Here is a 72,089-nt window from a genome sequence, read left to right as displayed (position 1 = left end):
GTAAAGCTCTGGTAGGTAGAGTTTAGGCAATCCTTATGGGGACGGCCGTCGTTTGTACTCTTCTTGCAGTCATTTTAACAAGGTTTTATCTTTTTGGTCCTCGGCTTGGCCGGGACTCTGATTACGATCCTTTATTTGCCTTCTTGTGTCATTGACTGAGGCGATTTGAATGTATGTCTTAACCGTGTAGACATGTTGACCGCTAGATTGGCGTCTCAATTGCACTGTGTATACGTTTCTTTTTAGCGTATCGGCCGACGTGTTCCCCGTCGCTCTCGGTTTCGGCCGAGTTAATCGGGGTTGCGGCTTCGATAGCAATCGCAACTGTGTAGGCATATTGACCGCTAGATTGGCGTCTCAATTGCACTGAGTATACGTTTCTTTTTAGCGTATCGGCCGACGTGTTCCCCGTCGCTCTCGGTTTTGGCCGAGGTAATCGGGGTTGCGGCTTCGATAGCAATCGCAATCGTGTGTAGGCATATTGACCGCTAGATTGGCGTCTCAATTGCACTGAGTATACGTTTCTTTTTAGCGTATCGGCCGACGTGTTCCCCGTCGCTCTCGGTTTTGGCCGAGGTAATCGGGGTTGCGGCTTCGATAGCAATCGCAACTGTGTAGGCACATTGACCGCTAGATTGGCGTCTCAATTGCGCTGAGTGTACGTCTCTTTTTGGCGTATCGGCCGACGTGTTCCCCGTCGCTCTCGGTTTCGGCCGAGGTAATCGGGGTTGCGGCTTCGATAGCAATCGCAACTGTGTAGGCATATTGACCGCTAGATTGGCGTCTCAATTGCACAGAGTATACGTTTCTTTTTAGCGTATCGGCCGACGTGTTCCCCGTCGCTCTCGGTTTTGGCCGAGGTAATCGGGGTTGCGGCTTCGATAGCAATCGCAATCGCGTGTAGGCATATTGACCGATAGATTGGCGTCTCAATTGCACTGAGTATACGTTTCTTTTTAGCGTATCGGCCGACGTGTTCCCCGTCGCTCTCGGTTTTGGCCGAGGTAATCGGGGTTGCGGCTTCGATAGCAATCGCAACTGTGTAGGCACATTGACCGCTAGATTGGCGTCTCAATTGCGCTGAGTGTACGTCTCTTTTTGGCGTATCGGCCGACGTGTTCCCCGTCGCTCTCGGTTTCGGCCGAGGTAATCGGGGTTGCGGCCGATAGCAATCGCAATCGTGTAGGCATATTGACCGCTAGATTGGCGTCTCAATTGCACTGAGTATACGTTTCTTTTTAGCGTATCGGCCGACGTGTTCCCCGTCGCTCTCGGTTTCGGCCGAGGTAATCGGGGTTGCGGCCGATAGCAATCGCAATCGTGTAGGCATATTGACCGCTAGATTGGCGTCTCAATTGCACAGAGTATACGTTTCTTTTTAGCGTATCGGCCGACGTGTTCCCCGTCGCTCTCGGTTTTGGCCGAGGTAATCGGGGTTGCGGCCGATAGCAATCGCAATCGTGTAGGCACATTGACCGCTAGATTGGCGTCTCAATTGCGGCGAGTGTACGTCTCTTTTTGGCGTATCGGCCGACGTGTTCCCCGTCGCTCTCGGTTTCGGCCGAGGTAATCGGGGTTGCGGCTTCGATAGCAATCGCAACTGTGTAGGCATATTGACCGCTAGATTGGCGTCTCAATTGCACTGAGTATACGTTTCTTTTTAGCGTATCGGCCGACGTGTTCCCCGTCGCTCTCGGTTTCGGCCGAGGTAATCGGGGTTGCGGCTTCGATAGCAATCGCAACTGTGTAGGCATATTGACCGCTAGATTGGCGTCTCAATTGCACTGAGTATACGTTTCTTTTTGGCGTATCGGCCGACGTGTTCCCCGTCGCTCTCGGTTTTGGCCGAGGTAATCGGGGTTGCGGCCGATAGCAATCGCAATCGTGTAGGGCATATTGACCGCTAGATTGGCGTCTCAATTGCACTGAGTATACGTTTCTTTTTGGCGTATCGGCCGACGTGTTCCCCGTCGCTCTCGGTTTTGGCCGAGGTAATCGGGGTTGCGGCTTCGATAGCGATTTTTCCCTTCGAGTTTCTGTCTAGTGGCAAACTGTGGAGGGGACAGATACTGATGGAGAACTTGGGCGATTCACTTGCTTGTTATCATCGTGCGTTGGGGTGTCCACAATGTGTTCGGACACCTCCGCCGCTACACAAAGTATTTTCTCAAGTTATCGGTGTTCCAATGGCTCATCAGAGGCACACCTCCCATGTCTGTCAGCCGGTATGTACCCGGCCTTATTTCTTCGATCACTTTGTAGGGACCTTCCCAGTTGGCCGTCAGTTTGCCATGAATATTTCCTTTGTTGGTGGCGGCCGACCTTCCCAGTACCGTTTTTTCAATTTTTGAAATTAAATTTTAAACTAAATAACTATGTCAAACATTAACACATGGAATTTGCATGATTTTCTCTTATATCGTAAAACTAAGACTCATGCTTGTTTACTTAATCAATTTTTAATTTCTACTTTTCTATGCCAGATAATAAAAGAGATAATAAAAAAGCTCGTAGTTACTGTATAAGACGGTCCCATAATGAAAAAACATAACCTATTTATAAGTAATAAATGAACAATTTTTTTTGCAAAAGGGGACCGTCTCGCAGAGTAAGACCGTCTTATACTATAATTTGTGTAAAAGGGCGGCCTCTCTTAAGAGATGCTTTCTAAAAACCATTGGGACTATGGGAGCACGCCTTAGGTATTGATGGACGGACTATTTATGATTAAAATGACTACAACATACTCCTACAATAACATATGTGCAAAACTCGTGCGCCGAGCATGTCTGGGAATTGACGGATGGCGATCCTTAAACACCGGCCACAATCGTCCCATGTTAGGTCAGGCGTGCACTGTCCCAAGGTATACAATTTTTGGGAGTTCGTAACGTTAGCTTCTTTAGTCCAGTACTTGCTATTGTGTTACCAAATCCATCATAATCTTATTCAAGTGGTGAGAAAGGCTCGAGCCTGGTCAATTGTAAGGTTTTGTGGGTTATACACGAATGTGCTTGGAATCGTTTCTAAAACTTGAGTGTGTAAGAGAGCGTTGAGTTGCAGATAAGCATTGACGTTTCCACTTTTTAATTGTGTTCAATAATCTATATATATATATAAAAGAGAGTTTTTTCGAGCGATCTGAGAGCGTCCACATCATCAAAAAACAATTTAGGAAAGTATAATTTTCGATGTAAAAAATAAAGTGGAAAATCTTTTAATTATTATAATATGTATATGTATATTTCCTAAATTATATTTAAGTGATATTTCCAATTTTTATATCAAACTTTTACATTTCATTTGGCAAAAAAATATCGTTAAAAAAATTATGAAAATAATATAATTAGCTTTGTGGAAAAAAATGCTATCATTAGAGTATAGATTTCATATTATTTGCACATATTAAAGATGATGTACTTCTTAATACGTAAAATTGTGTACTTTTTAGTATGTTTTGTCCCACATTGGAAAATAAGTAGGAGTGGTGAATATACTACATATAAATAGTTAGAATTATCCCACATCGAAAGATTAGTATAAGATGATGTGATCCTATGATTATAAATAGGAGGCATATTTGGAACTTATGTATCCACCCAAAAAATTTTGAGTCTCATAAATATTGTTTTAAAGAGCTCTTAAGATTTTCTATCATTATCTACGATATGATATAAAAAATAAAGTCGAAATCGTTGCAGGGAACTACCCGGGAAAGAGTTAAGAACATGAACAAGAAAATCAAAAAATAAAGGTTTTACTAATGGTAATCGTTGCAGGGAACTACCCGGGAAAGAGTTAAGAACATGAACAAGAAAATCAAAAAATAAAGGTTTTACTAATGGTAGTCTCCTGAAACAGTACAAAACTAAAGATTTTACTAATGGCTGTCTTCTGAATGCAGTAATAGAGCATTAATGAGTCGTTATATGTACGATGTAGAGATCCCTATCTAATGATCGAGACTCAGTGGTTTTACCTTCAAAGAAAAATATTATGTATACAATAGTAGCTTTTTAAAGAAGAGACATGTATTTCTTGGTATGTTATATCTTTCACATTGAAAAATAATGTAGGCATGATAAACATACTACGTCTAAATAATTAAATTATGTATCTCACATTGAAATAATAGTATACGGTAGGGTGATTCTATAAATATAAATAGGAGACATCCTTGAAACTTAGGTATTAACCCAAAATTTTTTGATATAAAAGATATTTACTTTTTTAGTATGTTATATATCCCACATTGAAAAATAATGTAGGTGTGATGAATATATTATGTATAAATAATAGAACTGTCCCATATATATACATTTTCTATATTATATTAAAGTGATGTTTATAATTTTGATATAAAAAATTTATATTTCATTTGATAAAAAAGTATCGTATGAAAATTATATAATTAGATTGTGACAAAAAAATGCTATCATTAGAGTGTAGATTGTATTGTATTGTATTTTCTCATTATTAAATCGGGTTGATGTCAAAGTAGGTGCAAAAAAAAATGGTGTACTTAGTATGTTATTTGCCCTACATTGAAAAGTAATGTAAGTCTGGTGAATATACTATGTATAAATATTAGAATTGTCCCACATCGGAAGATTACATAAGGCAGTGTGATCTTATGATTATAAATAGAAGTCATAACCCAAAATCTTTTGATTCTCTTAAGTATTGTCAGAGAGAGCTCTTAAAAGAGTTTGTATTACTGCCTCTACAATAATGATTTCTAACTTAAGTTAATCTTTGGAAAATCTTTTAGTTATTATAATATATACTCTGTATTTCTTATTTTATATTCAAGTGATGTTTCTAATTTTTATATAAAAACTTTTACATTTCATTTGGCAAAATAATGTCGGTAAAAATATTATGAAAATAATATTATTAGATTCATGGTAAGAAATGCTATCATTAGAGTATATAAATAGATTTTTGAAACTTACTCCCTTATATAAATTTTTTCGAAACTTACTCCCACTATATGTAACTTTCTTCAAATATTGCTCCCATATTAATGCATTCGGTCACATATAAAAGAATACTCCGTCCAAAACTTGAAATTTGGTACTAACTCTTGTTGCTTATTAATGTATTGTCCTTTGCCTTATTACATGACCGATTTAAATTAATCTTCGTCCTCCTAAATTCGTCAAATAGTGATAGATATCTTAAGGGATTTAACAAATTTGTGAAGAAGCAAGTTGATTTAAATTGATCATATAATAAGGCAAAGGGAAATAGAATCATAAGCAACAAGAATTAGTATCAAATTTCAAGTTTTGGACGGAATATTCTTTTATATGTGAACGAAAGCATTAATTTGGGAGCAATATTTGAAGAAAGTTACATATAGTGGGAGTAAGTTTTGAAAAAATTTATATAAGGGAGTAAGTTTCAAAAAACGAATTATATAAGGGAGTAATAATCAATTTACTCTTCATATAATTTGCACATATTAAAGATGGTGTATTTCATAGTATGTTATATGTCCCACATTGAAAAATAATATAGGTGTGATAAATATACTACATATAAAAAATAGAATTTTCCCACATCGAAATATAGCATAAGGTGGGTGATTCTAAGATTATACATAGGAGGCATCCTTGGAACTTAGGCATCAACCCAAAATCTTTTGAGTCTCTTAAGTATTGTCTTGGAGAACTCTTAAAAGTTCATATCATTATATTTTCTACCTATAGATTTTATATGTCCCATATTGAAAAATAATTTAGGTGTGGTAAATATACTACGTTTAAATAATATAATTAGAATTGTGTTAAAAAATATTCTATCATTAGAGTATGTATAGGTTCCTGATAGTGTCCAATTGTGACGAGTCAATAGGTTAATGTTATCACAATAAACATGCTTGATACCGTGTTTTAGTTGGACTTGTTGTAATATACCGGTTTGCACTTTTGGTTGTAATTTTAGAGCCTTAGCTTATAACATACCAAGGTGAAGGAGAAGACGCAAGGGTAAGCCAATGGAATAAGTGAAAAGTCAAGAAAAGTAAGCTAATGGAAGATTTGATGCCTTGGCATAGACAAACAAGAGCCAAAATGAAGAATTGAAAACTCGGTTTCACAAGGGTCAACTTCAAATGGATATATCTCGAGTTCTAGAGCTCGTATCGACGCAAGGCCAATTGGAGGTGAAAGCTTGTGATCTTAGCTTTCCAACGGTAGGTCACACGCCTCGTTTGTCCAAGAAACGAGAGAGATATGGCCTTCGCAAGATGCTGCTGTCAGTCTGAGTGCGCAGCCTGCGCATAATTGTGCGCAGCCTGCGCTTCTACGCGCTGCTCTGGATTTCGCAATTCTAGTTCCGTGTTTTGGGCTTTCTTAAGGGACTTAACCTAGATTCTCGTGCCTCCCTATATATATCTAGAATTTTGAGATCTAAAAGGGGGACTCCTACTCTCATCTAATCACCTAAGCATTGAATAATCTCTAGAAATTTGTAGTAGCAAGAACAATTTATTTGGCATTCAAGTTGTAATCTTTCTTTGTTTTTGGGTTTTATGAAGACTATGGAAGGCTAGTTCTTCTCTACTTGGTGTAATCCATTGCAAGTTACCATCTTTATCATTGTATTGACTCCTTAATCTCTACTCTTTCATTTATTTCAATTTCTAAGTTTTAATGACATGATGAATATTTTGTTGTGAGAAGTAATTACCCTTGCCTCTTTTACATTCATCTATTGCTTGTTGTTGCAAAGTTGCTTGCTTTTGTAATAACTTGTTGAAGCATCTCATGATTGTTGTTATCTTGGTTTAAAGTATCAACCTTTGTGAGTAGAATTTGATTATATCATAGGATTTGTTGGTTTAAACATGTCTTTGTGATATCCCATTTACTCCCCTCTTGGTTTTGTTCTTCATGCTCTTGGTTACAATTCTTACATGGTTTAATGTTAGAATTTGTAGGTTAAGTAGGATTATCATTGTTGGCTTAGATAGTGGTAATCACTTGCTTGAGGAATGTTGTTGGGTAAATGAAAATTAGAGAGAAAAGAGTCTTGCTTTGAGAAAAGTTGGAACTTGTAGGATTGCACCAAGTCCTCTTAATTATTGAATCATCTTAGTCACCAAGTGTTTGTTATATTGCTTGTTAGACTAAGATTGCAAATTTCACCTTGTTTCATGTCACCAATCAACTCAAAAACCCCCCTTTTTATGTCCCTCTATTGTTTGTCATTGTGAATAACCATTGTTTGTTTATAATCTTGTCTTTAGTAATCAATAGTTTACAATTCAAGTACTTAGCTTAAAAGACCTTCTCTTGGGTTCGACCCTTACTTGCACTATATTACTTTATCATTTAGAGTAGTCTAGAGTATAGTTTGGCTTATAAATTGTTAATTTGGTACGCTAATTCTTGTATTTTAACGACCTAGTTTATTGCCTATCAAATTTTGGCGCCGTTGCCGGGGAAGGGCAATATAGCTAAAGCTTGTTTTTGAACTATTGGTCTTTAATTAGTGTAGTTAGTCTTTGTAAATATAGGACTCCTTTACTTGCCTTTGTTTGTTTACTTCTTTGATTTGATGGCTACTCGTTATTGTCGCCAAACTCATGATGAACCATTTTACAAGTTTTTTAATAGAACGAAAGAGTTTAACTCTCTACGTGAATACCCTTATGAGATGAGAAAGCTTTGTAATGTGGTATATAATGGGTTGAATGAAGAAACCTTGTTCCTTACCGATAAATTGACTAATCAAGAATTTATTGGCAATGTCTATAACTATGAAGAGAAGTGGAAATTTTTCCTTATGTTGGCTATTGCGAGTAAAGAATTGGAGTTGAGAAATTCACTCCCTAGTGTAGCATGTGAGGCTATTCATGGTGAGGAGCCTCAAATTGAGGGATCGTTGAGTGAATTAGTTGAGGAAGTAGAACATGAAGAGGTTATTCACACTTTAGACAATGAGTGTTTTGATGATGGTTCCTATGATAAAGAGAATGATCTTGAGTTTGAAAACCCTCCTCTCCTTAATCTTGATACGAGCTACTCTTATAAAGAGTATTGTTTTTGGGATGATGAGAAGGATGCTTATGTTTTCACCACACTTCCATGCCACTCCCCCGTTGTGCTATCTACCGACACCTTGTGCACTAGTGATGATGGTTCCTCGAGTAATAGTCATGTTGATGAGAACAACTCCTCGGTCCTTAGTGGCCTTGGTGAGAAGTTGTCTTGTGAAGAGTCATTGGGTCAAATTGTTGAAAAAGATGAACATGAGGGAAGTAAGGTTGAGGAAGAGGTTGTTTGCACCTTTGACAACTCTTATTTTGAGGGTCTATTTGATGAGGGAGATGATATGTGTGACTTGAAACCTTCTTTGGCCTTACCATCCATTGAGATCCCTATTCACATTCCTTGTACCGAAATTGATGCCTCACATCTTGGTAACAACTCCTTGGTTCGTAGTAACTCTTGTCCGGAATTGACCTTTAAAGAATCAAGGAGTGAGGTGTTTGAGAAGAATGAGGAAGGACCAATGATTTGTGAGGTGGTTGTGATAGAAAAAGAGAAGGTGGTAGCTCTTGAAGATGTTTGTGACCCTTCAAAAATTATGAAACTTAAAAGTGTGGGGGTCAAGGAATATGCAAAAGAGGGAATGGAAAATGAGTTTGTAGAGGTTTACCCCCTCAAGGAGGAACCACCTCAAATTTGTTTTGAAAAGCCATCAAGGTTATCACCCAAAGAAGCTCATGAGTCCCCTTATTCTTACTTGGTCTTCACCAAGTCCATTCCATCATTCAAAGAGCCTTATCGTGACAAGAAACCGTTCCTTGGGTATGAAAACTTGAGACAATTATCTTGTGTTTACTATTTCCTTACTTATGCTTGCTATGTGGGTGATCTATGCTATGGTCATGCCTCTTGTTTATGGGCTAGTGTGTATGACAAGTTACTAAGGGCGATGCGTTGTTCCGCTCTTGATTCTTGAAGAAGAAAAATGTTGAAAAGGCGTCGAGCAAACGACGAAAACCAAAAGCGCTTTACGGGAGGCAACCCGTACTCCTTTCACATTTCTTTACTCTCCTTTGCATTTCTAGTACTCTCCTCCACATTGAGGACAATGTGGAAACTAAGTGTGGGGGAGGAGATTATTTGTAATATATGTAAGCTTTATTTCATAAGTTGATGCATTGTTTTGAAAAAGTTGCTTGCTTTTGTAATAACTTGTTGAAGCATCTCATGATTGTTGTTATCTTGGTTTAAAGTATCAACCTTTGTGAGTAGAAATTGATTATATCATAGGATTTGTTGGTTTAAACATGTCTTTGTGATATCCCATTTACTCCCCTCTTGGTTTTGTTCTTCATGCTCTTGGTTACAATTCTTACATGGTTTAATGTTAGAATTTGTAGGTTAAGTAGGATTATCATTGTTGGCTTAGATAGTGGTAATCACTTGCTTGAGGAATGTTGTTGGGTAAATCAAAATTAGAGAGAAAAGAGTCTTGCTTTGAGAAAAGTTGGAACTTGTAGGATTGCACCAAGTCCTCTTAATTATTGAATCATCTTAGTCACCAAGTGTTTGTTATATTGCTTGTTAGACTAAGATTGCAAATTTCACCTTGTTTCATGTCACCAATCAACTCAAAAACCCCCCTTTTTATGTCCCTCTATTGTTTGTCATTGTGAATAACCATTGTTTGTTTATAATCTTGTCTTTAGTAATCAATAGTTTACAATTCAAGTACTTAGCTTAAAAGACCTTCTCTTGGGTTCGACCCTTACTTGCACTATATTACTTTATCATTTAGAGTAGTCTAGAGTATAGTTTGGCTTATAAATTGTTAATTTGGTACGCTAATTCTAGTATTTTAACGACCTAGTTTATTGCCTATCAAATTTTGGCGCCGTTCTTTCGGGAAGGGCAATATAGCTAAAGCTTGTTTTTGAACTATTGGTCTTTAATTAGTGTAGTTAGTCTTTGTAAATATAGGACTCCTTTACTTGCCTTTGTTTGTTTACTTCTTTGATTTGATGGCTACTCGTTATTGTCGCCAAACTCATGATGAACCATTTTACAAGTTTTTTAATAGAACGAAAGAGTTTAACTCTCTACGTGAATACCCTTATGAGATGAGAAAGCTTTGTAATGTGGTATATAATGGGTTGAATGAAGAAACCTTGTTCCTTACCGATAAATTGACTAATCAAGAATTTATTGGCAATGTCTATAACTATGAAGAGAAGTGGAAATTTTTCCTTATGTTGGCTATTGCGAGTAAAGAATTGGAGTTGAGAAATTCACTCCCTAGTGTAGCATGTGAGGCTATTCATGGTGAGGAGCCTCAAATTGAGGGATCGTTGAGTGAATTAGTTGAGGAAGTAGAACATGAAGAGGTTATTCACACTTTAGACAATGAGTGTTTTGATGATGGTTCCTATGATAAAGAGAATGATCTTGAGTTTGAAAACCCTCCTCCCCTTAATCTTGATACGAGCTACTCTTATAAAGAGTATTGTTTTTGGGATGATGAGAAGGATGCTTATGTTTTCACCACACTTCCATGCCACTCCCCCGTTGTGCTATCTACCGACACCTTGTGCACTAGTGATGATGGTTCCTCGAGTAATAGTCATGTTGATGAGAACAACTCCTCGGTCCTTAGTGGCCTTGGTGAGAAGTTGTCTTGTGAAGAGTCATTGGGTCAAATTGTTGAAAAAGATGAACATGAGGGAAGTAAGGTTGAGGAAGAGGTTGTTTGCACCTTTGACAACTCTTATTTTGAGGGTCTATTTGATGAGGGAGATGATATGTGTGACTTGAAACCTTCTTTGGCCTTACCATCCATTGAGATCCCTATTCACATTCCTTGTACCGAAGTTGATGCCTCACATCTTGGTAACAACTCCTTGGTTCGTAGTAACTCTTGTCCGGAATTGACCTTTAAAGAATCAAGGAGTGAGGTGTTTGAGAAGAATGAGGAAGGACCAATGATTTGTGAGGTGGTTGTGATAGAAAAAGAGAAGGTGGTAGCTCTTGAAGATGTTTGTGACCCTTCAAAAATTATGAAACTTACAAGTGTGGGGGTCAAGGAATATGCAAAAGAGGGAATGGAAAATGAGTTTGTAGAGGTTTACCCCCTCAAGGAGGAACCACCTCAAATTTGTTTTGAAAAGCCATCAAGGTTATCACCCAAAGAAGCTCATGAGTCCCCTTATTCTTACTTGGTCTTCACCAAGTCCATTCCATCATTCAAAGAGCCTTATCGTGACAAGAAACCGTTCCTTGGGTATGAAAACTTGAGACAATTATCTTGTGTTTACTATTTCCTTACTTATGCTTGCTATGTGGGTGATCTATGCTATGGTCATGCCTCTTGTTTATGGGCTAGTGTGTATGACAAGTTACTAAGGGCGATGCGTTGTTCCGCTCTTGATTCTTGAAGAAGAAAAATGTTGAAAAGGCGTCGAGCAAACGACGAAAACCAAAAGCGCTTTACGGGAGGCAACCCGTACTCCTTTCACATTTCTTTACTCTCCTTTGCATTTCTAGTACTCTCCTCCACATTGAGGACAATGTGGAAACTAAGTGTGGGGGAGGAGATTATTTGTAATATATGTAAGCTTTATTTCATAAGTTGATGCATTGTTTTGAAAAAAAAAAAAAAAAAAAAACGAAAATCCCGGCTAGGTGAAAACCCACAAGGGTGGGCACCTAAGGCAAGATTGGGAAGGTGGCCGAGGACGGAATGAAAACCCGAAAGGGCATTCCGGGCAAAATGAAGAATCGAGTTGCGAGCCACCGATGAGAGGAGAGGAAAAGCTAAGGTGAAAACCCGAAAGGGCACCTTAGGCAAAATGAGGGATTTTCACCAAAAAAATTGAAAAATTGAAAAATTGCAACACCAAAAATATGGAGGGACAAGAAGGGAGTGATAAGGAGGGTCTTGGAAGGAGGCTAGTTTTTAGGACTTAATTTCTTTTTGTGTCACAAAAATTTGCTTCAAATTGGTGGTTTTTCCGATTGGCTACTTGAGTTGTTGATTCTTAAGGGTGTTTGGCCAACCAAGTAGCATGATCTTACAATTTTTATGGAGTGATAAGGGGGTGATATAAGGGGAAGATGAATGAGTTGAAGGATTGTTTAGGTCACTTTGCTATTGCCTTGGGATAAGGCAAGAGTGACCACTTCTACTTTGGTGATATAAGAAGGGTGGAGTTGCGTTATGTGTCGGAGTTGGAGTTGTGTCGTGTCTTGTGTGAGGGATGGTATAAGGAGGGTGAGTGAGTGAATAGTGTGTGCAAAAACTTTGAGTCTAGATTTTCTTTTTAATCGGTGGATTGTTCAAGAGGGAGACATAAGAAGGAAGAGGTAAGGGAAGAGTGATTGGATTCTCCTACACTCACTTGATGGACTTGTGTACCTCCCTACTTAGTCTTGAGTTTTACTCGGGACAAGTAAAGTCCAAGTGTGGGGGAATTTGATAGTGTCCAATTGTGACGAGTCAATAGGTTAATGTTATCACAATAAACATGCTTGATACCGTGTTTTAGTTGGACTTGTTGTAATATACCGGTTTGCACTTTTGGTTGTAATTTTAGAGCCTTAGCTTATAACATACCAAGGTGAAGGAGAAGACGCAAGGGTAAGCCAATGGAATAAGTGAAAAGTCAAGAAAAGTAAGCTAATGGAAGATTTGATGCCTTGGCATAGACAAACAAGAGCCAAAATGAAGAATTGAAAACTCGGTTTCACAAGGGTCAACTTCAAATGGATATATCTCGAGTTCTAGAGCTCGTATCGACGCAAGGCCAATTGGAGGTGAAAGCTTGTGATCTTAGCTTTCCAACGGTAGGTCACACGCCTCGTTTGTCCAAGAAACGAGAGAGATATGGCCTTCGCAAGATGCTGCTGTCAGTCTGAGTGCGCAGCCTGCGCATAATTGTGCGCAGCCTGCGCTTCTACGCGCTGCTCTGGATTTCGCAATTCTAGTTCCGTGTTTTGGGCTTTCTTAAGGGACTTAACCTAGATTCTCGTGCCTCCCTATATATATCTAGAATTTTGAGATCTAAAAGGGGGACTCCTACTCTCATCTAATCACCTAAGCATTGAATAATCTCTAGAAATTTGTAGTAGCAAGAACAATTTATTTGGCATTCAAGTTGTAATCTTTCTTTGTTTTTGGGTTTTATGAAGACTATGGAAGGCTAGTTCTTCTCTACTTGGTGTAATCCATTGCAAGTTACCATCTTTATCATTGTATTGACTCCTTAATCTCTACTCTTTCATTTATTTCAATTTCTAAGTTTTAATGACATGATGAATATTTTGTTGTGAGAAGTAATTACCCTTGCCTCTTTTACATTCATCTATTGCTTGTTGTTGCAAAGTTGCTTGCTTTTGTAATAACTTGTTGAAGCATCTCATGATTGTTGTTATCTTGGTTTAAAGTATCAACCTTTGTGAGTAGAAATTGATTATATCATAGGATTTGTTGGTTTAAACATGTCTTTGTGATATCCCATTTACTCCCCTCTTGGTTTTGTTCTTCATGCTCTTGGTTACAATTCTTACATGGTTTAATGTTAGAATTTGTAGGTTAAGTAGGATTATCATTGTTGGCTTAGATAGTGGTAATCACTTGCTTGAGGAATGTTGTTGGGTAAATGAAAATTAGAGAGAAAAGAGTCTTGCTTTGAGAAAAGTTGGAACTTGTAGGATTGCACCAAGTCCTCTTAATTATTGAATCATCTTACTCACCAAGTGTTTGTTATATTGCTTGTTAGACTAAGATTGCAAATTTCACCTTGTTTCATGTCACCAATCAACTCAAAAACCCCCCTTTTTATGTCCCTCTATTGTTTGTCATTGTGAATAACCATTGTTTGTTTATAATCTTGTCTTTAGTAATCAATAGTTTACAATTCAAGTACTTAGCTTAAAAGACCTTCTCTTGGGTTCGACCCTTACTTGCACTATATTACTTTATCATTTAGAGTAGTCTAGAGTATAGTTTGGCTTATAAATTGTTAATTTGGTACGCTAATTCTAGTATTTTAACGACCTAGTTTATTGCCTATCAGTTCCTATTATTTCCACATATTTTAATTATGATAAAAAAAAATAGAAAACAAACGTCCATGGTAGCATGTGTAATCTATCAAAGAGGTTCCCATGAGAAATTTCCAATATTATAATGATATAGTTAATTAAATTTTCATTTAAAAGAGAGAGATATCCGTACCAATAAAACAATAAAGGGGGTATTATTTTTTAATTGTTATTTTATAACGTCCATTTAACAGCCTTTACATTAGGGGGTACCATGGGCAAAAAAATGGAACCTCAAGGGTACCATAGACAGATTCTTAAAAGTAGGGGTAACATAGAAAATCTGACAAAATTAAGAGGTACCATGGGAAATTTCCGTATCTAAATTATGTTAAAATTTTTTTGAAGAAAAACAACGTACAAATATTAATGGAGAGTACTTTATCATATTATTAAATTTAAGTATAACTATTAGATATAATGAGTAGTAATTGTCTGTATTCGGTATTCGAGATCTGGTTCGATGTCGAACTAAGTGCAAAAAATATGGTGTAATTCTGAGTATGTTATTTGTCCCACATTGAAAAACAATGCATGTTTGATGAATATATATTACGTATAAATAGTAGAATTGTCCCACATCAGAAAAAAATCCAAGTTTGGTGAATATATTACTTATAAATAGTAGCATTGTCTCACATCGAAAGATTAGTATAAGGTGGGGTGATTATATGATTATAAATAAGAGTTAACCCACGTATATATTAATCTTTTATTTTTTTGGAAAAAGATATTTTAATAATATGTAAACAAATCATTAGACATAGAATGTAAATATTAAACCGTTATAACTTTTTTTTTTTTTGCATTATAAATAAGTTAATTACCCCCGTTGCAATGCACGGGCATTCAAACTAGTAGAGGTTATATGAAAAACATGTTAAAAGATACGAAAGAGTTGTCTATTACTCACTTCATTTATCTAATTTCAAATGTTTATTCAACATACGTGAAGATAACTATTGGGAAAACAAATACTTGAATAAGAGTCCAGCTTTTATGAGAAAACCAAATATTTGGAACGATTTTTATTAGAGGTTAACACAAAATTATTAACAAAGATCACCTACCATTATGGTGAACGAAATTTTTGAGGTCTTTATCAATATTGCTACCAAAATTGGGATTTGAGTAATATTAAAAAGCGAAGTTATATCACAAATCCAATATGAAAGAATGCATTCAAATATATAGAATTTATTATGTAAATAGATACGAAATTACTATGTCACGATCAACAACAAAAGGATCAAGAAATACAAATTCGCGGGTTTTATGTCAGTTTATTTCAAATTTCTCAATCTTAGATTTTGTGCCCGTGCGTTGCACGGTTATAATATTGGTTCTCCTCTCAATATTAACTAAAAAGGTAAGATATTGTAGATGACATGAACAGAAATGTGAAATTATTGTTGGAGTCAAATTTAATTTATCAACCTCTTTATTTTAAAAAAAATATTTAAATTTAAATTTAAATTTTATAATTTTTAATTTAAATAATTATCTAATCAAAACTAATTTAATCCAGATAATTAATAATTGCATTAGCAATAATTATCCTCTTTATATATAGATGGAGTCCACATTGTACCTAAAATACATATTAAATCCAATTTTATTTAACCTTGAATTTCTTACGTTTTTTATCATTCTCCTAATCCTAATCAATCTAAAGTGACCATAAAAATGAATTAAAAAAAACTGTCATTGCAGAAAGTAGTGCAACATTTCAAAGAATATGGGACATTCAAACTTTCTGTTCTTATCAAACATGCAAATGACGACGGCTTAATCGGGAATCTGACGAAACTGACGCGAGTTTAACTTGTCCTCAAAACGACAACACGAGTCTACTCTCATCTCAGTACTCATATCATTTTCAGGAGCAGGGTAGTAATCCCGTCTCAGTTGAACATCTCTAAGGTTCGGAATCCCAATGAAGAACATCATGAAGTGTTCATGAGTAGTTCCATGGATGAACAGTTTCCTCAAAGAATAACATTGCGAAATCAAGCCCGCTGCAGGGAGGGAGATCGAGACTCCGTTGATTAACTTCTCTATCTTGAGGCGGCCAATAGTCAAGCTCGTTGAGGGTTAAATTCCTGATACCATTCAAGAACCACCTTTCCCAAAGACTAAGGTCCATAAGCCCTGAAGGAGCCGTCAATGCATAGCCTATGGTTTCCCCACAATCGAGCTTCATCTTCGACAACTTTGGGTATCGGATCCTATATAACAAAAACTTCTACTCCCTCCAATTCACCATTTTCTTCCCCTTTTCTTTTTGAAGAAGAAATAAGAAATTGTATAACAAAAACTTCTACTCCCTCCAATTCACAATTTTCAATTTTCTTCCCCTTTTCTTTTTGCAGAAGAAATAAGAAATTGAATTTAGAAATAGGGAAGAACCCAATTGGTGCCATGCTATCATTAATGGAAAGGCCAAGAAGAATGAATCAACTTAAAGAATTGTTATGTCGACAAATTTATATGCCAGTACTCACATACGAAACAATTTATGTAAGTGGAAGTTTGAAACAACAATGTCTCTACTTCATCTTCGACATATATGAAAGTTGTAAACAAATTTGACAAAAGTTTTTAATGCCATATCAAAATGATTGAAGCCAACATAGACGGCGAGACTCATCGTTCTTCACTGGAGCCCAATTCTCCCAATTCTTAACTAAATTGCTTAGATGTTGCATTGTAATTGCCAACTAAACTAATATTGTTACCACAATCAATTTACTTAAATAAAAATAAGAAACGAAATGTGGGCTCCCTGAAGGTGCTCGGGGTTGTTGTACAGAAAAAACACCCCGCTACGGCGCTTATCAGTCGCATCTGTCTCGCGTTGAACAAATCCCAAAAAGCATACCATTCCCCCTGCCCACCAAAAAGCATAACATCAATAAAAAAAAGTGGTAACCCTAAGCTCATGCATGGTGTATATGTATATATATACCTACTTTATAATTAGTGTTTTAGTTCTTAACAAATTCAAATGAAAAATAGATCTTTTGTCAGTTGTTATTAATTATTATATAATTATTATATCTTCTGCATTATCTGTTTGGCCAAATTTATATCTTTCGTACATATTAATATTAATTATATCTTCTGCATTATCTGTTTGGCCAAATTTATATCTTTCCGTACATATTAATATTTAAACTATATAAGTGTTTTACAAAAGTTGGAGACTCTAGAATTGCCTGAAAAAAGCCTCTTTTATATATATATACTAGATTTAATGCCCGTGCGATGCACGGGCCACTTGTAATAATTTGTTTTATAAATGTTTTATAACCATCTGATGAACGTCACATTAGAGAAAACCACAACCTCAAATCTTGCTGCCTAGTACAATAGGTGAGTAGCATTATAACTCAAACCAACCCAACCTGAAGTCCTACTCAATGAAAAGATTCAACTCAAAATCTAACTCCATGTTGATTGAACAATGCTCAAAATGCATTTTTTTTTCATGAACGATGAATAATTAAAGTTAATTTTTAATGCATAATAAGTACTCCGTATTATATAATCTTAGTAATACTAACTCGTACATTGTGAATTTATAGTATGGTCGAATTTCAGCCTGTTTCAGAAACTTACAAAGTGTAATACGGAGTACATACTCATGAGTCAGGAATCTTAAAACTTCACATATCCCATTAGGGGACAATCTAGTCAATACAACCTAGTAATTAGGTTCTAATTGGAAAAAAGCTTTTATCTAGTCCCATTTTAACACCTAATCGTCGGCTACTCCAGTAATACAATAACGAAAATATAATTAAATGTTTATTATGTAGGGTGAAAATCACTAACACTAAACTATGTTCCACCACTCATATTTATGTATGAAATCAAAAAAATTACGTATCTATTTATATCATGATTATCTTACAGAAATACGAATTATGAAGCACATGAGTTATTTGTATTGTATTAATATTGGAATTCTCCTATTATTTGTTGTTGTTAACGCCAAACTCTAACAAATACTCTGGAGTCAAGCTCATCACTTTTGTTGTTTTGCACTACACATTCTTAGACAATAAAAAAACAAAAAGGAAAAGGCAAATTTAGAAACCTAATTATATATGGATAATGATACGGCGTCATCGGGTGGCGCTCAATTTTGACGACACCCTCTCAAATGCACCCCTTATTATTGGGGTCCCACTTATTCTATGGTATGTATCCATTATTTTGTGGGTCTCTATTTATTGCATGTGAAAGGGTGACGTTGAGATTGGGCGCCACCGGGTGACGCTAACTCATTTTCCAAGTAGAAAAGTCTTAAAATTAAGATTTTATACTCCGTTAGATGAATAAAAATAAAAATAGTTTATTATGTCTAATACAATTCCAATGGCTTCCTTTTAAAATCATGTCATTACATTAAATATCATATGCATGCATATAAGTAGTTTATCTTTCTAATTTCAAAGTTGGACAGGGACACAATGGTGAATGAAATTGGAAATAATAACGTAAAAAAAAAACTTTCATTATAATATCATTATCTATCATATCTATGCACTAATGAACAGAAATTCTTTCCGTGTTAGTTCGATAAGCTTCATGAATTCCATACAACCATGATACATGCAGTGATGCAGGCAAAACAATAAAAAAATGAGGATTAAAAAAAAAGAAAAGAAAAATACTCTATGGTTATTTGTTGTCCTTTTTCATATGACGTATTGGTTATCTCAGTCAATTGTTATCATTTTAATATTAGGATGTCTCAGTCAATTGTTATCCTCTTTTCTTGGTCTTTATGCCAAAATTAAGGGACAATAATTGACCGGGACAAAGTGAGTGAAAAATTAACGTACAAAACTCAAATAATGGAGCAAAGGTATGTATGATATTCCCTTTGTGGAGGGAATGAGAAGTGGTATTTTTCAGGTATTTATAGCAAACAGAGAAACCAAATTCTATATTGATAAAATTCCTATTACATACATGAATTTAAAGAGCTCTATTGAAACATATCATGAATGAGAAGATCGTATTTAATATATGATGTTAAATAAAAGAGATAAAATACAAATAAAAAGATCTCAAGTTATGTACCTGTATAATAAGACGTTAGTTGTAGAAATAATAGATTCACTAATCACTAATACCCGTCAATATAATATATATCCAGAAAGAATTGTAAACCACCAAATTTTTTGGCTATATTTGTATGATCAACAAAGAAATATTATATATACTTTTTCGTTATGGTTAGTGCTCTCCATCGGTATGTATCAAGTTCGATGCTTTCTCGAGTTGCCCTTTCCATTGGTGTGAAGACGCAATATCATGCATGCACAGTACTTATATCTTACTTTGTAGTATGTAGATGTGGGCCCTAAACAACACCAAGCAAAGACGATCTCTTAGGATGATTACCATATTTCGGCAATGTAAAAACTATGCTTGTTCATTCTCTCCCGTGATCTCCACCTCCTACCAAAAGAATAAAATTATGATTAAATTGTGTATGCATCAAGTATTAAGAAAAAAAATTACGGAGCATATAATTATTGATAGATAAAAATAATAAATTAAAATATAGAAAAAGTAGCATGATTTGTAGCCAAGACCAACAAAACTATAATAATACAAATAAACATGTTAATGAAAATTATCAAAGAATGAATAGCATGGAAAGACCGTAAGAGTAGTATGATTTTGGAATCCACGCACACCAATATTTATAGAGCAACGACGCAAGACACCGAGTAATATAATGCAAATTTTAGTTATAATTGGACTCTACAATCACACTATGAATGAGTTAATTAATGTAGAACTCAACTAATTAACATGATCCTTTTAGAACTCTAGTAAAGATTAGGTAGTTCTCAAGTTATTTATTTTGGAGGTTATGATCTCTATCCAAATTCTATTTTATTTGTTTTTATCTTTGATACAAACACCTCCAAACGTGATCTTTTTGTTGAGTATTATTTCATATTATTGTAATCTATTTTTTATATATATTTTGATAGCTCTTAGAGTTTCATACATGTTGGAGACTCTAATATTGCTCGAAAAAAGCTTCCTTTAATAATATAGATATATATATATATATAGAGGAAGGATCAACTAAGGTCCTTAGATATAATAAGTCCATAAGGTCTTATTGTGAGCCATTGGATGGAGGGAGATGGATGGCCAAGATCAACCTCCAAAAGTGTGTTTATGTACTAATATCACTCATTCTCTCCTCCTTCACTAATCTTTCTAATTAATCACTAATTCACTATAACTTCTTTTCCTCTCATCCACTTTTCTCACATATCACACAACTCATCTTCTCTCTAAAACCCCAAAAAATAAAAACCCAAAAAATCCAAATAAATAAAAAACCCAAAACCCAAATAAATAAATAAAACCCAAAAAATCCAATTAAATCAAAAAACCCAAAAAATCCAATTAAATCAAAAAACCCAAATAAATCATTCATTCTTCTCTTCCTCATTCACCACCACCCACCACTATCCCACCCGACACCATCTCGCCACCCACCACCGTCGCCACCACACCGCCGCCACCTTTTTTTTTTTTTTTTTTTTTTTTTTTTTCGCCTCGGTTTTTTTTTTTTTTTTTTTTTTCCGTTTGGTGTTTATTTTAATGTTTTGAGTTCTTTTTTCCATTCATTTTTTTGTTGTTGTCTTTTATTTTCTTTTATTTTGTTACTTCTCGTTTTTTATTCATTTTCTCAAATCTCTTCTTGTTATACTTTTTTTTTAAGATTTCGGGTTTTAAATCTCGTTTTTTTTTTATGAGATACTTTTTTTTCATCTAAGATCTACTAAAATATTTTTCATAAAATTTGTTGTTTTAATCTTAGCCATATAAAAATTCTTATAATTTGTTGTTTTAATCTTAGCCATATAAAAATTCTTATAATTTGTTGGACTAAAGTTATACATAAAATGAACCAAAGTTATACAAAAATGAACCAAAGTTATACAAAAATGAACCAAAGTTATACAAAAATGGACTAAAGTTATACAAATATGGATTAAAGTTATACAAATATGGGCTAAAGTTATACAAATAAGGCCTAAAGTTATACAAAAATGAACCAAAGTTATACAAAAATGGACTAAAGTTATACAAAAATTTGGAGAAAAGTTATACAAAAATGAACCAAAGTTATACAAAAATGAACCAAAGTTATACAAAAATCGACCAGAGTTATACAAAAATACACCAAAGTTATACAAAAATTGGACTAAAGTTACACAAAAAATTGGACTAAAGTTATACAAAAATGAACCAAAGTTATACAAAAATGAACCAAAGTTATACAAAAATGAACCAAAGTTATACAAAAATGGACTAACTTTAGTCAATTTTTGTATAACTTTGGTTCATTTTTGTATCACTGTGGTTCATTTTTGTATAACTTTGGTTCATTTTTGTATCACTTTAGTCCAATTTTTTGTATAACTTTAGTCCAATTTTCTTATAACTTTGGTACATTTTTGTATAACTCTGGTCGATTTTTGTATAACTTTGGTTCATTTTTGTATAACTTTGGTTCATTTTTGTATAACTTTTGTCCAAATTTTTGTAAAACTTTAGTCTATTTTTGTATAACTTTGGTTCATTTTTGTATAACTTTGGTTCATTTTTGTATAACTCTGGTCGATTTTTGTGTAACTTTGGTTCATTTTTGTGTAACTTTGGTTCATTTTTTGTATAACTTTAGTCCAATTTTTTGTATAACTCTGGTGCATTTTTGTATAACTCTGGTCCATTTTTGTATAACTTTGGTTCATTTTTGTATAACTTTGGTTCATTTTTGTATAATTTTAGTCCAATTTTTTGTATAACTTTAGTCCAATTTTTGTATAACTTTAGTCTTTTTTTGTATAACTTTGGTCATAAAATGTATAACTTTAGTCATAAAATGTATAACTTTAGTCATAAAATGTATAACTTTAGTCGTAAATAGTAAAAAAATCAAACAATAAATATGAAAAAAATGAAAAAAAAATTAATAACAAAAACCAAAAAAAACTCATAATAACAAAAACAAAAAAAACAAATAACAATAATAAAACCAAAAAACCAACAACCCAACCAAACCCGAAATCTAAAATAAACCAAATAACAATAAAAAAAACCAAATTTAAATATCGTGTGTATAACTCTAATGCACGTAGTGTATAACTTTAATAGACAAGATGTATAACTTTAATCCAAAAAATCAAATAACAATAACAACCAAAAAATGAAATAACAATAACAAACAATAACAAAACCAACGACACAAAAAAAACTCAAATCTGAAAAAAACTCAAATCTATTAAAAGGGAAAAAACAAGGAACTCAAATTTAAAAAAAAAAAAAAATATAAAATCAACAAAACCAACACATGCGTGCTGCCTGAAACTATATACTCTAAAAAAAACTCAAATCTGAAAAACTAAAAGGGAATGGTGGATCAACAAAACCAACGACACACAAAAAACTTGAAATACGAAAAAAAAATGAAAAACCAGAAATTAAATACACGACAACAAGTATCCCGACAACAATAATACAACCGACCACCGACACACACCAACAACAAATGCAAAAAACGACCAACAATCGTCACCCAAAAAACCACCACCACGCAGATCTAAAACAAAAAAAAAATAAGGAGAAGAAGAGGAGCAGGAGGGAGGCCCGCGGCGGATCTGTGAAGAAAAAAGAAAAAAAAATTGAATGGAGGAGAAGAAGACGGCGGCGGCAGTGAGGCATGAAGGAGGGAGGAGGTGGCGGCGGATCTGTGAAGGAGGGAGGAGGTGGCGGCGTGTGTGCGGGGTGGTTGAGGGAGGGTCGTGGTGGAGGGATGTGGGCTGGGAGGAGGGAGCTCGGGTGGGGGCTGGGTAGAAGGGAGGTCGGAGGAGCCGAGAAGGAAGGAGGAAAAGGGTGACGGGTGGTGGCCGGTTCAGCCGTGGGTGAGGAGAAGGAGGAGGTTGAGCCGTGGGTGACGGGTGGTGGCCGGGTTGGGTGGTGGTCAGCCGGAGGTGTGGAAGAGGGAGTGGGTATTTTTTTGGTTTTTTTTTGTTGATTTGGTTTTTTTTTGGTTTTGTGAGAATGAGAGGGAAATGAGAGTGAATGAGAGAGAAGTGAGAGGATGAATTATGAGGAAGTGAGAAGGGAGAATTAGAAGGAGGATGGAGTTATACAAATTAGGATGGAGTTGTACATGGATTAGGAAGGGAGATTAGGGAGGGAGATTTATGACCATCCATTGAGATGTAATCTCATCCCTCCATCCCTTCCATCCAAAGGCCCTTATAAGGACTTAGGGACTCAATGGATGTAAGGGCCTTATAAGAATCGCTTTATATATATATATATATATATATATATATATATATATATATATATATATATATATATATATATATATATATATATATATATATATAGAGAGAGAGAGAGAGAGAGGCAGGATCCGGTGAGAACGATCATTCGGTGCAAACGGTGAGAACGAACTACAACCACAAGATTTAAAACAATTGTACGGCTGATATTACTGTCGGAAACAAATAAAAACCCAAAACAAACGACCTTACCAAACGTTTTCCCTTCTCTCTCTACCTTAACCTTCTCTCACTAAATCACAGAAAAAAAAACCCACGAAAATTCCAGAAAAAATTGCGATTAACAGTAAATAGCGCCACAAAATCACCGAATTGGTCTTAATCAATACAAATTGTTCGAGGAATTGATGTACGTCTCATAAATTTTTTAACTTTTACCACATAATTGATGTATGTACAGGTCAATTTGTGCCGTTTTGATTTTAAAGGTTTTCGTTTTTGTTTTTCTTGTCTTGATTTGTAGGGATTTAATGGAAATCGAAGGATCTAGTGTTGTGGGTGATCCTACTGATTCAATTGTTCCAGCTGCTAGTAATGACATCGCACAGACATCTTCTGAATTCGGTATGAATATATTTTAAATTGATATGACATTATCATTCAAGGTTTGTTTTTTATCGTCTTCTAATTGTTGGGAATCAGTGTATCTAGTGAAGTAATTGTTAAGAATCAGTGATAAATAAAGCAGATGATACATAGTATTGAAGGTTTCTGCTGTTGTTTTTTTAAATTTATTTAATGTATTAGTAATATAATTCATGCTTATTAGTCCTCAGATAAAAGCAGATGATAACTTAGCCCCTCTTGTTTGTTATGTTTGATTGGTGTATTTGGCAATATAATTGATGCGTGTCAGTTTTAAGATGGCGTATCTAGTAATATAATTGATGCTTTCCAGTTTTAAGACAAATTTAAATGATGAATATGACCTGTTGCATGTCTTCCGAATTTGATTAATGTATCCAACAATCACATATAGGTACCTATATATAAGATGAATTATACCTACCGTGCATATATTAAGATAGTTTAGTCATTGGGTACATAAAAGGGAACAATGTCATGCTTCTGTGTGTTAAAATCATAATACATGTTTCTAGCCACTATTATATTTGCAAAATACACATCGTAGCACATAACAAAACTAGAATTTGTAAAAACGTAGCTAGAAGCTAATTAAACGTAACTAGAACACGTTAAAGCGTACTTAGTTGCTAAATAGAACCTTAAGTATATAATAAATTAATGAATCTCACAGAATGCCACCAAAATAGTTATTACCACTTCTTTGTGTTGAAATCATATTCTTATCAAATGTATCAGTGATTAATGAATTTTGGTAATCTAATTGATGTGAATTAGTTCCGACACAAATTTAAACAATGAAGAGTCACATATTTTTTCCGTAATTGATTAGTGTATCTAGCAATATAATCGATGTGTTTCAGTTTTAACGGTTTCCGCTGATTCATTTACTGTTATAATGTATGCCATATGTTAGTTGTGGACTCACCAATAATTCTAGAAATTTTTTTAGCTCGTAAATTGTGGAGTTGCTGTAAACTATACAGTTGTCCATTTCATCATTTATAATTGCATTGATGAACCTGAATAATTTTTTTTTCATATATACTTGCATTGATGAATCTGATCGAATAAATATGTAGCTTTAAATTTATAAGGCTTTGATGCAGGTTTGAAGAATTGAAGAGTTTGGAGAATTGAAGAGGATAACATAGAGATTGCAGGAACAAAAAGAAATAGATAGAAATTACTGAAATTCAGGATTTTTTTTTATTATATTTTATTTTACAGAAGAACTTTGGATTTTTTAGAATTTGAACATATACAATGTTATTTTATGTTATGTTTTTTACCTATATAATTGGAGCATCTACACGATTATTTTGTGTAACTACATAAGGCAAATAGTGTATCTACTAGAATTACATATGGAATGCACATTGTGGTCATAGTTTCATGAGCACAAACAATTTGTGAAGGCTGAAAACATACAGATTGTAGTCCTATGCCATCTGGATTAAAGGGCATGTCTGTAAACACACCGGATCAAAAGGCGTATCTGGATTAAAGGGTTTGTCTCAAACTTGCGTTTGTGAAACTCTTGTGTCATCTCAATCATCCGTGACATAGAGATTGTAGTCCGTAAGCTGCAGCATCATAAAGCTTTAATTGGCGTTAATTAGTCGAAGACGTATTATCACCTTAATTAATTAGTCGAAGACGTATTATCACCTTAATTCAATGCTTCAGTTATTTACATACTAGCTTAGTATGCTAAATTTTATATCAATTGGAGATAGCCTCGCACACACAAGCCATATAACTTCAGAGACTTCGTGTAAATCCAACCAAAAAATAAGGAAGACGGAATTAGGAACCACTGACTTCATTGCGCATTGCAAACTTAAGAGACTTGGGTTAATTCTCCAAAATGATTTCTAGCAAATTGAAATAAAAGTCATTTCATGCGACACAACTATTGAACGAGTTCGGATTACGTACATCATTACACCCCTAAACGAAATCATTACAACACAACCCTAACTAAACAGTCCTATCTGACACCATCACACATTCCGACAAAAGACAATCGGACTCCTTGCTTGATTGCTTGCAGCCACACGCTTTGCTTCTGTCTGCCAGTGCACACTTCCACATTGACTCAAAAAATCTACACGGCAGATATGTGAACAGAAATATAAGGCTATAGTTTGAGTGATTTTATACAGAAAAAACATGAACATGGGGAAACAAAATGTAAAGTTCATACCTTTCTCTTTTTTTCTTGCCATCGTAACAAGGTGACCGCAACTGTATTTCTATATACAGCCATAGCCTGAGTATCGATATTGATATTTTTAATGATGTCCACCAATTATGAAGAACGCCAAAAGTAACAAATATTCAATAAAAATGGAATAAACCTTGTAATTGTTCTTAGCTTCCCGCTGAGATATGTCACGACCAGCTTCTAATAACCACTTGAGCACATACAGACCGCAATCATGCCTTCACGAGCATAACAAAAAGAAAAAAAATAAAAAGTCTGGACGACATTACTAAAGAAACATCATGGTTTGTAAATTCAAGCAACAAGGAATAAAAGAGATGTACTTATACGTTTGTCTGTTGAGGAACATCATGGTTTGTAAATTCAACTAGAGGAACACCTACAAAGTGCTTGTACCCTCCTCCCATATAGCATAAAATCTGGACGACATTACTAACCTACAAAAAAGGACAGTAAATTTAACCTTTAAGATTTAGAGTAAAACGAAAGGATATATCTAAAAAAAGAAGATAGTATCTAATATTGTGTACCACTCCGGCAACAAGCTCGATGTCAGCCTGGGAATCCTTAGCACGCAACAAGTTCAGAACATAGTTCTTCTTCATCTCCAAGTCACACACGCAAAGAAACCAGTGATCTTTTTCTGAAATATGTAGTTAAGACTCATCCTTGTCTTTAAAACCGGGTAATGTCCCTTTGAGGCAGATACGTCTTGTTGTTTACTTGTGCCAGCTACGTCTTAATGTTTACTTGTGCCATCTACGTCTAAAGCCAACTTGTCTGATCTGGTCCCCTTCATGGTTACACCTGTAAATAGAAAAACGTAGCTGGTCATATTATTAATGTATCCCACAATCACATACATGGACCTACGTATATGAAAAATTGTACATACTATGCAAAATTAAGAAAGTTCGTATTCTTTAAGGAGGTCAGGTGTAATGATCATAGAATCCAGTATGATGTGGGACAATAAATAAAAAAGGAAAGCGTGCATCCACAACACACAACTTCAGTGCTCACCTACATATCACTCCACACCCTTATATAGAAAAATAATAAACCATTAATGATGCCCAATATATAATTCCTAGAGTGCAATTGAACATGTTTGCTAACCCTTATAAAGTTACCCTGAAACTGATAAGAATATGTTATTTCACTACCCCCATAAAAACGGACCTGGAATTTAATTAGGTGTAACTAGAACACGTTTAAATACACCTGGTGGCTACAGAGCTCCTTGGGTGTGTAAAATTAGTGAATCTCATGAAATGCCATGAAAAAACAAAGATATTACCACAGTTAAATGCAGCTCAAGAGTATAATCATACAATATCGTCACATTTTCTAAACCACGTAGTATAAACAAGCAAAGCGTGCATCTACAAAACTCAGCTTCAGTAAGCTCAACTGAGTGGGAACAAATGCAAAATACTTTTACAATGAATGTCAATGAATGTCTTCTTTTCTTTATTTCAATTTGTGAACAAATCTCTGAGACAAAGGGATACATGAATAAAGGTAGACACATGATTCGGATGAAGAAAGTACTACACAATTACTCCATTTGATTATATTTTTATGAGACCTAATGAGATTACCTCAAACATCGTACAAATAGATGCACATACTTTTAGTCAGCCGGCACAAAACAATTTAGGATAATAGCTGCTGGTATATTTGCAGAAGACATATCGTAGCACAACACAAAACCAGGAACGTACCTAGTAGTTGACTAAACGTAACTAGAATCCTTTAGAACGTACCTAGCTGCTATAGAGCCCTTAAAATAGATATTACTACATTTTTTTGTTGAAAAAGCTTACAAAGGAACAAAAATCTACAAAATTTGTATGCATTTCACACAATCTCTACCATTCCTATCTTTATTTACCGGCTACATCGCACATAAAAATTTGGACTCCAAATCATACTCCACGGTGCACTGTCTATGTCTATTCAAATTCTTAATATATCTAGATGAGTATAATAATTTATCTACAACTTAATTACTCCATTAGATCCTATTATATGCGAAAAATTAACGAAGTACAAAAAAATAGGGTTACCTGATTAACGAATACTCAAGTAGCAAACAAATTGATCCTGCACAAGGTGAATTCAAGTATGAGGAAGAAAATAAAGTAGATAGTTGAGGTCGAAATCATAAAATTGGACGAAATCGAGTAGAATGATTGAAAATCAAGCTCAAACAGAAACAAATTACCTGCGAAAATGAGAAAAAACTTGTTCAAAAATGGAAGCTAGACTGAAGAATTGCAGTAGAATGATCGTCGTTCTACATCACAATCATTCGATTCATTGGAATTTTGACGAACGATTGAATTAGGGTAAATTAATTTTGGGGGAATTAATTTGGGAAAATCTTATTTTGGGGGAAAAGGTATAGAAATGAAAATGCAGGAAAAAAATGAGAGGAGAGAGACAGAGATTTGATTTATAAGCGTCAAAGGTATATGGGTCGTTAGTCGTTTGTGTTATTTTCGGCCGTTCAATTTGTTTCAATCCAATGGTTCTAGTTCGTTCTCACCGTTTTTACCGAAATTTAGTGTTATTTCTCACCGATCCTAAATCTATATATATATATATATATATATATATATATATATATATATATATTGATTTATTTACTATTATTATTATTATATTTTTATATTTATTATATTACTATTATATTTATTATTAATTAATTCGTATTGTTTATATTATTATATTTATATTTATATTTAATATATTAATTTATGCCCGTGGATATTAAATAATCATAAATTATCTTTAAAAATTATTATCGCTTTTAAAAGATATTCATACTTTATACTTTTGTTGAATTGTGGATCTAAAAAAATTAATTTGAAATTAAACATACCCATTGCAAATAAAATAAATGTAACTTTCCAATTATTTATTTTTGTAAATTAATGAAAAAGTACTAATTTGTCGCAACCATCCTGGCCATTTATTGCGCACAATTAATGAATTTAATCCGTCATCAACTGATTAGTTTTGGAAAAAAGGACAATAAAAGTGAAAAAGAGAAAGTATTTTCTAACGGTCAACCAAACTCTCATACTAGCAAATCGATTAGTCAACTCTACTAAAAATCTTAAATACAACAACAATATCATAGCCTTAATTTCAAAATGATTTGGTGTTGACTGACATGAATCATCTTTAAAACCGTTCATGAGTGATCCCCCCAAAATACGAAAATATAAAAAAGGAAAAGGGTCAATTAGGTAAAGTGCTAACTACTGTAATTTTTAGCGAGTAGTCGAGTAAGTGTTACCATTCCCGAAAATTTGAATCAATAATCCATTATCTTATTATTCACAAACAATTCAACTCCATTTTATAGAAATACTAGTATGAATCCCGTGCATGTATGCACGGTATATATAGATCATTTATTTTATAATAACATTTTATTTATAGATTTTAAATTGACAAATAATTAATTTTTCATATTTTAATATGAAAATAAAAAAATAAAATGGAAAATTAATCAAAAGAATTGAGTATAGTCATGAAATATGTATTTTAATGAAACTTTTTTACAACATACTCCGTAAAAAATACATAATTCTAATTTATAAATTTTTTCAAATAGCTTTAATGAATTTTATTTTCACGAAATTAATAATATCAGTTCATAATTTTTTTATACTAATTAAGTACATGTTAATGTTTTTTATATGAAACTAATAATATCAATTTAAAATTTTTTCATGTACAAATTTTTAGATTTATATACCAGTTTTTTTTTTTTTTTAATCAAATAAATATAATTTAGTTCAAAAAATATTATAGTGATTAAAAGATTATATGTTAATTAAAAAATAATTTAATAAAAAAAACTTGTTTTCTTATTTTAGCAGATTATTCTCTCAGTATATAAGAGGATAGAATACAATTTATACAAAGAACTAAAAAAAGCGAATAAACTATATTGTACATTTGTATCCGTTACAATTGCAAATCACATTATCACAACCATAAACACGATATAACCACTCCATCTAGACATCGAGCTTGTCAATCTTCTCACCTTCTTCCAGTGCAACATAATCTCCATTTACATTTGACGCGTCAGAACAATCGTCGAAGGATGAAATGTCGATGCTCTCACCGTGATACGTCTTACATACAAAGTACAACATAGTCGGGACGACCCAACAGTATATAATTACCAAAGGGTTCAATACCATGCTAGTAATTCCATACACAATTTTCGGCCCGAGTCCAATGTTACTCTTAATCCCAACTAATTGTTGCGCTAATACGTAAATTGGCGTAGAACAAAGAAATAACACTATCGATATCGCAATTGCACGTTCATAATTACCTTTCATCAATTGCTTACTCCTTTCCATGGCTTCCGGCCCGCTAATATCTTCGATTACCGTAAGAACATTAGCTAATTGCATACAAATAATCATATATATTTCTCCGCTAACGACTAATATAACGATGATGATTTTTAAAATCCATGTCTTAAATTGTACATCGCTTGATGTCGAGGAGAAACCGAATATCATTCCAAAATCGCTTGCGAGTATACCAATTGTAATAACAAATTCGTACACGAATATCGTAATCATGTACTTCACCATTACGATAGCAAGTCGTCCTCGAACTTTGAGGGCAACACTTAGCGCCTTTTGGAAGGTAATATCTTTGCCAGTGTATATACAACCGGTTGAATATATCACCGCGGCAATGGAAAAAGAGAAAAGTGGTTGTATCGCAATTATACATATCGATCCTAAACAAAAATATATAATCAACTTAGAAGAAAATAAATTAAAATCCTCGCTTGAGGTCGATGAATTATAGTCAACGGCGCTGATTAACTTGAGAATTACAAAAATTGCAAGAATGAGAAAGTTGAAAGGTAAAATGAAGGCAAGAGCTATCTTACTAAAGAGTTTAGGGTGTGATAAAATGATTTTGATTGATTTTATGATGATATTAATGAAACCTAGGACTTGAACTTGCTCTTGTTCCTTGTCCATAGCTTTACAATTGTTTTTTTTTTTTTTTTTAGTTTTAGTTGAGGAAATAAAATTTATGGATTGCAAATTAAAATTTGGGGTGAAAGCTCTTAGATAATATAATGAAATTTAGTTGTTTAAAGTCCTCCATTGACTAGTATACTTCTTGTTTAACTTGTTTTGGCACATAAAACCAAAGACTTGTATTAACTTCGTAATAAAATGAGACCGTGTTTTGGAGGATTAATGAGTTTCAATACTTGTATTGAAAATTTTCCGAGCTCAACTGAATTATATTAATTAATCTTATAAAATTTTAGCTGAATTGAAATGAAATAAAGAACAAAAAGATTGAATTGAACTTATGGACCTGAACAAAATTAAACGAAATAGTATGAACTAAACTGAAATTAAGTAAAAATAAAATGGAGCCCAAAAAAATATTTTGAAAAAACAAAAAAAAGAACTCCACAAATTTGTTTTGACTTAGCCTAAAATGGAAACCGCAATAAAAAGAGGGATTATGACTTCCTGACGTAGAGCGGTAGAGAGTTGGATAAAATAGGACAGTTAGCCAGGACTTGACATAACATTCCATAAAATTTAGGATACAGGATATATTATTTAAATTTAATAAAATATACACCGTATATTTTATAGTTGATATTAAATTTAAATAATTTAAGGTAAAAATTGACTTTGACTATAACTTATTCTCATTTTTCTGTCAAATCCGTTTTATAATCAATCTCTTTCGACATCTCATTCCTCGTTTATAGGTATCCGACAAATTTAGGCGTGTTCGCGTGTGTCTGATGAGTGTCGTGTCCTACACGGTATCGGACACGGGACGGGTCACGGCTGGTTAGGAGGAGTGTCCGCGTTACCTAGACAATTAGTACTCTCGTTATCCCAGTGAATATTTTACATTTGCTTTATTTTATGAGAGGAAAATAAAGCAAATGTAAAATATTGACTGAGACGGATGGACTATATACTTTTCGTTAATAGGAACGTATCAATAAGTCTCTCTTGTAACAAGCATATCCGCCACAAACTTGCGACATGTCAAGTACTACTCATGTGGGTAGATAAGACAAAAAAGATTGCTACTCCTAGACACTTTGCTTTTCTCTTATCCATTCCATATGGTAGTACTTGACCCGTCGCAAACTTGCGACGAATATTCCCGTCACAAACGAGAATTTGTGGGAACGTATAATCTGAAATGAAAAATCTTTTTCTACGTACAAGACCAATTCAGCTAATCAATTCTCCGTGAACACCAAACTTGAATCTTCTTTGGAGAAAACACTTCATTTTCAATTTCCTTCGTGAAGTATAAATATCTAATTTAATGTCCATGGATAAACTCAATCGCAAAGCATTTTAATTAGACGTGTCAAACAGGTCAATTTGGGTTGGGTTCAGGTGAGACTAATTCATATCGTGTCAGCTTAGGCTTGTCATATTGTCGGGTTAATTCGGGTCGTATTTGATCGTTTCGGGTATGTTGGTCGGGTTAAGCGCGCCGAGTTATTTAAGATTCGAGTCATTTTCAAGTCAATTGATTTTTTATTTATAAAGAACAATATTAAGTATGTTTTTAAATAAATTAGTCATTTCATTTTTTTTGTTCAATTAGAATTATGTTTTCTCAGGTCAGTTTCGGGTCCCAAAACTTGGATCATGTACATGTCGGTTCGGTCAAGTCTGGTCACATCAAGGATTGGGGTTTGGGCCAAATTCGCTCTTGGGCCAGCCTTTTCGGGTCGGGTTAATTGGTCGAGTTAGTTTTGCCAGCGCTAATTTTAACTAATGATTTGTCGCTTTGCTCATTTTCAGCCGTCTGTGTAACTTTTTTTAAATACCTTTGTTAGGGTGCAAATCCTTGTCCCACATCGATAGAATAAAGATGGAAGATCATCTTTACAAGTGTCTAACAAATATAATAGTACGAGGCTTTTGGGAAGCAGCCCAAAAATAAATCCATGAGAGCTTGGCCCAAAGCGGATAATATCGTACTATTATAGGCTGTGGACACAGATGCAGCAAAGGCCCAACACGGGATATTCACGCTTCCACACAATACCCTTCGGTGTATTTGGATGAAAATTGGGGAGTGGAAGGGGTGAAGGGAACGAAAAGGGAGCGGCGGGAGAATGGTCAATCTTTTGATTTCCTTTAAGGATGGAGAATGGATCTTTCCAAATTTCTCCCCCTCCATTTCCCTCCTACTACGTCTATACCTCCAGTTCTATAATAAGCTTGTACAACCACTATATATTTATCCGAACTTTTGTGTAATTTTTTTTTTAAGTGTGTGAGTTCAAATACTTTACAATATATTTCAGATTCTTTAAAACAAAACTCAAAAACTTTAGTTTAGAGCTCGGATTCTACACCACCAAGTTGTAATACAACACAAAACCAACCCAACCCGATTGACCGGACTCGAAAAGGCTGATCCGACTCGAAAAGGCTGACCCGAGGCTTGAAATTGACCTGAACTACAACTACCGAATGTGACCCGTAATCCGAATTGACTCAAGTTGGCCCGAATATGACTCGATCTTTGTTGACACGAAACTGACCCGAGTCGAAACCACGCGACCCAAAAATGAGTCGACAAAACATAACTGTATTTGAACAAAAAAAAACTTGAAATAACCAATTTAAAAGTATCTTAATATTACTTACGTTAAAGTAAATTCTTGCTATATATTTTAAAGGGTTATGTAATGACAATACTTCAAATTATTAAGATGCTTCTTAAAATACTTCAAAACTAGTATTGGTGCCCGGCTTCGCCCGGGCTACCTCTACTTACCATTAATTTTTTTTTTCATTAAATAAAATTAGTTAAAGTTGCATAACCCATAAATTTATCATTAATATATTTTTCTATTTTTATCTTAAAATTACGGTGAAATAAATTTTGAGACAAATTCAATACTCCCGCTATTAATATTTTACTCTTGTTAATGAAACAATAGTAATAACATTTCACTACTTGCCCGTAATCATTGTTACTTTCACTACTCCCGCCGTAATTATTGTTACTGTCACTACTGCCGCATTAATATTGATAATTTCACTACTCCCGCCGTAATTATTGTTACTTTCACTATTGCTGCATTAATATTGATTATTTCACTACTCCCGTTGTTGTTTCTACCACTTTCACTAATCTCGCTAATAATATTGTTACTTTTACTATTCAAATGAGTGATTACTATCATATAACTATATCCAATGTTACTAAAATTCTTTTCTTTAAAGACGAAATTACTTTTACTACTTAGGCATGCAATTTTAAGAGGATTATATATTTATATAAATATATTACATATATGCATTAAATCAAATCGAAAGAATTATGCAATATTATATATTATGGAATCTAACTTGAAATATTTATAACCTACTTATATTATATTTTTGTATGTTAAATAATTAACATCTCTATACATCTAATAGACTATAAAGTTCAATAAAATTGCATAGATTTTAAATTTAATATATAATTTTATGATGATAATAATTAATAACATAAGTGTGCATGTTTATACTAATTAATTATTTTATTTTAAGGAAATTGACCATCTTCTATAAATATTTAGGAAAATTACCAAGCATCTTTTTTCTTTTAGTCTCCTTGAAATTGACCATCTTAATTAATTATTTTATTTCAAGAAAATTGACCATCTTAATTAACTATTTTATTTTAAGGAAATTGACCATATTTTAGTCTCTTACAAATGTTTAGGAAAATTACCAAGTTTATATATAATTTAATTTTAACCAAAACTATATAATATTTGCATTGAGATCCCTTAATCGGGTCCATCACACGGTGCTAGTGATTTAAAACTATATAGTATAATTAATTTGTATAACTTTCTTTAATTACATTGAAGTCCCTTGATTTCTGGATTTAATATATAGTATTGATTTATTTTAACTAGCAATATACCAAACTTTCACCCTTCCTTTGTGTTAGAATAGGTAGACCGGCTACCTATTAAGTCAGTAAAAATATTTTAACCCCTCTTAACATCTCTTTTACTTTTCTATTGACTGTATTTCCATGAATTTTGGAGACAAAAAAGAAAAGAAAATTTGGGCAAATCTTGTCCGGGATATTATGAATATTCCAAAGCATGTTTTTATAGCTACCCTGGTAATTGAGAACTCTCTAGAACCAATTGACAACCTTCAAAGACGATGAATGATCATTGTTAATAAATGCTCCCCATGTGTATAATGCTCATCCCCACTAAACTAAATGAATAAGAACTACTTAATATTTTCCCGCCTAAATGATGGATAATAGTAATGGGCCCATGCTAAAATTATAATTTATAATAACTGATGATTGATTTACTAAAAATTTTGCCATATAATAAAATATCTCAATAAATTATAAAGTCAAATTAAATTATTCTTTCCGAATTCAACGCAATTGATATAGTACAAAAGAAAGTGGGGTCGATATTATACACTACCAAATCTTCCTATGAGAATATATACTTATATACTACGAAATATATTGACTGAAATATATTAATCTTTTAATCATTGACATACAAGATGCACCCATACTGAATAAATAAATTTGCATGGTTTCAATTTTATTTGCATTTTTTTAAAAAAATAAGTTGTCTTTTTTTTTTAGTTATCTCATCCTTATTGATATGGGTAGTTCTTAATAAAGTATATGGAGTAAGATTCAATACTTTTAATTTTTCCTATTAAAAATAAAAGAAAAAAGAGTATGGAGGTAAATAGTATTTTTAATTGTTTGTAAATAATCCTTCTAGATGTGTCGTATACTGTTTATATATGTTCCGTTATAAGGTCAATATGCGCTTTAGATACATTTCGTACCTAATTCAATCATCTTATCCCCCTATAATCCTCCTATAACTAAAACTAAAAGATTAAGTCATCTATAAATTTTTCTGATCAATGCAATAACAAAGTAATGACTCTATATTAGATTATGTTGTTCCATAATCACCAGTTATCATTACTTTTCATAATAAAAATAGGTTCACACAAAAATAACTCAATCTAAAAATCCTTTGAATAATAACCTTTTTTTATATAATACTACTAACATTATAATTAGTACATTACAACATTTATTATAAGTACTCATTTATGTAAATATTTTAAATTTTTACGAGCTCTAGCCTCTGTATATCCAACTCTCACAAATACCGTGCTTTAGCACGGGATCTCAACTAGTGAATTATATAAGAGAAACAAAATGGGCTAAAAAAATTAATGAGGAAGATGAAGAATTAATCTGAAGATGTGATTAGAAGAAGATCAATAAGGCGTGTTGTTGAGGACTAGGTTGCACCAAAACGGACACGAACACGACACGGACATATGACACGGCAACCCAAGAAATTTAGGACATGGGACACGACATTTAAATTTAATAAAATATATATTTTATAATTATATATGTGTGATTTTATTTTTGAAAAACTATTGAATATTAAATTTAAATAAGTGAAAGTAAAACTTACGGTTAATTATATCTCATTCTCATTTCCAAAACCAAAAACCAACTTATAATCAATCTATTTCGACATCTCTTTACTAGTCTAAAGAACATCATTTGTCTCCAATTCAACTTATTTTCCCACCAAATTCAACCATATAACAATTCTCGCCATTTACCATAAATTCAACTTGATTCCGTTTGGAGGTGTGTCCAAATACCATGGACACGGCTCAAAATACCATGGACACGTGTCGGACATGTACCCAAATAAAAGATGAAAGTTAGACACGGATTTACAAGTGTCCGACAAGTTTTGACGTGTGTCCGACGAGTGTCGTGTCCGACACGGGTGTCCAACACGGGAACACCAATTAGGAGGAGTGTCCTTGCTACCTAGGTTGAGGATCACTAATGGCGTCGGGGTGTTGGAGAAAAAGCGAAAGGGAGAGAGGGTGTAATACCCCGTATTTTATTATCGTTTGGGCGAGTTTTATTATTTAATGGTGGCGTAAAGGTAATGATAAAAGCGTAAAAATAATTGTTTAAATTATATCGCGAGATGAGTCGGGTTTATATTTGAGTAGCATTTTTGGGTCGAGGGGTCATAACCCATTTACCCACTTGTTACCCATTTACCCACCTACCTTTTTACCTCACCAAACCCTAAAAACAAACCCTAATACACCTTTAAAACCCTATTCCCCTCCCTACCGTCATTTTGACATCACATACATCAACCCCTCTTTCCATTCACGTTCAAGCAGTATACACGGCCAAAGAGAGAGTGCCGGTGAGTGTGGAGGGTGTAGGGTCTGCCAATAGTCCAGGGGAGCCTTTGCTAGGGGTCGAGGGTGGTTGTGTTGGCCGAAAAAGCACAGGTCGACGGCCGTCATAGGTAAGATTTCCCGTTTTCATTTCTGTCCCGCTGTTTTGAATTGTGTTATGTGTCTTTTAGGGACTGTTGTGGCTGTCGTGGGGTTGTGGGATGTGTTGTTGGTGGGGAGTCGAGTCGGGTGGTGGTGGTTAGAGGGGTGGTCGTTGCTGGTGGTGGTTGCAGTGGTGGTGTTTAGGTGTCGGGGTTGGTTGGGGGTTTTTGTTTGTGTTTCAGACATAGGGAAAAGGGGTGGCACCACCGTGGACTCGGGGGAGGTCGAATCGGTGGTGCCACGTGTATTAGAGTCGACGTGCGACGGTGGTGGCAATGGCGGTGGTTGGTAAGGTGGCAGGGGAGTGTCGTGGTGGCTGTCGGGTTAAAAAGGGGACTGTTCAGGGCGTTTTGGTTGCGGCTGGGTGTGAACAGGGGGTGTTGGTGGTGGTGGCTCTGACCGCCGGCGTGGGTCGACCACCTTGGTGGTGGTGGGAGGTGACCAGGCCAGACCTGGTGTCAGGCCTGGTGGTCGGCGGTGAGGGTTGGTGGCTGACGGGGAGAGTTGAGGCGAGTTGAAGAGGGGGTGTTGGGAAGTCGGGTTGGATTCTTTTATTTTGGGTCTTTTGTTGCGATTTTTATTTTAATGAGTCGGGAATATGTATATTTCCATTATGTACATTATTAGTTTAATTATTGAGTTAATATTAAGTTGCGGTAACGGAATAATGTATTTAAGCTTTTGAGTCGGGATTTTATTTCGGGAAAGTTACTATTTTTAGTAACTTGCTATTTTGGTAATCGCTACTTTGGGAAACTTCCCATTTTAGGAAACTTTCTATTTTGAGTAACTTATATTTTTAGTAATTTCTAAATTGGGAAGGTTTCTACTTATGGTAGCTCTTGAGTATGGGAACGGGAATAGTTAATTGAATTAATTATATTATGTATATGTTTAGGTGGCGAGTTTCGGGTGGAGTACTTCTGATCTGCAGTTAGCTTTTATCGCTATTTGAGGTAGGGGAATACACTGGACTTGATATCGTATTATGTGATCGGATTGATCAATCGGTGATTTACATGTTATAATATGATTGTCTCGATTTAATTCCGTTAAGTACTATTGTTGAACTGTTTTATTATATTATTACCTTGGAGTTGGTGGAGGTGGTGATGATGACAAAGTGATAAGGCCCAAAGGGTTCTGCAGACTTGCCCTGGTGTCCTCAACAAGGAGCAGATCGGATCGGCTACGGTCGATATTTATAGTCTACCGGGGATCGGTATGGCTGGGTTGTCCGGGTTGTGAGTTGTGATGGCGGTGTTGGTGATGGAGGAGTATGTGTTTTGTGTTACTGTTTATTGTATTACCTACTCAGCTTCGTGGCTGACCCCGTGTATTCGTGTACGCCTGTGATGATCCAATTAATGGGGAGCAGATTGACAGGTATTCAGAGACTGATGGGAGCTGGCCGGGAAGAGAGCTTGGATGACTGACTTAGTGCCTAGCCCACCTTAGTCTTTTAGTAGTTTTATCAGACTCATCTTTTGGTCGTATTTGGAGACTTATTTTAATTTCAGTTGTAATGTCACTATAAACACTATAATAAAGTACTGTGCTTCTTTCCTTTGTTATCTACTGCCTCGGGTTTCCGAGATGGTAACACCATCATTTATCTGAGGAGTCCTAGTTCAGGCCCTTAAATAAATGGGGGTGTTACAAAGTGGTATCAGAGCGAACGATCCTCAGGCCTAAACCAATGAATCTAATGAACGTAGGAAGAGTCAAATAAAATGAACCCCGGGATAGAACTGTTAGGAGCACACTAAAGGCAAGGGATGAGTTAGGGGCCCCCTCACACCGAACCATCGGCCCTCTCAGTTTGACCCGGGTACCTTGAGACTATACGAGAGAAAAGGGTAGAGTAGGAGAGTTGTGTGATATTGAACATGAAAAACTATTCCATGATGTGAGAATTAGGCAAGGTGATATACAGTTAGTATAAGTATACATGTGTTAATGGTGATTCAAAGGCAAGAATTTGCATAATAAGGAAGTGAGATATTTATGTACATGATGCTTAAGAATTTAGGATGGATGTTATGTCTAGTGATATGCGGTTATGTGATCCCTGAACCATGCTAGCTAGATATGTAGGGTAGAATTGACTAAGTAATTCTAGTGTTGCAGGGAACATCACTAACTCTCTTGATTTTTATAGACATGCCTCCGAGAAGGGATACCGCTAACGACATCCAAGCGGAGTTGGATAGGCTCCGAGCCGAGAATGAGGCCCTAAAGGCCAAACGATTGATCCGGAAAGATGAGTACCATTGTGGCAAGGCATAACCCCACAAAATTCACTGGAGAGGGAGAACCACGATTCTTTGGGGAATGGTGTAGAGAGTTCACCAACTGCTTGAACTGTTAGCATGTCCTAAGAGCTGCAGTGGATCAAGTCGCCCACTATCTTAGGGCCACAGCCGGTGGACGTGGACCAGGAACAAGGTGGAGATACGAGAGGTTGCTAGGGATCTTGAGACGGGACACGTATCTTGGTTGGAATTCCAAGAGCTTCAAAGAATGAGTTTATGCCCGAGTTCCAAAAAGCCAAACTTCGGGAGGAGTTTGACACCTTCAAGATGACAAGATATGACAAAGGAGACTTATCATCGGAAATTTCGACGCTTATCCTCATACATTGATGACTTTGGGCAGAATGAAGCTATGATGGCTATGAGGTTTGAGCGGGGACTCACTATGGACATCAAGAAGAGGCTCACAGCAGCTCCACCCACTACAGATTCGGACATTTACTTGAGGGCTGGTGCTGCTGAAAGACTCTCGAACAGATCAAGGCCGATAAGAAAGGCAAGGCCGAGAAAAGGAAGCGGAGACCACAAGCGATAATACTGGGAAAAGAAGCGAGTTCGGGCAGATATGGTGGGTACTCCACTAACGGTGCCCTGGGGGGTATGAGAGCTCGAGTGGAGGCGGCTTCGGGGGGCACCGGCGGGGGGAGGTAGTTCTGGGGCTTACTTGTTTTGGCTGTGGAAAGACAGACACAAGAGGTTTGAATGCCGATCATCCGGGGCGAATCGGGCCCGTGGATACAGGGCACCTATGTCCGGGTTCATGGCTCTCGTTCGGTGGGGTCTGGGTATAACAGTTATCGCACACCTATGTCTGGCTATGGGGGAGGTGCGAGGTCTAGAGCTAGTAACAGCTACCAAGGAAGCTACAACAACTACCGAACCGTAATCACAGCAGAGCCAAGCAGAGTGGGAGCACCAACTTTCGAAGACCGCAAATGAAGGGAACAAACAATCTGGAGCAGCTTCTTCAAATCAGAGTGGGGCTAAGTCAAGTGGCAAGCTCTTCGCCATGGGCAAGGAGGCAGCTAAGAATGACTCTCACGTAGTGACCGGTACATTTCCCGTTAACTCTAAACCCACCTTTGTGTTGTTTGATTCCTGAGCTACACATTCTTTTATATCTCATGAACATGCCGTAGTCTTAAACCTTAAGTCATATGATAGAATTGTTGATTCGGTAGTGGTACATTCGGGGGAGTCGGTATCTTGTGATAGAGTCTACACTGGGGTACCAATTCAGATCGGAGAGGTTGTGTTTCACGGTGACCTTATAGAGTTTCCCTTGGGGGTTTTGAGGTGATTCTGGGATGGACTGGTTAGGGAAGTACAAAGCTTTTATCGATCGCCATCGAAGAAGATCTCTTTGAGGGGACCTAAGGGAGTTAGGGTGTCTTATAAGGGGTATGTGGTCAAGCCAAGAGTCAAATTCATATCTCGTTAATACCACAAGTCGAGTCCGAGGAAAGGGGACCATTAATCTTGTGTCGATGTGGGATAGTGAGACGGAGACCCCTAAGGTGTCCGAGATTCCAAAGTGGTGAGGAGTTCGAGAATGTATTTCCGGAGGACATTCCAGGGTTACCACCGAAAAGAGAAGTGGACTTTTCCATTGATCTAAAGCCAGAACAATGTGGCCGATTTCTAAACCACCTTACCGTATGGGGCCGAAAGAGATGGAGGAATTGAAGAAGCAATTGGATGAGCTAGCAGAGAAAGGTTACATACGGCCTAGTGTTTCACCTTGGGGAGCACCAGTGTTGTTTGTCAAGAAGAAAGATGGAAGCTTGAGACTTTGCGTGGATTACCGTGAGTTGAACAATGTGACCGTCAAGAACCGTTATCCTTTGCCAAGGATCGATGATTTGTTCGATCAATTGAGTGGAGCCGGAGTTTTCTCTAAGATCGATTTAAGGTCAGGTTATCACCAGTTGAGAATTAAGAACGAGGATATACCTAAGACCGCTTTCAGAACAAGATATGGGCACTATGAGTTCGTGGTCATGCCATTTGGGTTGACTAATGCGCCAAAGAGATGTTTATGGACCTGATGAATCGAGTGTTCAGTCCTTACCTGGACAAGTTCGTGGTTGTATTCATCGATGATATTCTGGTATACTCCAAGAATGAGGAGGAACATGAGGAACATTTGAGGTTAGTCTTGAAAACCTTGGAGGAGAACCAGTTATATGCCAAGCTGAGCAAGTGTGAGTTCTGGTTGAAGAAAGTTGCTTTTCTGGGCCATGTGATTTCCAAGGAAGGGGTGTCGGTTGATCCTAGCAAGATTGAGGCAGTGACGAGATGGCAGAGTCCTAAGAATGTGGGTGAGATCCGAAGCTTCTTGGGGCTAGCAGGTTATTACCGAAGGTTTGTCAAGGACTTCTCAAAGATCGCCAAGCCATTGACGTCCTTAATGCGGAAGGAGAACAGGTTTGTTTGGGATGAGAGTTGTGAGGAGGCGTTTCTAACCCTCAAAGAACGACTCACTACAGCTCCTATCCTTGCACTACCAGATGGGAATGATAATTTCGAGGTGTATACCGATGCTTCCAAGAAGGGTCTGGGGTGCGTATTGATGCAAAACGGGAAGGTAATCGCTTACGCTTCTCGACAGTTGAAGACCTATGAGGAGAATTACCCTACTCATGATCTAGAGTTGGGGGCTGTGGTGTTTGCGCTCAAACTATGGCGACACTATCTTTATGGGGCTACCTTCAAAGTGTTTTCCGACCACAAGAGCTTAAAGTACATTTACACACAGAAGGAGTTGAACATGAGACAGAGGAGATGGATCGAATTGATTGGCGACTATGACATGGAGATACTTTATCATGAGGGGAAAGCGAATGTCGTAGCCGATGCCTTAAGCGAAATCCATCCATGCTTTGAGCAAAGTGCTAGATCTAGAGTGAGGATGCATAATGAGTCATGGGGGATGGGAATTCACGTGATCCGGCAAGGAGAGACTCTTGGGGACTTGACCGTTGAGCCGAGTTATATGAGGAGATCGAGAGCTACGTAAAACCGATGCTAGAATTCGAAGTGGCGCAAAGACAATAGAACAGCAAAGGTCGGGGTTGGTTCCGGGTTTGTTATCCATGCTGATGGTAGTCTGAGGTTTGGGGGACGGTGGTGTGTTCCGGATAATGATGAGCTGAAAAGGAAGATTCTTACTGAGGCACATGCCACGCCTTACTCGGTTCATCCTGGGGGAGATAAGTTATACAAGGACCTCAAGAAGACCTTTTGGTGGCCGAATATGAAGAGGGAAGTTCTTTGAGTTCGTAGCTCGATGCTTGACATGCCGTAGAGTGAAGGGTGAACATAAGAGGCCGCAAGGGAAGGTTCAACCACTAGATGTGCCAGAGTGGAAGTGGGAAAGCATTTCCATGGATTTCATTGTTGGGTTGCCTCGAACTCCGAAAGGTAACAATATGATTTGGGTGATCGTGGATAGGCTAACCAAGTCGGCTCACTTTATTCCCATGAAGGATACTTGGAGTAAAGGCGAGTTGGCCAAGGCTTATGTTCGGATGTGGTGAAGCCGCATGGTGTACCCAAGGACATCATTTCCGATAGAGACTCCAGGTTTCTATCCAAATTCTCGCAGAGTTACTGATCACTAATGGGTACTCGATTAAAGATGAGCACCGCTTTTCATCCAAACTGCTACGGATGGTCGGACGGAGAGGACTATTCAGACGCTCGAGGACATGTTGAGAGCTTGTGTTTTGGAGTTCGGCGGGTCTTGGGAGGATAGACTGGGATTGATTGAGTTTTCATACAACAACAGTTACCACGCTAGTATTGGGATGGCTCCATTTGAGGCTCTGTATGGCGGGAAGTGTAGGAGTCCCGTGTGTTGGGATGATCGAGCGATGCGGTAGTTTTGGGACCAGAGATGATTCAGAGATGGTTGAACAGGTGCATCATTCGACGAAGATGAGGGCTGCCCAGGACCGGCAGAAGAGCTATGCTGACGCTAGGAGAAGCGACATTTCTTTCCAGGTGGGGGAGAAAGTACTTCTTAGAGTGTCTCCGATGAAGGGAGTGATGAGATTTGGGAAGCGGGGAAAGTTGAGCCAGAAGTTTATTGGGCCATATGAGATCCTGGATAGAGTTGGAGAAGTGGCATATCGACTAGCTCTACCACCAGCTTTAGCCAGGGTACATAATGTCTTCCATGTTTCTCGATTGAGATATTTGAGTGACCCTTCGCATATTTTGAGCCATGATGTGGTCGAGGTGGACGAGCAGTTGACTTACATCGAGACGCCTAAGGAGATCTTGGACAGGAAGGTTAGAAAGACCAGGCACGGAGAGACGGCTTTAGTGAAAGTGTTGTGGTCTAATCATAAAGCAGAGGAGGCTACCTGGGAAACCGAGGCCGCGATGAGAGAGAGTTATCCACATCTGTTCACTTGAGGTAAGTTACGGGACGTAACTTTCTTTTTAGGAGGGTAGAATGTAACATTTCGTGTTTATATAGTCTAGTCGTGTGTTTGACCGTGTTAGTTATACGAGATGTCTTTTATATTTTCGTATGACATGTTTGGTATGGGAGCGAACTTCGGGACGAAGTTCTTTTTAAGGGGGGAAGACTGTAATACCCCGTATTTTATTATCGTTTGGGCGAGTTTTATTATTTAATGGTGGCGTAAAGGTAATGATAAAAGCGTAAAAATAATTGTTTAAATTATATCGCGAGATGAGTCGGGTTTATATTTGAGTAGCATTTTTGGGTCGAGGGGTCATAACCCATTTATCCACTTGTTACCCATTTACCCACCTACCTTTTTACCTCACCAAACCCTAAAAACAAACCCTAATACACCTTTAAAACCCTATTCCCCTCCCTACCGTCATTTTGACATCACATACATCAACCCCTCTTTCCATTCACGTTCAAGCAGTATACACGGCCAAAGAGAGAGTGCCGGTGAGTGTGGAGGGTGTAGGGTCTGCCAAGAGTCCAGGGAAGCCTTTGCTAGGGGTCGAGGGTGGTTGTGCTGGCCGGAAAAGCACAGGTCGACGGCCGTCATAGGTAAGATTTCCCGTTTTCATTTCTGTCCCGCTGTTTTGAATTGTGTTATGTGTCTTTTAGGGACTGTTGTGGCTGTCGTGGGGTTGTGGGATGTGTTGTTGGTGGGGAGTCGAGTCTGGTGGTGGTGGTTAGAGGGGTGGTCGTTGCTGGTGGTGGTTGCAGTGGTGGTGTTTAGGTGTCGGGGTTGGTTGGGGGTTTTTGTTTGTGTTTCAGACATAGGGAAAAGGGGTGGCACCACCGTGGACTCGGGGGAGGTCGAATCGGTGGTGCCACGTGTGTCAGAGTCGACGTGCGACGGTGGTGGCAATGGTGGTGGTTGGTAAGGTGGCAGGGGAGTGTCGTGGTGGCTGTCGGGTTAAAAAGGGGACTGTTCAGGGCGTTTTGGTTGCATGGGCCGGGTGAACAGGGGGTGTTGGTGGTGGTGGCTCGACCGCCGGGTGGGTCGACCACCTTGGTGGTGGTGGAAGGTGACCAGGCCAGACACAGTGTCGGCCCGGTGGTCGGCGAGAGGTTGGTGGCTGACGGGGAGAGTTGAGGCGAGTTGAAGAGGGGGTGTTGGGAAGTCGGGTTGGATTCTTTTATTTTGGGTCTTTTGTTGCGATTTTTATTTTAATGAGTCGGGAATATGTATATTTCCATTATGTACATTATTAGTTTAATTATTGAGTTAATATTAAGTTGCGGTAACGGAATAATGTATTTAAGCTTTTGAGTCGGGATTTTATTTCGGGAAAGTTACTATTTTTAGTAACTTGCTATTTTGGTAATCGCTACTTTGGGAAACTTCCCATTTTAGGAAACTTTCTATTTTGAGTAACTTATATTTTTAGTAATTTCTAAATTGGGAAGGTTTCTACTTATGGTAGCTCTTGAGTATGGGAACGGGAATAGTTAATTGAATTAATTATATTATGTATATGTTTAGGTGGCGAGTTTCGGGTGGAGTACTTCGATCTGCAGCTTAGCTTTTATCGCTATTTGAGGTAGGGGAATACACTGGACTTGATATCGTATTATGTGACTGGATTGATCAATCGGTGATTTACATGTTATAATTTGATTGTCCGATTTAATTCCGTTAAGTACTATTGTTGAACTGTTTTATTATATTATTACCTTGGAGTTGGTGGAGGTGGTGATGATGACAAAGTGTGATAAGGCCCAGGCGGGTTCTCGCAGACTTGCCCTGGTGTCCTCAACAAGGAAATGGCAGATCGGCTACGGTCGATATTTATAGTCTACCGGGGATCGGTATGGCTGGGTTGTCCGGGTTGTGAGTTGTGATGGCGGTGTTGGTGATGGAGGAGTATGTGTTTTGTGTTACTGTTTATTGTATTACCTACTCAGCTTCGTGGCTGACCCCGTGTATTCGTGTACGCCTGTGATGATCCAATTAATGGGGAGCAGATTGACAGGTATTCAGAGACTGATGGGAGCTGGCCGGGAAGAGAGCTTGGATGACTGACTTAGTGCCTAGCCCACCTTAGTCTTTTAGTAGTTTTATCAGACTCATCTTTTGGTCGTATTTGGAGACTTATTTTAATTTCAGTTGTAATGTCACTATAAACACTATAATAAAGTACTGTGCTTCTTTCCTTTGTTATCTACTGCCTCGGGTTTCCGAGATGGTAACACCATCATTTATCTGAGGAGTCCTAGTTCAGGCCCTTAAATAAATGGGGGTGTTACAGAGGGAGTAGCAATGGTGTTTACTGTAGGCGGTATGACCGTTACGATAATAATGAACAATGAATCTTACGGAACATAGCAGAGAATTTGTCGTGGCGTGGTGACGATCACTGCCCTAATGTAGAATTTTCCGCGTTCGATACACACGGCCTCTTGGCAACCAGCCCTAGGGATACACGAAGTTCGAGCCTAAGTTGTACGAAAAACTCGGATGAGGATGTTGTCAAATACCAGTTTAAGAATAGAAAGTGTTAAGAGAGAGACGAGAGAAGAAAATGATTTTTGTGTTGTGAAATGGTATAAATAGGTAGTATTTCTAGGAACATAAGGAAGAATCTAGAGGCGTATTAAATATTGTCTTGTAAATTGTTTTTAGAAGACTGCACAACTAGTATGAAGAATACAACACCCAGTTTAGAAGAGTGAGAAATCCGTATGGAAAAAGCGCAATAGCCAGTATAGAAGACCAAACTATCAAACTTGGAAATTGTGCAAAAAATGTATAGAAAATAAGCGATCTCACTTCCAAAAGGACTCGATGGCCCGCACCGTAGATGCTCTACCAGAGCCCGTGCCCCGTGCCCGAGTCCGACCCGGCTCGCCCCGACCAGGCATGACGCACGCCTATAAGGGTAAAGCCCATTCACTACTACGCATATTAGTACTATAACACAAGAAGTGACCAAGACAACCTCCTAGTTTATTCTACCAATATGGGATAATAAAAGTTTCTTTTAAAGCAAATACTTCAAACAGGTCCATCCGTCCAGAAAGACTTTTGCAGCTTCAGTCCCTCTTTTCCCTCCTACTAGGTTCACAAATTCATCGCTTACCCTCAAAATATGCCTCCAACTCAGTCCTGCTCCCAAGCTAACTAACGTATCCCATATATTTTGTTCTTTCAAATAGTATTTCAAAATCCGCTAAACCCATATACTGTATTTTGTCTGAGCTTTAATCTTCCAAATTCAATTTAGTAAGAGATTCTTGTTCCTATGTCAAATCCCTTTTTGTTTTAGGGTTAGGGCTACTGAGAATGAGCGTGATTTGCGAATTTTTGCCGCTGATGTTTACAGGAAAATCCAAAATGAGAAGCGTGATTTTAGGGCTCTCTATAATTTGTTTTTAGGTTAGTTGTTGCGATTTGGTAGATTCAATTAGATTGATTGGGAGTTTTGAGTGTTTTTGATTGATTTTTTGGTGATTTGATGTGAGTTTTTCGGGTTTTTCTGGATTTTTTTAGTATAAGGAAAGAGGAAGGAGATGTAGATCATACGAGAAAGGCGTGACACTTTTCCCTGTTAATCTAGGTAAATAAATGGTCAATTCTATTAAAAATGGATGGGTGAAATAGTTGGTTATATGAAGAGTTTAGAATTCTAAGTATCTAAGAGGGGGAGGGGTGAATTAGGTGCTATTTTAAGATTTCAACTTAATCTCTATTGTTTTAAAGTAAGTTGATCCAACAATATGAGAAACAAAGGGATACATAAAATAAATTGAGTAATTAGAAGTGTATGACGTTTGCTAAAGGAAGTTTCTGAAATCTGAAAGCGACAGTTGTTCTGACCGTTACTTATTTGTCTTAGCAAGTGGAGTGAAAGCTACAGACCAAAAGTAACAGTATTCAAGACTGTTGCTAACTAAAAACGCAAATGAAGAACGAGTAAATAAATTGCAGCGGAATTAAAGTGACGAGAGATCAACACAACGATTTTTGAATTGGTTCGGCCAACGCTCTAAGGGCCTACGTCCAATCTTATTTTTATTAATTAGTTAAGTGATCTACTCCGACTACTTGAAACCATTACAATAAAAAAGACCAACAACCTACTCTGGTTGCGACAAGAGTTCGAAGACTACTCCGTCTAAGAAATCGACACTCTAACTAGAATGTTTACAAGATCAAGTTTCCTCAATCTGATTCTTTAAAAGAATTGAGAAGGACATCTTATTATATCAAACAGTTCTAAATGAGAGAGTACAATACATTAAAGCAACAGTGGTGAGGACTATAACACTTGAAGCTTAGAAGATTTTTGCAAAAGAAATACTTTGAGTTCTTAAAACTGATTTTGCAAAAACACTTTGATATTCTTACAAAAAGTCTTAGTTGTGAATGAGGGGAATTGCTCCTTTTATAGAGAAGGCATTCAAGATGGAGCAAGTTAGGGTTTCCAAGTCAAAACTTTTGATAAGCGACAAAAGCTTTGACCTTCCTATGTTTGCACCAAAAGAAGCAAGCTTCTAAGAAGCAAAAAGAGGAAAAGAGGATTTGTAACTATCCTTAAATGGTTGATAGTTTTTTTAGAAACAAAGGAGTGAAATAATCACAAGAGGACAACTCTTGAGATAGAAAAAAGAAAATATCAAACTTTGATTTACAAAAGACCAAAGGTATGTTTTAGCACAATTAAGGAAAGCTTTTGAAGTGGAAAATATCATAACCTTTTTTCCAAAGAACCACCCTTCATTATTTCAAGCTAAAAACCATCTTTCAAAACTGAGGTACAAAAATGCCATTTTGATTATAAAAAGAATTTCGAAACTGAAAGATTTGCTTCAAGTGTAACAGACCAAAAGTGACAGTCAAGCTTACTGTTACCAGTTAGCGTAACGGTAGACTTGACTGTTATTATTGCAAGTATGCTATTCTTTCACCTTTACAATAGTTGACACAAACGACTCTAAATCTTGGGTAGCAAATGTTCGATACTTTTTTATTAAGACTTGCAAATTAAATGATCGATTATTCCTGAAAAGGAAAACTAAGAAAACACATGTTAAATGGGCATGTCATCATCAATCAAATGAACCCAATATTATATTACTAGTTAAAGTATATATTAGAATACTTAAAACCACAATAATATCAATAGATTAGTCAATAAAAAAATATAGCGGATTATAACATAATCTAATAACAAAAAATATGCTAACAAAAAAAATCAAATCGATTACATTAGTATTTCCATAACACTCAACTATGTCCCAACCAACTAGTTTATTCTTTCTTTTTTTTTTACAACGATAAACTGATATTAAAATAAAAGAAAGTCAATTACAGTACAAATCTCGGGATACCGAAGTTCTTTAGGGTACTAGGAAGCCAACTAATGGAAACAACGTTACACGAGTATAAAACAGAAAAAGTAAGACGATACTTCTTAAACGGAGGATGATAAAATTCATCAAAGTGGAATAGATCTGTCTCCTTTCTTTTAGCCCTCTTCACTGCTACAACTTCCTTGGTGTACGTGCAAAGAAAAAGAGAAAAATCGACAGAAACCGAAGATCTTTTCTTCGTATGAATACTACCGTGGGTTACACGACTTCAACGGTGGGAACAATCTGCCTGACGTCTACAACTCTTGTTCTTGTTTTCCCTAACAGCAACAAAACGGAACTGAACCGCATATATCTTGCTAACTTGAGCGGATTCTGATGATACCCGCTTCTTTTTAGCAATTTGTGAAACAACGTCCTCTTGAATCATCTTATCATTCTCAAGATGTAATGCTGAAAGCTCAACAAGCTCCTTAGATAAAGGAAAAGAAAGAGGAACTTCTGCTACCCTTGAAATATCTTCATGGGGAGTTCCCGTCTGGATACAGTTTTTAGGGGTGAGGGGTCAAACCCTCATGTAAGACAATGAACCTACATGGAAAAAAGAGAGATCTTTCCCAACCAACAAATCCTCATAACCTTGAGGCAAAATATGCAATTTATTTCTAACATTCTTTTTATTGGTGAACGAGTATTTCGCCTGTTTCATGAAAAAAAGGGAGAGGTAGAGCTATTACCTTCGACGGTAGAGTGATTACCTTCAACAGCTAGAGGCGTGTCAGCCTCACAGGTGGTATCAAGAACCATAGACGCACGTGTAATACTACGGTTTTCTATGTCTGTGGGTACTCTATCGAGTAGGACTTACTTTGTCGAGTAAGTATCTTTTTATGCAAAACAACAGTTGGCCTGATGGGTACTCGATCGAGTACGTGTGACACTCGATCGAGTAAGTCACTTACTCGATCGAGTAGGTGCGTATTGCGGGTTGTTTAGCCGAGTTTTGTTAATAATGCGAGATTAATATAAAAGGGCTTCCGTCACTTTGCTTAATAACTTTTAATCTTCTAAAAACCTTTCAAAGAAAAGACAAGAGTTACGTGCTTCGCATTCATCGCATTATTAGCAAATCCCAAGGCTTTGTTTGTCTGATTGTCTCGTTCTTTACGCCGTTGTGATCGTTGTGTCGAAGGTAAGCTTCTCGTATAATTTTTATAATGTTTTGATAAGTTTGTTTAAACCCTAATTAGGTATAATTAGGGAGATTTGGGTGTATTATGATGGTTGGGTGGTAATTATATGATTATGTGCTATAGGAGGAGGATTCGTAGAGGAAAAGTTCTGATTAGTTGTTGTGACGGTCTCTTGTGATTGTTATTCCAGGTAGGGTTTTTCTACTCAGTATTGATTACATAATGTGTTGGTGGTTGTTTAATGTTGTTGATTCATATTTTATATAATATTGGTATTGAATTTGAAATTGGTGATTGTTGATAGTATAATGTGATTGTCGTATAATTGTCTGTGGTTTGCGAGGCGCGTCCTCAGCTGAGTGGAGTCACTTGCGGGAGTGGCTTCATGCCCTTGATTCGCCTTCTGTGGAACCCGCCACAGAAGGGATGTGCACATTTAGGAACTTGGGTTTATCGCTCGGATGAGATGAGCGGGGTTTAGGTGGGAACGGCTGCGGTCCCCCACTGGCGGTGTGGAATACTTGTTGCGATGAGTATTATGGCAGGACTACACACTTTAGTGTATAGTCAGGTGTGTGGTGGTGTGATGGAGTTTGGTTGATTGGATTGGATTGTAGTATTGTTTTATTGCAGCTGTGTTGTTTTGTGTAATCAGTACTGAAGTGACACCCCCATATACTAAGGAGCCTTAACTAGACCTTCCCTAGCATATAAGGGCGCCACCAACTCGGTTTTTTTTAGGTGAAATGTGAAAATTGTATTAATAATTAAGCAAGTTACATTATCTTTCACCATACAGCAACCATGCATAACCAGACTAGTACACTTAATGAACTAGAATATGACTCTTAAACCAATCATGCTCTCTATGACTACCCATAAGTTGTTCAAAGCCCCTCGCCCTTAAAGCTGTAAGGCTCTGAAGTTTCTTAAGAATACAATCAGGTCTAGACACTCTATGCTCAACACGACTGACATTTCTACTTTCCCAGATCAGATACACCAGTCCAGCAATTGCAGCCATTAGCACTTGTTTCTTCAACAAAGACCTGCATCTCCACTGAATAATCCACTCTATCACATTAGGTTGCCAAGGAGCAGGGAACCACATCTGAACCAGACTGAGACATCTCCTACTAAACCCACACTCAAAAAACATATGAGCTTTAGACTCATCAACAATCCCACAAAGAAAGCACAAACCATCAGTCAATATACCAAACCTGCCCATTCTATCTTTTGTTAACAGACGCTGATTGATGAACAACCAGTTAACAAAGGTTACTTTAGGGAGAGCCACCCTATTCCATACATAAGAGTACCACTAAACCTTCTGGTGCTGACCCAGCAGCCACTGATAACCATCCCTTGCTGTGTAGACAGGCCAGAGACCAGCAGCAAAACCAGGTAGCATCTTACTCTTAACTTTGCACAGTTGACGCCAAGACCAGCTGGAATAACAAGGAGCTTGATAATCCCACCAATCTTGATGCTTAATATAAATGTGATTCACCCATTTAACCCACAAAGAGTCTTTCTTCTGAGCCACCCACCAGACATACTTACCAACCATTGCAAGGTTCCAGAGTCCAGCATTAAGGATACCCAGACCACCATATTTTTGAGGTAAGCAACATTGATCCCAAGCAATAAGAGGAACTTTTGCAAAATTCTCAGAATGAGACCACAGGTAGTTCCTACATATTGCCTCAACTCTAGCAATCACTCCTTTGGGCAATAAGAAAATCCTAGCCCAGTAAGAGTGCATTTGAGAAAGAACATGTCTAACCAACACTAAACGTCCTGCATAACTGAGCTTCTTGGTTCCCCAACCCCTAATTTTCTTAACAATTTTATCCACCAACACATTGCTATCAGCACTAGAAAGTCTTTTATAAGAAATGGGAATTCCTAGCTACCTGAAAGGGAATTACCCTTGCTGGAACCCGGACAGCTGCAGAATCTAATCCCTGACCATCTGATTCACCCCATTCATATAGATATCAGATTTACTTCTATTAAAGCAGAGGCCAGAAGCTTCAGAGAAAGAAAGAAACCCCCTCATCAAGACCTTAACAGAAGTAATGCCCCCTTTACAAAAGAGAAACAAGTCATCTGCAAAGCACAGATGACATAGCTTGAGTCTCTTACACTGGGGATGAAAGTGAAAATCATTAGAAGTAGTGACCAAGTCCAGAATCCTAGTCAAATACTCCATACACAAAGTAAACAAAAGGGGAGACATATGATCCCCTTGCCTAATCCCCCTAAGGCCCTTAAAATACCCAAACTGGTTACCATTCAAGGTTAAAGAAAAGGAGGTAGAGGTGACACATTGCATTATCCACTGAACCATCTTATGGAGAAAATTAAGAGCATTCAGCATACCTTCAAGAAAGCTCCATTCAATGGAGTCATAAGCCTTCTTTAAATCTATTTTCATCATCACTCTTGGAGAACAGTTCTTTCTATTATAGAACCTCACCAAGTCTTGGCATATGAAAATATTATCTACAATTTCCCTCCCCTGTATGAAAGCACTTTGATTCATACTAACCAAACTGGGTAAGACAGAAGCCAATCTGGAGCAAATCACCTTAGAAATGCACTTGTAAATCACATTGCAACAAGCAATAGGACGAAAATCAAGTACCAACTCGGTTACCCGAGGACAGTAATAATCAAATGTCGATAAAAGAACAACCAAGTTATATTAGAAGTAATTAACAAAACTACTGATATATAAAAGATACAACTCAAAACCACTATGTGAACTACTTTTGTCGTTACTTGGGAAAGACTCATCCCGCCAAGCACCCAGCTAACATCCAGATCACAACCTGCTAAGACTGACTGCTCACCATAAGGGATCACGACAGACACAACAGAAACAAACAACAAGAAAAAACCACACAGGGTCAGTAACTGAAGAAACACACCAACAACCACAGATAAAACACAGGCACAACAGAAAATACACACGTCACATCTCCTCTAACCAATTACCGTCACCGACTGTCCACTGGACCAGCCCTGCCAGTGAGGGACTACAGTCGTTCCCACCTAAGCCCCACTCATCAAACTGAGCGATAAACCCATGTCCATTAATGTGCACATTCCCTCCCGTGGCGGGTTCCACGGAGGGCGAACTATGGGCGTGAAGTCACTCCCGCAAGTGACTCCACTCAGCCGAGGACGTACCTTGAGAACCATAGACAAACAATCACAAACAGTTTTACCACAACAACGATAACCAAAACAACGCAACACCAACCAATTACCACAATCAGTCAACCATATCGACACTACATCAACCAAACCACATCAAAAGACACTCTAGACAACCAACAGTACTGAGTAGGCGAACCTACCTTTAGCGCACCGCATCGATTCCACTTCCAATCACAAGATACCAATCAACCAAGCAACACACCTATACAAACAGTACAACCATCGATCACTATCACTACAACCCTAACTGAAAACAACGATGACAATGATGATGACGATAACATAGCTATTCATAGCAAATCGGCGTCAAGACCGCTACCCAACTCAAGCATCATATCCCATGGTGTAGGCATCCTCAAGTACCTCAAGGCAAGGACAATGGTGAAGGAGGAGGAAGAGTGACGACATCTAGGTTTAGGAAATGAGGTGCGAAAATGATTTGAGGTTTCGCGAAACACAATTTATAATTCCCCGCTGCAGACCCGTTACTAGATCGAGTAACTAACTTACTCGATCGAGTGACCCCTACTCGATCGAGTTCCCAAACTACTCGATCGAGTAGCCTCCACTAGATCGAATAACACCCAAGACAACGACCAAAGTCAACACTTGAAAGTTTCCCAAAGGCCAAGACAGGCGTCTAAGGTCGGTCAACGTCACTCAACGGGTTCCTATAAAGACGGGTATTACCACTGACCCCGTTTAATTGTTTTAAAAACTGTGGTGATCTATTCGGGGATGGTGAGCAGGTATGAGATGGCTTGCGAGGGATAGCTGGGGTGGAGTCATCACATGAGTCACTAGAGTCTTCCGCTGTGTCGTGAACCAGTTTATTTCATTTGGAGTAGTATTTTTGAGAAAAGCTGTATTTTACTTTGTCAGTTTTGGGATTTGAATTTGTATCATTTAAACTTAATTATTTAAGTACGTTTCGTTATTGTCTATTTGATATACATTGCCTCGCGTAACCGAGATGGTAGCATTCTCATGTTCTAAATGGTCCTGGTAAGACACTTGGAGTATGGGGTGTTACAGCATGACCAGAATTTATTTCAATGTTTATAGGTTCCGTACAACCAGAGGAGCTACAAGTTACAACAGGCTTGTCAGCAACATCAACACTAAAAAGTGGTTTCTTGCCTCTATTCAAAGAGCCCAACGGGTCAAAAGGAAAAGCAACTCGTTTGCCACTAGGGTTCACTGCAAGTTTGTCAACCACGGCGAGAATCTCACGACTAGCTTCTTAATTGTTTGGATCAAGACGTAAAACATGTTTATAGTCAACTAGAGCATCTTTGAAAAGATTCTATTGCTTATAAGCTAAGCATCTACGATATAAGGCCTTGACATTGCATGGATCAAAACTAGTTTATTCTTTTTGGAATAACTAGTATAGTTCCCGTGCTACAGCACGGTATTTTTTAGATTTGTTTTATAAAGAAATTTTCTTATTAAATTAATTGTATAAATTAACTATACTTGGAGTTTAATGTTATAATGTACGGAGTACTAAATATAATCTCAGTAAGAGATAGAAAACGAAAGTTTACTACCATCAAAATACACTTTATAAGTTATTTTTGTCTGAAACTGTTTTTACTTTAATGTTAAAAATAACACTATAATGTTATATCGTTATATGATATGACATAAAATAAAATTAAGTGATGTAAGATCTAATTAAAATGTGTATTACCTTATAACGAAAACAGGTAAAAACAGTATACTACGCATTTAAAAAGACAATTTATAAATAATTAATTAATTATATTTTTTATTTTTATTTTTTATTTACATAAAAAATTGTTACGTCATAGAAAACCATATTTTGAGTCTAACTGATGAAGGATAATACTATAAAAAGGAGATTTGCGTAACATTAGAGTATAACTGATGAAGGGTAACATTTATGGAAATGATTGTATACTAATAAATTAGGGATAATAATTGTTTTTTGTAAAAGAGGTAAATATAAATGTAATATTGTTTCCATATATAGTTTTAAGAGTTATTTTCTTAGGCGGGAAAACTACTAAGAGTTTAACTGTTAGTAGTAGGGGGGATTACCTTCGGCATAAAATATTGTTAAATTTAAGGGTCAAATAATGAACCGTTGACTAATTTCTACTGAGTAGGTGTTACCAATTTACCATACCCGAATATTTGAATCCAAAATTCATTATCTTATTATTCACAAACAATTCAACTCCATTTTATACAATGAAGCTAAAAAAAGCGAATAAACTATATTATTGTACATTACAGATCACATCATCACAAGTTCATAACTAGTCAACTATAAACACGTACGATATAACACTTCAGCTAGACATCAAGCTTGTCAATCTTCTCATCGCCTTCACCTTCCAAATCAACGTAATCTCCATTTAATTTTGACGCGTCAGAACAATCGTCCAAGGACTAAATGTCGATGCTCTCACCGTGATACGTCTTACATACAAAGTACAACATAATCGGGGCGACCCAACAGTATATAATTATCAAAGGATTCAATACCATACTAGTAATTCCATATACAATTTTCGTCCGGAGGCCAATGTTACTATCAATCCCAACTAAATATTGCGCTAACGCGAAAAATGGCGTAGAACAACAAAATAACACTAACGATATAGCAATAGCAATAGCAGTTCTATATTTACCTTTCATCAACTGCCTACTATTTTCCTTGGCTTTCGACCCGCTAATATCTTCAATTTCGGTGACAACATTACCCGAATACATACACATAATCATAAAAGCTTCTCCGCTAACCACTAATATATAGGCGATTATTTTGGAAATCGGAGTGGAGGAGAAACCGAATATGATTCCATAATCGGTTGTGAGTATAAAATATGTGGTAATAAAATTGTACATGTATAACTTATTCATGGTGTTTACCATTATGGTACCGAGTTTTTTCCGAAATTGAAAAGTAACATTTAGCACCTTTTGAAAGGTAATATCTTTGCCAGCGTATATACAACCGGTTGAATATGTCATGGCAACAATGGAAAAAAAGTAAAGTACATGTATCGTGATTACACAAATCGTTTTTAAGCAACATAGTATAAACGATTTAGAAGAGAGTAATAAATTAAGATAACCCTTGCTTGAAGTCGCGTTATTGACAACTTCTACGGCCATTAATTCGATAATTACAAAAAATGCTAGTACGAAAAAGTTGAAGGGTACGATGAAGGTAAGAGCTATCTTACTATAGAGCTTAGGGTTTGACAAGATGATTTTGAATGATTCTATTAAGATACCAATGAAACCTAGGACTTGAACTTGCTCTTGTTCCTTGTCCTCCATAGCTTTTGTTGAGTTTATGGATTCAAGTACCTAAGAGGGGGAGGGGGTGAATTAGGTACCCTTTTAAAAATTTTAACTTCAACTTTATTGAATTAAAGTAAGTTAAATGAACAAAAGAGATTAGAGGATACTTTGAATAATATTGAAAGATTGAACAAGTATCACTATGAATGTTTGCTGAAGTATGAAAGCAACAATCGTTCTGACTGTATCTATTTGTCTCAGTTTGTGAAATGTGACTCGCAGACCAAATGCGACAATATGATGAATCATTACTTCTAAGTTTAAGCGAAACAAAACAAACAAACAAAGTAAATAAGCAGCGGAAATAAAGTAAGCACTTGAACACAAGATTTTTGAATTGGTTCGGCAAGAAACTCAAGTGCCTACGTCCAATCTACCTTTTTATTACTTTCCTTTAGTGATCTACTCCGAAAACTAAAAGACCCTTGTAATAAAAGACGCCAACCTACTCCGGTTGCAAAGCTAGTACAAGAACTACTCCGTTCTTATGACAAGCTAACTCGCAATCTACTCCGATTGCCAACTCACAACCTACTCCGGTTGTCAAGAGTAAAAGACTACTCCGTCCTAAACTCTACTAACACACTTAAAATGTAAAGGATCAAGTTTCCACTAACACATTCTTAACAAAGAATAGAGGTGGACAACTTTTACAAGATCAACACTTTTAAGCAAGAGAGTTTAGTATAGAAAAGCAACAGTAGCCACGACTGTAGAAACTGAAGACACTTGAAGACTTTTAAAGGATTTTGCAAACAAACACGTTTTTTAAGCTTTAAAAATAATTTGCAAAGATGGAAGAATTAATTCAGAAAAGTCTTGAGGATTTAATGAAGGAGGGACACGGTTTATATAGAGGAGGTGAGTGAAGGGGTTGCTAGGGTTTTGAAGGGTCAAAGACCTCACATGTGAAGGGCAATAGCAACCACCCAAAACTTGCACCAAAAAGGCCTCTTTTGCAAAGGTAAGAATAGAGAAAGATGGTTTGAAAAATAACTTTAAAAGCTCATGCAAATTCAGAAAACAAAGAGAGAAAAGACAAGTCACATGATGACAAGTTAACACTAAAATGGCAAAAAGCATTCTTTGTTTTCTTAAAGACTCAAAGGATTGAATTTGCATAAAGAGGAAACATTTTGAAAATAATTCAAACCACTCTTTATTAAATACTACCTCCTTAATAAAAATCTGATTTTTATCTTTGAAAGATGATAATCACGTGAAGGCTTTTGAAAGATAAAAAGGGACTTCAAGTTTCTCGAGTTGTGGCATAATCCAAACAGCTGTTTGCGTGTGAAAGCAACAGTCGTCTGGACTGTTTCTATTACTCTAATATACTCTACTTTCTTGCTTGTACATTAGATGACACTCGACTAAATACAATGGGATTAATAACAACTTCAACACTTCTTAATCCAAGCTTGATATGATCATATATCCTGAAAAGGTAAACTAAGATGACACAAATCAAATGGGCATGTTATCATCAACATAAGGAACCCAACAAATTCCCCCTTTGATGATGACAAGCCCCAAACGAATGTATAAGCAATGTAAACACCTTAATTCAAGATTTTAAGCAAGTAAAATCAAATGATAGAGAAGGGACAATATTACCTTACCTAAGGCAAAAGTTAGAATCAAATTACCATGACAAGTTTACATTGCCCCAAAACAAGAATCAAGCTAAGAAGGTTAGACAAGCCATTAGTTTAATCAATAAGCAAAGAGATTCAAAGCATGAGTTTACCTTTTCCCCCTCTTGACATCATCAAACGGATATGGATGTCAAAAGCATTAGAGTGCAGATATTTCACAAGAAAACACAAAAAGGCACATGTAATCGTAAGAGGGTAACAAGGTCAACATAAACAAAGATTAAACATAAGTTAATCAAAGTTCACCATGGCTAAATAGAGTTTAGAATACACCACCAAATGTCAAAATAACAAGTAGAGAAAATATTGTCTTAGAAGGGCACAACATGGTGGGACAAAAGATGTAAGGCAAAAGACAAGTGTGATTATGGGCAAATTTAGGGTGCGGAAGTTTGGTCATCATTTTGGAGGATAATGAAGAGGATTGAAAAAGGTGGAGGTTTGACAATGAAGGGCCGAGTCACAGTCATCTCAACTGTTGCATTGGATTTTGTTATATTGAAACCACCAAGGTATGCATCGATATACCTTCTCAACATATGATGAAAGAGCATCAACTTCTCATATTTTCCTTAGTACACGACATGTGATGGGGGAACATCAACTTCTTATATGTTGCTCTCATTTCATGAAAATTCTTGACAAATTTGATCTTGACCTTTGAGCATAGCAACAGTGGCATACACTGTGACTTCCTTTCAATTTCTTCCAAATTTTTTGCTTTCCTTCTTTTCTCAAGACCGTCGCATTTTTCAATTTCATCTATCTCGTTTCCAATAATCACTTTGACATTTCGCATATTGCCTTCTCGTTTTTTTTTTTTTTTTTTTTTTGTTTCCAATTTTCCAACCAACTTCAATTTTCAATTTCATCTATCTCCGTTTTCTAACCAACTTCCCGATCATCTCTTGATACATATGTAGAACATAGACCTTTGCGACGATGAAGTAGCTTTCTCCTTTCTTTTGTTAGCTTTCTTTGCCGGAATCGAAACGGAATCAGTAGACATGGTCGGATTTTCATTCAAATCAATAGAGGTTTCTTCAATGTCATCGAGATTCACAGTGACGGTTTTGGTGACGGCCTCAGTGGAGCAACTTGTGACAGAGGTTTGTGGAGGAAAGGCATGGGAGATTTTTTTGTGAAGTCATTGTTGGGGTTGTTGATGTCGGTGGGTGTGATGTGACAGGTGGTGAGGTCAAGTTTGTTGGTTTGATGGGTATGTGGGTATTGAAAGAGGTCTTGACCATGGTGGGTTAATAGGTAGGTGAGATGAGGGAGTTTTGTGGATTTGGAGATGAAAGGTTTAGTGGATTAAGATGTTTGGACGGGTAGGCATAAGTTTTGGATTGAGGTAGTTAATGGCCCATTAAATGTGGTAAGTGAGGTGGTTGGCCCAACTAGACAAATTTAATCACTCGAAAAAACGCAAGGTAGCATATAATAAACGTAAATTTATATATGAGGTTGAGTGATTACCGACTCACAAATACGGTGTCATTTTTTGGTCTAAACATGATGTCAATGCACTTAGAACACTTAATAACATATATCCAATTTTAATTTAATCAATTAAGGAATTTTGTAAAACTCACACTAAAAATCACGAGCTATTAATTAACCCAATTTCTAGCCTAAATTTCTCAAAATGTTCTCTTGCAAGTGGCTTAGTGAAAATATCGGCAATTTGATTTTCGGTTTTGCAAAAGATAAGTTTAATATGTCCTTTTTCAACATGATCACGAATAAAATGGTGACGGATATCAATATGCTTAGTTTTAGAGTGTTGAATAGGATTTTTGGAAATATTTATTGCACTCGTATTATCACACATTAAAGGAATGGAGTCAAAAATAATACCAAAATCCAAGAGTTGTTGTTTTACCCAAAGGAGTTGAGAACAACAATGTGCCGCACTAACGTACTCACTTTCGGCCGTAGAAAGAGCTACCGTGTTTTGTTTCTTTGAGGCCCAAGAAGTCAAGCAAGGACCCAAGAACGTTGCAATTCCGGAGGTACTCTTTCTATCCACCGTGCACCCCGCATAGTCCGCATCCGAAAAGCCTATAAGATCAAAAGGACAATATAAGGGGTACCATAGGTAAAGATTTTGTGTTCCAATCAAATACCGAAGAATTCGTTTAACGGCTTTGAAATGTGATTCTTTCGGATTTGCTTGGAATCTAGCACATAAGCATACACTAAAGAGAATGTCGGGACGACTTGCGGTCAAGTAAAGAAGTGAGCCTATCATACCTCTATACACCTTATCACTAACATTCTTACCGAGTTCATCTTTGTCCAATTTGGACCCGGCTACCATAGGTGTATCATGAGGCTTACCATTAGTCATCCCAAATTTCTTAAGCATTTCTTTGATGTACTTTTGTTGATGGATCATGATTCCATCCTTTGATTGCTTAATTTGGAGCCCAAGGAAAAATCCTAGCTCACCCATCATGCTCATTTCAAACTCCGATTTCATTAGTTCCGAAAAATATAAGTAAAGGAGTTCATTTGTTGCACCAAATATAATGTCATCAACATATACTTGTACAACCAACAGTTCACTGGACTGTTGCTTCAAGAACAATGTTTTGTCAACGGAGCCTCTTTTAAAACCATTTTCAATAAGAAATTTAGACAATCTATCATACCAACATCTTGGTGCTTGTTTTAAACCATAAAGAGCTTTGTCTAATTTGAAAACATGGTTAGGCAAATCATTGTTCTCAAAACCCGGTGGTTGCTCTACAAAGACATCTTCTTCCAAATATCCATTTAAGAAAGCGGTTTTGACATCCATTTGGAAGAGTTTAATGCCTTTGTGAGCCGCAAAAGCTATAAGCAATCGTATGGCCTCAAGTCTAGCTACCGGTGCATAGGTTTCATCGTAATCAATACCCTCTTGTTGGTTATAACCTTGCACCACTAGTCTAGCCTTGTTCCTTACGATTTCCCCCGAGTCATCAAGCTTGTTGCGAAAGACCCACCTAGTACCAATGACGGTACGATTAGGCGGTCTAGGGACTAAGTGCCATACCTCATTCCTTTTGAATTGATTGAGCTCTTCTTGCATGGTAAGCAACCAATCCGCATCAGTCAAGGCGACTGTTACATTTGAAGGTTCGATTTGAGAAAGGAATGCATTGTGGGCACAATACTCATTGAGATGAGCGAGATTGTTGAGGGATGATGTTGTTCGAATTCCCGAGTTGAGATCACTTGTGAGATTAGTGAGTGGATGAGAGCTTTGATGTTTCCACTTCTTTGGAACAATAGTTTCTTGTTCCCCCTCAAAGATCGATCCATCACAGATCGTTACTATTGGCCTGGAAGGTTCTTCATCCTCACTGTTTTGGTTTCTTCGATTACGAGGTAGAAGCAACAGTCGTTGGGTCTGTTGCTTCCAGAGAAGAAACAGTAGCAGAGGTGCTACGTGTTCCCCCTGAATTGCTGATTTCCTTTGAAGGCGACAGTCTCTGTGTCTGTTGCAATTCAGTGCTAGGAGCTTCTTCATCCGTGAATACAAAGTCCTTTCGAACAAGACCAATCTCAAACTCATCATCCTCGTCCTCATCATCATCATCCATGTTTTGTACCTGTCCAAGCACACTAGATTCATCAAAAATGACATGGATGCTTTCTTCAATTAACAAGGTTCGTTTATTGTAAACTTTATAGGCCTTGCTATGATCGGAGTACCCAATAAATACTCCTTCATCACTACGTGGATCGAACTTACCCAAGTTGTTTTTACCATTGTTGTGAACAAAACATTTGCTTCCAAAACATCTAAAATATGAAATGTTGGGTTTTCTTCCACGTAATGATTCATAGGGAGTTTTATTTAATATACTCCTTATCATGACACGATTATGAATGTAGCAAGCGGTATTTACCGCTTCGGCCCAAAAATTCTTAGGCAACTTACTAGTTAATAACATTGTTCTAGCCATTCCTTCAAGGGTTCTATTCATCCTTTCAACCACACCATTTTGTTGTGGGGTTCTAGGAGCCGAGAAGTTATGGTCTACACCATTGTCATCACAATAAGCACCAAATGATGAGTTTTCGAATTCGGTTCCATGATCGGTTCTCATTGAAACAAGTTTTAAACCAAGTTTATTTTGAATTTTGTTTAACCAAATTAGAAACTCATCAAATGTCTCATCCTTAGAGCTTAGGAAGAGTGCCCAAACAAACCTAGAGTAATCATCAACAATGACACACACATAACGACTACCACCTCTACTTCTAGTTCTCATTGGTCCACACAAGTCGATATGTAAAAGTTGCAAAGGTTGAGATGTACTCATAATTCTTTTGGATTTGAAGGAGCTTTTAACATGTTTACCTCTAGCACATTCATCACATACTTTATCAATGTCAAATTTTATATTAGGAATGCCTTCAACTAAATCAAGTCTTTTAAGGGTATTAAGAGTTTTTGTACTAACATGACCAAACCTTTTATGCCATAACCAAGGATCATTGTTCATTACACTCATGCAAGACATGGTGTGACCGGATAGAGAGTTCAAATTAGTTAAGTAAACATCTTTGACACGTCTTCCTTCGAGTATTAGTTCATTAGTGGTGGCATCAAAAATTCGACACATATTAGCACGAAATTCAACGACATTACCCTTATCACAAAGTTGAGAAATGCTAAGTAGATTATGTTTCAAACCTTTGACAAGCCGCACATTGTCGACACAAAGTAAGGATGACTTACCAACTTTTCCAATACCAATTACTTCACCTTTCTTGTTGTCACCAAACCTTACCGTGCCACCATCATACGCATTAAGTGAGAGGAATTGGCTTCTATCACCCGTCATGTGACGAGAGCATCCACTATCCAAGTACCAATTGCGGCCGCCTCTCACCAAGCCCTACACAAGATTAGACTTTGAGTTTAGGAACCCAAACAAACTTGGGTCCCCTTTTGTGATCAACATATCTTATGGTGTCTTTCCTAATCCATACTTGCTTAATTATTTTGATGTTCTTGTTAATGTCATGAAATCTTTTTTCACAAGTGTTGAGGACATGACCATTCTTGCCACAATAATTTCAAATAATGTATTCGGGAAGACCAACATACTTTCTCCTTCTCAAATCAGTTTTAGGCTTCTGGATGCAACAATCACCGACTGCTCCATTTGAACCCCAAACCAGCGAGCTTTTGTTACATCTCTCGGTTTGATTCGTGAGGAAGTTTAACACGGTTTGACTTCCTTCCCATCTTTCAGTGAAGCTTTTAGCACTTACAAGTTCATTGGTCAAGTTCTTGACTCGTGAGAGAAGATGCAAATTCTTTTCTTTTTCTCTATTGAGTTCATCATTGTTGACACTTTCAATGGACAATCTTTTCTCAACAATGAAGTCATGGGTGTGGTTGTTGAGTTTAGACACGAGATATATGATTCTTTCTTTGGACTCTTCATATTTAGATGTCATCTTGTCAAGTCTTTTGTTTAGATCAACGACTTCATCGGATCTATCGTGAGGAGAAGAGCTAGAAGTGCTACATTCGGGCATACCCTTTTGAAAGAAGGTAAGCCTATCATGGAGATCTTCTATTTCATTCTTGAGACAAACAACCTCACTCTTAAGACACTCGTTTTCATTTTCCAACCATTCACTCTTTCTTTTGAACTTGTCTAAATCGTGGTCAGAAGCAACAGTCTTAGAGACTGTTTCTCTTAAGTCTACAACTTCAACTACAAGGTCATAGATCTCATTTTCAAGATCATCTTTGACCTTCAAAAGATCATCACGTTCCTTGGTTAGTGAGGAAACTTGCATCACCAAGGTAGTGTTGACATTTTCAAGGTCAGAGACGTCCGTGGGTGTCGACCTAAGACGTTCTAGTTCTTTAGTCAAATGTTTGTTTAACTTGTTGACTCTTTTAACTTCATCATATGCTTCAGATGTGACAGTGACGCAGTCTGTTGCTTTTAGTTCATTTTTCAGATTAAAGTTCTCTTGAGCAATTTCCTCAATCTCATTTTGCATTATATCAAGCTTGTTAGTTTGAGACCGACACTTATCAAAAAGTTGGTCAAGAAGCTTACATACTTTCTCTTTGGAGTAAGTTCTAGCCTTGGCCTTTAGATGATTTACCTCGTTGTCGGAATCGGAGTCGGAATCGTCGGGGTTAGCCATGAGGCATCTCAAGTGTTCAAATTTTGGGTTTTTTGAGACTTTTTCTTTACCATGATTTGCAAGACACATTTTAGCCTCAAGTTCCTCCTCGATGAGTTCCTCATCTTCCTCGGAGTCGGACATTCCCCATATAGCACTCATGACTCTATGTTTATAGTCCTTTTTAACCTTTTCTCTTCTTTCTTTAGATTTGATTTCTTCCCACTTGGGACATTCTTTAATTTGATGAGTCTTATCACCACATTTAAAGCATCCCACGGTGGAAGTAGGTCGTCTCTTAGGAAAGCGTTTTTTCGAGTAATTATTGGTGAACTTTTTGTTACCTTGTCCATTGACCAACCCGGCTAGGTTCCTTGTGAACATAGCAAACTCGTCTTCCTCCTCATCTTCTTCATCACTTGGAGAAGATGTGAGGGCGAGACTCTTTCCCTTTGATGACTCACTAGAATGCTTATCGAGGTTAAACTCGTGAGCCATTAGTGATCCCATTAGTTCATGAAGAGATAGGGTTGACAAGTCTTTAGCTTCCTCTATGGCGGTGACTTTAGGTTGCCATTTAGGGGTTAGACTACGAAGGATTTTTCGAATGATGTCCTCGGACTCGAAATTCCTTCCTAGACTTTTAAGCTCATTAATAATACAAGAAAAACGTGAAGAGAAACTATTTAAAGACTCATCCTTTGACATTCTAAACATCTCATATTGTTGCATGAGAAGGTCAATACGGTGTTTTCTTACTTGGGACGTCTCTTCATATGCAAGTACAAGGGAATCCCAAATAGATTTGCCGTAGGACATCCGGAGATTCGACTAACTTCCCCCTCACCAACACAACGTTGAAGAATCGACATTGCTTTGGAATTCTTTTCGGCAAGCTTGAAGTCGTTCTCATTGTAATTTCTTTCCTCTTTTGTCTTGGTGAAACCGTTTAGAATATCGGTTTCCTCAATAACAAGAGGTCCATTTTGGATGATGTTCCAACATTGATAATCGATACTTTTGATGTAATGTTCCATTTTGAGTTTCCACCATCCAAAATTCGCACCGGTAAAGACCGGGATCTTGGAGTGTTTCTCGGAATTCATTACCCACGAATCAAACTCTAAGGGGATTAGCCTCTATCAAGAGCACGAGGCTCTGATACCAATTGTTGAGTTTATGGATTCAAGTACCTAAGAGAGGGAGGGGGTGAATTAGGTACCCTTTTAAAAATTTTAACTTCAACTTTATTGAATTAAAGTAAGTTAAATGAACAAAAGAGATTAGAGGATACTTTGAATAATATTGAAAGATTGAACAAGTATCACTATGAATGTTTGCTGAAGTATGAAAGCAACAATCGTTCTGACTGTATCTATTTGTCTCAGTTTGTGAAATGTGACTGCAGACCAAATGCGATGAAAGATGATGAATCACATTACTTCTAAGTTTAAGCGAAACAAAACAAACAAACAAAGTAAATAAGCAAATGGAAATAAAGTAAGCACTTGAACACAAGATTTTTGAATTGGTTCGGCAAGAAACTCAAGTGCCTACGTCCAATCTACCTTTTTATTACTTTCCTTTAGTGATCTACTCCGAAAACTAAAAGACCCTTGTAATAAAAGACGCCAACCTACTCCGGTTGCAAAGCTAGTACAAGAACTACTCCGTTCTTATGACAAGCTAACTCGCAATCTACTCCGATTGCCAACTCACAACCTACTCCGGTTGTCAAGAGTAAAAGACTACTCCGTCCTAAACTCTACTAACACACTTAAAATGTAAAGGATCAAGTTTCCACTAACACATTCTTAACAAAGAATAGAGGTGGACAACTTTTACAAGATCAACACTTTTAAGCAAGAGAGTTTAGTATAGAAAAAACAACGAGCTACGATCGTAGAAAACCAAGACACTTGAAGACTTTTAAAGGATTTTGCAAACAAACACGTTTTTTAAGCTTTAAAAATAATTTGCAAAGATGGAAGAATTAATTCAGAAAAGTCTTGAGGATTTAATGAAGGAGGGACACGGTTTATATAGAGGAGGTGAGTGAAGGGGTTGCTAGGGTTTTGAAGGGTCAAAGACCTCACATGTGAAGGGCAATAGCAACCACCCAAAACTTGCACCAAAAAGGCCTCTTTTGCAAAGGTAAGAATAGAGAAAGATGGTTTGAAAAATAACTTTAAAAGCTCATGCAAATTCAGAAAACAAAGAGAGAAAAGACAAGTCACATGATGACAAGTTAACACTAAAATGGCAAAAAGCATTCTTTGTTTTCTTAAAGACTCAAAGGATTGAATTTGCATAAAGAGGAAACATTTTGAAAATAATTCAAACCACTCTTTATTAAATACTACCTCCTTAATAAAAATCTGATTTTTATCTTTGAAAGATGATAATCACGTGAAGGCTTTTGAAAGATAAAAAGGGACTTCAAGTTTCTCGAGTTGTGGCATAATCCAAACAGCTGTTTGCGTGTGAAAGCAACAGTCGTCTGGACTGTTTCTATTACTCTAATATACTCTACTTTCTTGCTTGTACATTAGATGACACTCGACTAAATACAATGGGATTAATAACAACTTCAACACTTCTTAATCCAAGCTTGATATGATCATATATCCTGAAAAGGTAAACTAAGATGACACAAATCAAATGGGCATGTTATCATCAACATAAGGAACCCAACAGCTTTGCAATTTGTTTTTAGTTTTAGTTGAGGAAGAAAATTTATGGATTGCATAATTTGGAGTGAAATCTCTTGGATAATATAATGAAATTTAGTTGTTTAAAGTCGGCCATGCATTGACTTGTATAGTTGTGGTTTTGGCACTTATTATATAAAACAAAGACTTATACTAATAGTGAACATGGCAATCAAACAGATCAAGTCGTGTGAGAATCGTGTTCGTGTTACATATAAAATAAGTCACGAACTCACGAACAGTCGACCTCAATCCGACCCAACTAAATCTCGTGTCATCTGATCTCAACGACCCAAACTTATTAATTTCGTGTTAAGTTCGTGTTGTGTTTTCAGGTCATGCCATTGTTTGTCAGTTCTAATACTAACCACATACTAATGAAAGTTGCTAAAACATGGCGTTTGAGAGATTATATTCACTAAAAAGAACATTTGGAGGAAAAGAAATTTAAATGAACTATAGGGATTTGTCATTTATATGACTCAGTTATTCTTGTATAAGGTCATCTTACACGACTATTATGTAAAACAAATTAATTAAATACAAATAACGATTTATTTAATTGAAAAATCAGTTATGTGAAAGATTTGTTTTATAAACTTTTTTGTATAAGTCCGCTTTTACTGAAAAATTTATGTGTGAAATGTGAATAGCCTAAGCCGCAATGAAAAGAGGGATTATGACTTTTTAACACTTCTTGATGTTGATATTGGACAAATTAGAGCAAAATGTGAATGGCCTATTTGACTTTTCAAATAAGTGTAAGACATTTTCATAAATCAAATAAGTATTATATTAATATTTAATTAAGTTATTTTATAGAAATTAAGTTGGTCTATTGTATGGTGAAATTTACCTAAATTTTTTTATTTCCACTATTGTCTCCTATAAATTACCACTCACAAGTTAGGAAACTGTCACGTTGACTCTTTGAAGGCAAGAATCTATATAAGGGGAACATATTTATTCTGATTAAGATTCACCAAGCTTGCCTCATTAAGAAAATACAACATCTAAATTGTAAAGTATGAACAATTTACGCTTTTGCATTGTTGTTTTCTCACAAATCTTGATACTAACATTGAGCCCAAGTCTTATCGAGAGGCTATAAAACATGAGAAGTGGCAAGAAGCCATGCAAACTGAGGTGGATGCGTTGATTTGTAATGGTACTTGGGAAATTGTTGATTTTCCGACTAATAAAAAGGTCATTGGAAATAAATGGGTATATAAGGTAAAATTGCGAGCTGATGATTCAGTGGAGCGGTACAAGGGGAGGTTGGTTGTGCTTGGAAATAGACAGGAGGCAGGTATTGATTATTACGAGACTTTAGCTCCTACTGCGAAGATTGTAATACCTCAAATTTATGAGCCGTTAGGTACTCTATCGAGTAGGGCTTACTCTGTCGAGTAAGTTAGTTGTGCATTCTGTAGTACATTCTGCCTGATGGGTACTCGATTGAGTGAGGACAACTCGATCAAGTAGACGGTACTTGATCGAGTACCTTAGTTATTCGATCGACTAAGTCGGGTTTTACGAGTTTTTAGCCGGGTTTTGTTAGCAACGCGTAAAGAGTACATAAAGAGTTTTCGTCAGTTCTTTTTCACTTTTACCTTATTCTAAACCTTTTTACAAAACAAAAACAATACAACGTCGAATTGTCTTCTCTCATTACTATCAAATCAAGGGGCTAGGATTGTCGAATTTCGGAGTTCTTTATACCGTTGAGATCGTCGTATTGTGGACCTTGTACCGTTTTCATGTTAATTCATTAGTTTTGTTTAAACCCTAATTGGGTGAATTGGGGGTTTTTGGGATTATTGTTGATGATAGATTGTGATTGTATGATTATGTGAATATAGGAGGTGATTTCGTAGAGGAACGCTTTTGATCCGTTGCTTGTGTTGATATTGGTGATTGCATTCCAGGTAGGGTTTCCCTACTCAGTTATTGTGTAAATGATTATAGGATGGTTGTTTGGCTGATTGGCATGATGATTATATCGTAATTGATTTTGGTATTGTTTTACATTGTTGTTGTAATTGGTTGTTGTTGATTGTCTATGGTTCGCGAGGTGCGCCCCCGACTGAGTGGAGTTACTTGCGGAAGTGGCTTCATGCCCTTGATTCGCCCCTTGTGGCAAGGGAGATGTGCACATTAAGGAACATGAGTTATTCGCTCAATGGAGATGAGCGGGGCTTAGGTGGGAACGACTGCGGTCCCTCACTGACGGTGTGGAATATATGTTGCGATGGATATTCTAGCAGGGCTACACATATTAATGTGTAGTCAGATGATTGGTGATGTGAGGGTGTTGGAGGATTGTGATTGTGTATCTGTCTGTTGTACTATCTTATATGGTTTATGCAGTAACTGACCCCGTTTAAATGTTTTGAAAACTGTGGTGATCCATTCGGAGATGGTGATGTGGGGTAATATCCGTATAAGACCCTCTAAATTTAGGATTATAACGTAAATTTAACATGTGAAATATGGTCATAAACGAAAAACAACAATGAAAACCGAGAAATCCATCGTTTTAATAGAGAGATGAGAGATAGAGAGAGAAAGCGATAACCGAAAAACCCTAAAAACAAACAAAAAAAAAAAAATCAATTGAAAATCTGTCAAAATGGCAATAAATTGTAGTGATCATACTCAATTTCCCCCTCTAGTCTCTAGTAATCCCACTGTATGTTCTGGTGTGGACCCTTCCACTAATGTTGCGTCGTCTTCGGTGGTGGTTGGGGGTCCGCAGAGTTCGGAAGTGCAGAAAACGGTGAATGTGAATCAACTAGTGGGTCTTGCTCCTTATGATCTAGATGCTATTGCTCCTGAGGAATCCTCTTCTTGGATGGTGCAAGGGAAGCGTCGTAAGGGTAAGAGCCCCTTAGTTAGTATCCCGGAAGAACCTGAAGATTTACTCTCTTTTACTGCTGAAGATGTGAAGGATGAACTCGCCTATTGGAAAAACTCAGTTTACGGTTTTGTCCTGGGTGCGAATCCTCCGGTTGAAGTAGTGGAGGGTTTTCTCAAACGATTGTGGTCAAAGTTTCCTATGGATAAGGTCTCCTTCTGCCCCAATGGAGTGTTCTTAGTTCGTTTCAAATCGGCTGCAGCCAAAGATCAGGTGCTACGTCAGGGTCACTTCTTATTTGACAACAAGCCCCTTATTGTAAGGCCTTGGAGTGAAGAAGTGGAATTGGTGAAGACTGATGTCAAGGATGTTCCGGTATGGATTAGGATTCATAGCCTTCCACTCAAATTTTGGGGTAAGTGCCTTCCCAAAATTGCTGGATTAATGGGTACTTATATTAGGAGTGATGATGCCACGAAAGAGAAAACTAGATTAGGTTTTGCGAGGGTTATGATTGATGTGCCCTTTGGAAAGCCTATTCCTGAAACTGTGAAATTTTTGGATGAAGATGGGAATATTGTGTCTCTGAAAGTGGAATTTGAGTGGAAACCTATTGCTTGTACAAAGTGTAAGGGCATAGGACATTCTGCTAATTCCTGCAGGAAAGAAGGAGTAGAAAAGAAGAAAGTATCCTCGCAGAAGGTTGAGAGGAAGCAATGGCGCCCTAAGCAAGCTAAGCAGCCAGCTGGTAAACAACCTGTTCCTGTTGTGAGGCCAGTAGTTGCTCCCCCCCCCCCCCCCTGTTTCTCCTGTGAGTGAGGTTGTTACTCCTGTGGAAAAGCCTAATCAATTTGATGTTGAATGGAGTAGGAATGGGAAGTACCACATGATTACTACTCCTGCTAGGAATATTATTAGGCTCAGTAGACAAGAAATAGTGGAAGCTGGGCTGAGTTCCATGAAGTTTGGTTCTCACTCGTTTATGGACTCTTTAAACAATGTTACCCCAACTGTAGGCATTGGGACTAATGGTAGTGCATTACCTCCCCCTGG

The 72,089-nt window shown here is 36.8% G+C and overlaps 2 protein-coding genes and 1 long non-coding RNA gene across 4 annotated transcripts in view; 1 reads left to right on the top strand and 2 right to left on the bottom strand.

The window, feature by feature from the left end:
* Nucleotides 1-25,897: 25,897 nt before the first annotated feature.
* LOC141599259 (uncharacterized) lies at nucleotides 25,898-28,753 on the bottom strand. 2 transcript variants are annotated; one of them, XR_012523784.1, is made up of 7 exons: nucleotides 28,549-28,753; nucleotides 28,391-28,427; nucleotides 26,849-27,125; nucleotides 26,642-26,755; nucleotides 26,452-26,536; nucleotides 26,298-26,363; nucleotides 25,898-26,198 (listed from the first exon to the last, which is right to left on the bottom strand). It is a non-coding gene; the product is annotated as an uncharacterized LOC141599259 (long non-coding RNA). The 2 variants fall into 2 exon arrangements; XR_012523785.1 differs by having other exon boundaries at nucleotides 26,648-26,755; nucleotides 28,549-28,743.
* A 23,157-nt stretch (nucleotides 28,754-51,910) lies between these two features.
* LOC141600653 (uncharacterized) lies at nucleotides 51,911-52,315 on the bottom strand. The gene has a single exon (XM_074420897.1). The coding sequence runs from the start codon at nucleotides 52,313-52,315 to the stop codon at nucleotides 51,911-51,913; it is 405 nt and encodes a 134-aa protein (XP_074276998.1).
* An 18,496-nt stretch (nucleotides 52,316-70,811) lies between these two features.
* The window catches only part of LOC141600652 (uncharacterized), a 16,243-nt gene continuing 14,965 nt past the window's right edge, over nucleotides 70,812-72,089 (top strand). The window contains exons 1-2 of the mRNA XM_074420896.1: nucleotides 70,812-71,809; nucleotides 71,907-72,089. The exon at nucleotides 71,907-72,089 is cut by the window's right edge and continues 2 nt beyond it. Of these exons, the coding sequence (XP_074276997.1) occupies nucleotides 70,812-71,809; nucleotides 71,907-72,089 (1,181 nt within the window). The remainder of the gene's footprint in view (nucleotides 71,810-71,906) is intronic.

The sequence above is a fragment of the Silene latifolia genome, chromosome 9, assembly GCF_048544455.1.
Source record: "Silene latifolia isolate original U9 population chromosome 9, ASM4854445v1, whole genome shotgun sequence".
Classification (NCBI taxonomy): domain Eukaryota; kingdom Viridiplantae; phylum Streptophyta; class Magnoliopsida; order Caryophyllales; family Caryophyllaceae; genus Silene; species Silene latifolia.
Note: the sequence above shows the minus strand (reverse complement) of the source record. Positions and strands in the feature narration are given on the sequence as shown.

Bases quoted from the DNA above. Each gene is read 5' to 3' on its own strand.
- LOC141600653 (XM_074420897.1), bottom strand. From the start codon at position 52,315: ATGGGCAGGTTTGGTATATTGACTGATGGTTTGTGCTTTCTTTGTGGG.